The sequence below is a fragment of the Hordeum vulgare genome, chromosome 7H, assembly GCF_904849725.1.
Source record: "Hordeum vulgare subsp. vulgare chromosome 7H, MorexV3_pseudomolecules_assembly, whole genome shotgun sequence".
NCBI lineage: Eukaryota > Viridiplantae > Streptophyta > Magnoliopsida > Poales > Poaceae > Hordeum > Hordeum vulgare.
Genome location: NC_058524.1, coordinates 130,783,213 through 130,855,301, shown reverse-complemented (window position 1 = coordinate 130,855,301; position 72,089 = coordinate 130,783,213).

The following is a 72,089-nucleotide window of genomic DNA, read 5'->3' as shown; positions in this document are numbered from 1 at the left end:
TATCGTTGCTTGGAGAGAGTTAGCACCTCACTAATGTACACCGGGCGTTGCACCGGATATTCTTTCCCTTCTTCCTTCCTTTCGACGACCACTGCCACGCTCACCGCTTTAGAGTTTGCCGCAATATACAGAAGCATAGGCTCCTTTTCAGTCGGGGCGGCCAAAACCGGCGGGTTGACGAGTTGCTGCTTCAAGGCTTCAAAAGCTTCATTGGCTTCGTCTGTCCAAACAAAATGGTTAGATTTCTTAAGCAATTGATAAAGGGGAATAGCATTTTCTCCCAGGCGGCTTATGAAGCGACTTAAAGCCGCGATATGACCCGCCATCCATTGAACTTTATTGATATTTGCTGGTTTCCCAAGCGAAGTAATCGCCTCGATTTTGTCCGGGTTGGCTTCAATCCCGCTCTCAGATACCAGGAAACCCAACAATTTTCCTGCATGAACGCCAAAGACACACTTGGTGGGATTAAGCTTCATCTGGTATACCCGCAGATTGTCAAAAGTTTCCCTTAGATCTTCCAAGAGCGTCCTCTTCCTGTGAGTTTTGACTACAATGTCGTCGACGTAAGCGTGGATGTTGCGTCCGATTTGACCACGGACACAATTTTGGATGCAGCGCTGGTAAGTCGCCCCAGCGCTTTTGAGCCCAAACGGCATGGACACATAGCAAAAAGCCCCGAAGGGGGTTATAAAAGCTGTTTTCTCCTGATCTTCCACAACCATCTTGATTTGGTGATACCCGGAATAAGCGTCCACGAAGCACAAACGCTCGCAGCCCACCACTGAATCAATAGTTTGATCGATACAGGGAAGGGCGAAAGGATCCTTTGGACAGGCTCTGTTAAGATCTGTGTCATCAATGCACATGCGGAAGGTGCCGTTCTTCTTGAGCACCAGGACCGGGTTAGCCAACCATTTGGGGTGGAAGACCTCTACGATGAATCCGGTGGCCAAAAGATGGGCGACTTCTTCCCCGATTGCCTTGCATCGTTCCTCATTGAACCTGCGAAGATATTGCTGAATCGGTTTTGCTTTTGGGTCAACATTAAGGTGGTGCTCTGCGAATTCTCTCGGTACACCAGGCATGTCAGAAGGTTTCCATGCGAAGATGTCCCGATTCTCGCGGATGAATTCGATGAGCGCGCTTTCCTATTTGGGGTCCAGACCCTCCCCGATAGTGAACTGCTTGGTTGAGTCGCCAGGGACGATCCACTATCTTAGTGTTGTCTGTTGGTTTGAACTTGAGGGGCGGCTCAGCGTCTGTTGTTGGCTTCTTTAGAGGTGACATGTCAGTTGGATCAACATTGGCGTGGTGATATTTGAGCTCTTCCGCAGCGCAGGCGACTTCTGCGTAAGCTGCATCCCCTTCTTCACACTCTCTTGCCATCCTCCTGTTACCATCAACCGTGATGGGTCCCTTAGGACCGGGCATCTTGAGTTTAAGGTAAACATAGCAAGGGCGAGCCATGAAACGGGCGTAAGCCGGTCGCCCAAACAACGCATGATAGGGGCTCATTAGCTTGACCACCTCAAACATAAGCGACTCACTCCTGTAGTTAGATGTTGTTCCAAACGCAACTGTGTGCCTAACTCGGCCTATGGGGTATGCCGATTTACCTGAGACAATTCCGTGGAATACTGTGGTTGAAGGCATTAAATCTTTCTCCAGCAGGTTCATCCTTCAAAAAGTGTCGAAGTATAATATGTTGATGCTGCTACCACCATCCATCAGTACCTTCGATAAGGTATATCCCCCGACTTGAGGAGCCATGACCAACGCTAAGTCGCCGGGGTTGTCGACTCTGGGCGGGTGATCCTCCCTACTCCACGATATAATCTGCTCGGACCAGTGGAGGTACCTAGGGAGTGCCAGCTCAGATACACTGTACGCTCGGTGACTCACCTTTTTAGCACGCCTACAGGCATTGGTGGTGAAGACATGGTATTGTCCATTGATTAATTGTTTGGGATTGTTGGGGAAACCGCCATTATCATCTTGCCCCTGCGGAGCCCCCTGTGGGGGTGGCTGTTGAAAAACCCCGGGCGGGTTATACCGATGTTGGTTATGCACTGGATACTGGCCACTGCTTGGCTGCGAGCCGCCCTGAGTCCCCGGTTCGAGGAAGCCGCCGAACGGGTTCTGGCGTTGATTAGGTGCACCAAACTGTTCATGCCGTTGGTCCGGGTCACCGCCTTGCCCTTTTTTGATCGCCTCCTCCCGAAACTCCCGCATCACGTAACAGTCCTCCCAGGAATGAGTCGCCGGTCAGTCTGCCATGGCGTGGTGTGGGCAGGGGCCCTTGAGTATCTCATTATAATTGCGCGGCTTTTTGCCACTGTAACCCCTCTTCTTCTGGCGCTGGTTGCTGTTGTTGGCATTGGTGTTGGCGACTAAGTCCGAGGATTCTTCCTGCTGCCGTCTCTTGCCGTTTGCTCCGTGATTATGGCGGGCGCGTCCCTGAAACTGGGTTCGATTTTTGGATGACTCACCTTTCCTCGGCGAGTTGGCCTTGCCACCATCCTCTCCTGGATCTTTGGTGTCGTCCGCCTCGGCGTACCTAGTGAGGGTGTCCATTAATTCCCCCATATCTTGGACTTTTCGCTTGAGTCGGCCCAACTTCTGCACCAAGGGTTCATAGTGGCAGTTTTGCTCCAAGATCAGCACAGCCTGAGCCGCCGTGATGCCGTCTGATGAGTGAATGATTTCCGCGACCCGCCGCGTCCAGTGGTGGGCCGACTCATCCAGGCGCTGAAAGCAGTGCTGTAAATCGACTATTGTCATCGGGCGCTTGCAAGTCCCCTGGAAGTTTTTGACGAAACGCTCTTTCAATTCAGCCCAAATCCGGATAGAGTTGGGGGGCATGTTTTTAACCAAGTACGTGTCGTTCCCCTGAGCTTCATTGTGAAGTACCTAGCGCAGACTGCTTCACTTACATCGAGCATGTCCATGGTGATTTCGTAACTCTCAACCCATGACGCCGGCTCAAGGTCCGGGGTGTAGTTAGGCACCTTTCTTGGTCCTTTAAAATCCTTCGGCATTCGCTCATTGCGAAGGACGGGGGCCAAGCATGGCACCCCCACCTGTCTGCCGCCTCCAACAAGCGGTGCTGGGCCGATTTGGATGTCCGGGTGATCCCGACCTGGCGGGTCCCGATGATCAGGCGAGTTCACCTTGGGAAAGGGTCGCGGTCCGCTGGTTATGGCGGGCTGGTCCTCTGGCCGACTCCTGGTGCGGCTTGCCTGGAGGGTGGAGTGCAGCCGATCGAGGCTGTGCGAGAACTGGGCGTTTTGAACCACCGTCGTCTTTAACATCTCAATGGCGTTCCTTGTTTCTATCTCAGCCGGGGTGTTGCCATGAATCGGAAGGGACTCTAAATGGTGAGTCGCGGCGAGGATGTTGTCCACCGGGTTGGAAAAGTGACCCCGAGGTGTCTGGAATCGAGGGACGCGATCAACAGCTGGCTGAAGCGGCGGGTTTGGTGGCTGGCCCGACCGTCCTCCCGGAGCGTCTCCTGCCCCGGGAGTTCATGGAGTGTCGAATAGGCAGGTCGGGTTGAGATCAGGGGGTAAACGCCCCTGGTGCCTCCACTGATGGACAACGTCAGATGCGCGTTGATGCCTCTCGAGACGCTAGTTTTCGGTGTTCAAGCGAGCTGACTCAGCGGTAATTTGAGCCTACCGGGTCTCGATCCTGGCGGCTTCTACTTCAGCGTCTCGCTGAGCCTTTGCCACCCCATCTCTTAGCTTTGTTAATTCAGCGTTTATCGCGTCCTGGTTTTCTGATGTTATAGGGGTCGCCATGAGCCATGTTATCTCCGCCGCCAACTCCACCAAGATCGCAGCTGGGCTTCTGGATGTTTCGCCAGTCCCGTCGTTGCCTGCCGGGTTTGGTGGGGGCTGAGTCGCCCCTGCCTTGTAAACGGCGATCTGATGGCGGGTCCGGTCGAGAACCTCGGGGTCCATTGCTAGTGACAAACCTCCGAGGCAGCCCCCATGTAGAGACTGAATTGAATCTGAGTCGCCCATGAATGATTCGTCATCAGTGTTGACCGGCGTGGTCTCCTGGGTCGCCATTCGTTCTGGTTCTTCAGATCCCTGTGTGAAACCAACAAATACCGTACGGGTTAGGTTCGGTGTTGCGACAGGGCAAACGTACCTGGCCGGCTCGACGATGTCGGAGAAGATGTCCGGCTCAGGCATAGGCGATCCAACCATGCCGACGAAGATGTTGATCTTGCCGAAGGGGATTCTGTAGCCGGATTCGATTGAATCGGCCTTGGGCCCCCACAACAAGTTATTGATGTAGTACTTCCCGCGGCGGCTCCGAGTCATGAGCCCCGCTGCGTAGCTCCCGGACCCTGGTAGGGCTCCCTTTGAGAACTCAACTCCACCGTGTGCAGGCCCCACGGTGGGTGCCAACTGTCGTGGTTTTGTCACGGCAAATGTCCTCTTGAAAGGACTTAGTGTTGGAGCCATCGCACCTTGGTGGCGACTCAAAGGGGTTGATCGGAAGCGAGACAGAGATTTACCCAGGTTCGGCCCCTCGTGATGAGGTAAAAGTCTACGTCCTGCTTGGTGTTTGTATTGATGGTGTCTCGATTACAAGGAGGGCGTAACTCGCCTGACCTAGCACTCGATGATTTCTAACCTGTCCTCTCCTTCCCTGGGACTCGCCTTTATATACAGGTCGAGCCCTTAGTGTTGGGGATATTGCCTATTAAAGTGACCCGCCGAATATGGGTCGGGTTACCGTTAAGGCAATTCATCCTTTAAGGCTAGTTGGGCCTCAGCCTGGGCGGTTCGAAGTCGCAGGATGGTTATGGTTTATGGAAGGACTCTGGGTTTTGCAAGACGGCGACTTAGAGACCGCGGTGGTCACGATTTGTAAAAAGGAAGGGACTCTTGTAAACCGTAAGGCTTCAACCTATATATAAAGGCAAGTCTGGAGGGGGAGAGGTAGATTAGAAATCATCGAGTGCTAGGTTTAGGCGAGTTACGCCTTCCTTGTAATCGAATCCACATCAATACATACAAAGCAGGACGTAGGCTATTACCTCTTCTCGAGGGGCCGAACCTGGGTAAATCGCCGTGTCTCTCCCGCTTAACCCCTTTGAGTCGCCACCAAGGTGCGATGGCTCCAGTACTAAGTCCTTTCACGAGGACATCTGCCGTGACAAAACCACGACAGTTGGCGCCCACCGTGGGGCCTGCGCACGGTGGAGTTGAGTTCTCAAAGGGAGCCCTACCAGGGTCTGGGAGTTATGCGGCGGCGCTCATGACTTGGAGCCGACGCGGCATAGCCTACATCGACAACCGGCGATGGGGACCTGAAGCAAATTCCCTCGAATCAGGCTACAGGGTCCCCTTCGGCAAGATCAACGTCTTCATCGGCATGATCGGGTCATCCGTTCCTGAGCCGGACATCTCCTCCGACATCGTCGAGCCGGCCAGGTACGTTCATCCAGTCATAACCCGGAATCTGACCCGCCCGGTCTTTGTGGGTTTCACACAGGGGTCGGAGGAGCCAGAGCACGCGGCGGCTCAGGAGGTTACCCCCATCAACTCTGACGACGAGTCATCCATGGGAGATTCCGATTCCATCCAGTCCCTCCACGGAGACGGTCTTGGGGGCTTGTCATTGGCCATGGATCCGGAAATCCTCGATCGAACCCGCCGCCAGATCGCCATCTACATGGCTGGGGCGACTCAACCCGCACAGAACCCCGCCGGAGGCGATGGAACCGGTGGGACGTCCAGAAGTGCGTCAGCAGTCCTGGTGGATTTAGCGGCGGAAATCACAAGACTAATGTCAACCCCCCTCACGCCAGAGAACCAAGAAGAGATAAATGCGGAGTTAGCAAAACTGAGGGAGGCGGTGGCAAAGGCCCGTCAGGATGCTGAGACGGAGTCCACCAGGATGGAAACTCGACAGGCCCAGATTAGGGCCGAAAGGATGCGGTTGAACACCGACAATTGGCGGCTTGAAAGACAGCAGCGCGCATCCGACGCCGTCCATCAGCGGAGGCACCAGGGACGCCTGCCCCATGATCTCAATCCGACTCGCCTGTTCGACACTCCCCAAACACCCGGGATGGGAGCCGCTCCAGCAGGAGGGATGGGCCGCCCTCCGAACCCGCCGATTCAGCCGACTGAGGGTCAAATTCCTCGTTTCCGTACCCCCCGAGGCCACTTCTCTAACCCGGTGGATAACGTGCTTGCCGCAACTCGCCATCTGGAGTCTCTCCCGATCCACGGCAACACCCCAGCTGAGATCGAAGCAAGGAACGCCATCGAGATGTTGAAAACGGCGGTGGTCCAAAATGCGCAGTTCTCACACAGCCCCGAGTGATTGCACTCCACCCCCCAGGCGAGCTATACCAGGGGTTGGCCGGAGGATCAGCCAGCCGTAAACAGCGCCCTGCGACACCCAACACTCAAGAGGCTCAGACTCCTCCCGCGGGGACCGGAGGGCGAGTTGGGGTGCCCTGCTTGTCCTTGGCCCTTCGAAACGAAAGAATGCCCAAGGATTTCAAAGGACCAAGAAAGGTGCCTAATTACACACCAGATCTCGAACCAACATCTTGGATCGAGGGCTATGAGATCGCCATGGACATGCTCGACGTAAACGAGGCGGTTTGCGCCAGGTATTTCACCATGATGCTCGAGGGATCGGCACGCACTTGGTTGAAAAATTTACCCCCAATTCTATCCAGTCCTGGGCCGAGTTAAAGGAGCGTTTCATCAAAAACTTCCGGGGAACCTGTAAACGACCGATGACAATCGTCGACTTGCAACACTGCGTGCAACGCCCGGATGAGTCGGCGCATCATTGGTCGCGGCGAGTCACGGAAATTATCCATTCATCGGATGGCATCACGGCAGCGCAAGCTGTGCTTATCCTCGAGCACAACTGCCACTACGAACCGCTGGTCTAGAAGCTGGGGCGACTGAAACGGAAAGTTCAGGGTATGGGCGAGCTGATGGATACCCTCACTAGGTACGCCGAATCCGATGATACCAAGGATCCCGGCGAGGATGGTAAGGGTAACTCGCCCAAGAAGGGCGATTCAACGAATAAGCATACCCGCCTCCAAGGCCGCAACCGTCATAACCAGGGGACCAACGGCAAGCGTAGGCCGCATGAGGAGCCCTCAGATCTCGTTGCCAACACCAACGCCAATGACGGCAAAAAGAAGAATCGAGGCTTCAGTGGGAAAAGACCGCGTAACTACGAAGAGCTGCTCAAAGGCCCTTGCCCGCACCACGCCACGGTCGACGGCCCGACGAGCCATTCTTGGGAGAACTGCTCCGTGATGCGGGAATTTCGGGCCGAGGCAATCACGAAGAGCCAGAGCGAAGACCCGAACCGTCGCCAAGACCAACTCGCCGCGCCCAACCAAAGGCACAACCCCTTCGGTGGTTTTCCCGAACAAGAGGCTCAGGGGGGCCGCAGCCAGGCGGCGGCCAGTACCTGGTGCACCACCACCGGCGGTACAACCCGCCGGGAGTCTTCCAGCAGCCGCCCCCACAGGGGGCTCCGCAGGACCAGGATGACCATGGGGGCTTCCGCAACAATCCTAAACAGCCAAGTAATGGGCAATATCATGTTTTCACCACTAATGCTTGCAGACGTGATAAAAAGGTAAATCACCGGGCGTACAACGTAATTGAGCCGGCAGTTCCCAGATATCTCCAATGGTCCGAACAGACCATAACGTGGAGTAGAGAGGATCACCCACCGAGAATAGATAACCCGGGCGACCTGGCCTTGGTCGTGGCTCCCCAAGTGGCGGGTTACACTCTATCGTAAGTACTAATGGATGGCGGCAGCAGCATTAATATCCTATACTTCGACACCTTCCGGAGGATGAATCTATTAGAGAAAGACTTGATGCCTTCAACCACGGTTTTCCACGGCATAGTCCCGGGCAAATCCGCTTATCCGATTGGCCGGGTCAGGCTCTCAGTAGCGTTTGGAACTGCACAGAACTACAGGTCGGAGTCTCTGGTCTTCGAGGTGGTCAAATTAAAAAGCCCGTACCATGCGCTGTTCGGGCGACCGGCTTACGCTCGCTTCATGGCCCGCCCGTGCTGCGTCTACCTCAAGCTCAAAATGCCTGGTCCTAAAGGGCCCATCACGGTCGACGGAGATAGAAGAATTGCAAAGGAGTGTGAGGAAGGAGACGCGGCCTACGCGGAAGTCACCTGCGCGGCGGAAGAGCTCAAAAACCACCGGGCCAATGTTGACCCGACAGACATGTCACCACTGAAGAAACCGACTACAGATTCCGAGTCGCCCCTCAAGTTCAAACCAACGGATGACACGAAGACAGTCGACTTCATCCCTGGCGATTCATCCAAGCAGTTTACCATTGGAACGGGTCTGGACCCCAAATAGGAAAGCGCGCTCATCGAATTCATCCGTGAGAATCGGGACATCTTCGCATGGAAACCCTCTGACATGCCGGGTGTACCGAGAGAATTCGCTGAGCACCATCTTAATATTGACCCAAAATGCAAACCTGTCCAACAATACCTCCGCAGGTTTAACGAGGAGCGACGGAAGGCGATTGGAGAGGAAGTCGCCCGTCTTTTAGCCGCCGGGTTCATCGTAGAAGTCTTTCACCCCAAATGGCTAGCTAACCCGGTGTTAGTACTCAAGAAGAATGGCACGTTCCGTATGTGTATTGACTATACGGACCTCAACAGAGCTTGCCCCAAGGATCCTTTCGCTCTTCCCCGCATCAACCAAATCATTGACTCGGTGGCGGGATGCGAACGATTGTGCTTTTTGGACGCTTATTCAGGTTATCATCAGATCAAAATGACTGTGGAAGATCAAGAAAAGACTGCTTTCATAACCCCCTTTGGGGCCTTTTGCTATGTGTCCATGCCGTTCGGGCTCAAGAGCGCAGGAGCGACTTACCAACGCTGCATCCAGAATTGTCTTCATAGCCAAATTGGCCGCAACGTCCATGCTTATGTTGACGACATTGTGATCAAGACCCGCCGGGAGGAGACACTTCTCGAAGACCTTAAGGAAACCTTTGATAATTTACGGGTATATCAGATGAAGCTAAATCCTACCAAGTGCGTTTTCGGCGTACCTGCGGGAAAACTACTGGGTTTCTTGGTATCGGAGCGCGGCATCGAGGCTAACCCGGATAAAATTGAAGCGGTTACCTCCCTCGGCAAGCCGATGAATGTTAACCAAGTTCAGCGATTGGCGGGTCGCATTGCGGCTCTCAGTCATTTTGTAAGCCGCCTCGGAGAAAAGGCGATTCCGCTCTATCAATTGTTGAGGAAGTCTGACCGATTCGTGTGGACAGAGGAGGCTGACGAGGCACTTGAGGCCTTGAAACATCAATTGGTTAACCCGCCGGTCCTGGCGGCCCCGACTGAAAAGGAGCCTATGCTCCTGTATATCGCCGCGAATTCCAAAGCGGTCAGCGTGGCTGTGGTCGTCGAAAGAAAGGAGGAAGGAAAGGAATACCCGGTACAACGCCCGGTGTACTTTATCAGTGAGGTGTTAACTCTTTCCAAACAGCGATACCCACATTGGCAGAAACTGGTCTATGGGGTGTTCATGGCGAGTCGAAAGCTTAAACATTATTTCCAAGAACACCCAATCACCGTGGTCAGTTCCGCGCCCCTCGGCGACGTCATCCAAAACCGCGAGGCAACAGGGCGAATCGCCAAATGGGCAATAGAACTTGGGTCACATCACATTCAGTATACCCCCCGCACGGCCATCAAGTCCCAGGCATTAGTTGATTTCGTCAATGATTGGACGGAGCTTCAGGCTCCGGAAGATCGGCCTGACCTTACCTATTGGACTATTTATTTTGATGGATCCAGGCAGTTGGAGGGCTCGGGGGAAGGTGTGGTGTTGATATCCCCTCAAGAAGATAAGTTCTGCTACATCCTCCGGCTCATGTTCCCTTGTACAAATAATGCAGCAGAGTATGAAGCTCTGCTTCACGGTTTGCGACTAGCAAAAGAGATGAACCTAACCCGAGTCAGATGTTTTGGGGACTCAGATCTGGTGGCGCAACAGGTTTCGGGCACCTGGGACTCTCGAGATCCTATGATGGCGGCTTACAGGCGAGCCGTATCTGACGTGGCGGGCTATTTTCATGGGTACCAGGTTGATCATGTTGATCGGCGACTCAACGAAGCAGATGATGCCCTCTCGCGACTCGGCTCACACAGAAAACCGGTCCCCCCTAATGTCTTCTTGGATGTCCTGCGTAAACCGTCCGTAACTGTACCCACGGAGGAGGAATTGGCGATACCAGATCCCGAGTCTCAGCTTGTGGCGGCTCTCCATATCGCTCCGGATTGGGCTCTTCCTTATCTAGCTTATCTTGCTCGTGGCGAGTTACCCACTGACGAAGTTTTGGCTCGCCAGATTGTTCGGCGTAGCAAGTCCATGGTCATCATTAATGGCGAGCTATATAAACGAAGTGCTTCAGGGGTCTTTCAGCGGTGTGTTTCCTCCGAGGAAGGATGCACAATCCTTAATGACATCCATTCTGGAGACTGCGGACATCACGCCGGGTCACGTTCTTTGGTATCAAAAGCCTTTCGACACGGTTTCTTCTGGTTGACGGCTCACGCAGATGCAGAAGATATAGTACGACGGTGTGAGGGGTGCCAACGATACGGGAGACGGGCTCATGTGCCGGCTCAAGAGTTGAGGATGATCCCCATTACTTGGCCTTTCGCGGTCTGGGGGCTGGACATGGTTGGTCCCTTTAAGATGTCCTCCAACAAGAAAACTCACTTATTGGTGGCGGTTGATAAATTCACTAAATGGATTGAGGCGGAGCCTGTTGGGACTTGCGATGCGGAGACTGCGGTAAAATTTCTGAAGAAGCTGATTTTCCGTTTTGGATATCCGCACAGTATCATCACGGACAATGGTACCAACTTGTCCCAAGGAGCGATGCTGGATTTCTGTCGCGTGAACATATCCGACTTGATATCTCTTTAGTTGCTCACCCGCAGTCAAACGGACAGGCTGAGCGGGCGAATCCGGAAGTTTTGCGAGGGATCAAACCTCGGCTCATAATTCCCCTGGAAAGAACTCCAGGATGTTGGGTGGAGGAGTTACCTTCGGTATTATGGAGCATCCGGACCACCCCGAATCGGTCCACGGGGTTCGCCCCTTTCTTCTTGGTCTATGGTGCAGAGGCCGTCCTCCCTACTGACATAAGGCATGATTCTCTTAGAGTCGCCGCATATGTGGAGCAAGACAACGAGCTGGCGCGTCAGGACTCTTTGGATGCCTTGGAAGAGGCACGTGACTTAGCAGCGGCTCGTTCGGCGATCTATCCGCAGGATCTGTGGCGTTATCATAGTCGCCGGGTGAAGAGTCGGACCTTCCAGGAAGGCGATTTGGTGCTTCGACTGATACAAGATTGGGCAGGCATGCACAAGCTTTCGCCCCCTTGGGAGGGACCTTTCGTTGTCAGCAAGAACCTCCGCAATGGTTCTTACTACTTGACGGATCTTCGGCCTGATCGACCGACTACGGGGGCTGAGTCAACTCGCCCTTCGAATATTGCCCATTTGCGGCCTTATTACACTTGAGTTCTTAAAACTCCATGCTTTGTAAGTTTTTCAGTTTTCATTATGGAATAATATAATTTTTCCCTGACTCGGGGGCTCCTTCTTTAAGAAAAAGAGAGAGCAATTTCATGACATCCTGTTGCGACCTTATGAGCCGACAGAACATGCATTAAGGGTGGGTGCACGAGCTTTCTGACTCGCCTCCCCGTGTCGCGACCGTATGAGCCGACGAAACCTGCATTAAGGGTGGGTGTACGAGCTTTCTGACTCGCCTCCCCCTGTCGCGACCGTATGAGCCGACGAAACCTGCATTAAGGGTGGGTGCACGAGCTTTCTGACTCGCCTCCTCCTGTCGCGACCGTATGAGCCGACGAAACCTGCATTAAGGGTGGGTGCACGAGCTTTTTGACTCGCCTCCCCCTGTCGCGACTGTATGAGCCGACGAAACCTGCATTAAGGGTGGGTGCACGAGCTTTCTGACTCGCCTCCTCCTGTCGCGACCGTATGAGCCGACGAAACCTGCATTAAGGGTGGGTGCACGAGCTTTCTGACTCGCCTCCTTCTGTCGCGACCGTATGAGCCGACGAAACCTGCATTAAGGGTGGGTGCACGAGCTTTTTGACTCGCCTCCCCCTGTCGCGACCGTATGAGCCGACGAAACCTGCATTAAGGGTGGGTGCACGAGCTTTCTGACTCGCCTCCTCCTGTCGCGACCGTATGAGCCGACGAAACCTGCATTAAGGGTGGGTGCACGAGCTTTCTGACTCGCCTCCTCCTGTCGCGACCGTATGAGCCGACGAAACCTGCATTAAGGGTGGGTGCACGAGCTTTCTGACTCGCCTCCTCCTGTCGCGACCGTATGAGCCGACGAAACCTGCATTAAGGGTGGGTGCACGAGCTTTCTGACTGGCCTCCTCCTGTCGCGACCGTATGAGCCGACAAAATTAGGGTGGGTGCACGAGCTTTCTGACTCGCCTCCTCCTGTTGCGACCTTATAAGCCGACAGAACATGCATTAAGGGTGGGTGCACGAGCTTTCTGACTCGCCTCCCCCTGTCGCGACCGTATGAGCCGACGAAACCTGCATTAAGGGTGGGTGGACGAGCTTTCTGACTCGCCTCCCCCTGTCGCGACCGTATGAGCCGACGAAACCTGCATTAAGGGTGGGTGCACGAGCTTTCTGACTCGCCTCCTCCTGTCGCGACCGTATGAGCCGACGAAACCTGCATTAAGGGTGGGTGCACGAGCTTTTTGACTCGCCTCCCCCTGTCGCGACCGTATGAGCCGACGAAACCTGCATTAAGGGTGGGGGCACGAGCTTTCTGACTCGCCTCCTCCTGTCGCGACCGTATGAGCCGACGAAACCTGCATTAAGGGTGGGTGCACGAGCTTTCTGACTCGCCTCCTCCTGTCACGACTGTATGAGCCGACGAAACCTGCATTAAGGGTGGGTGCACGAGCTTTTTGACTCGCCTCCCCCTGTCGCGACCGTATGAGCCGACGAAACCTGCATTAAGGGTGGGTGCACGAGCTTTCTGACTCGCCTCCTCCTGTCGCGACCGTATGAGCCGACGAAACCTGCATTAAGGGTGGGTGCACGAGCTTTCTGAATCGCCTCCTCCTGTCGCGACCGTATGAGCCGACGAAACCTGCATTAAGGGTGGGTGCACGAGCTTTCTGACTCGCCTCCTCCTGTCGCGACCGTATGAGCCGACGAAACCTGCATTAAGGGTGGGTGCACGAGCTTTCTGACTCGCCTCCTCCTGTCGCGACCGTATGAGCCGACGAAACCTGCATTAAGGGTGGGTGCACGAGCTTTCTGACTCGCCTCCTCCTGTCGCGACCGTATGAGCCGACAAAATTACTCGTGTTATGATTTGACCTTGGAGATTTTTATCCTGACTGCTTATTCGTTGAAACTGTTTGTAGTTCTTTTATTTTCACAGGTAATGAGCTCAAGGTTTTCATCCTTGGCGGATTGAGCATTTCAGGCGATTCTGATAAGGATTAACAAAATATTTTAAACCGCCTCAAAAGCGGTATAAGGGTTTTTTGGCAGAAGATGTCATCAAAAGATAGTACTGACTATTACATGGCTCTTGGGCCAGATTCAAGGAAAATCTATTCCGCTAAGTCTTGGCGTGAGCTCTGACCAGCTTCGATTTGTAAATCGCCCAAGACCCAATTGCATCTGGACAAAGAGGCAAAATCGTCTTCATCGGTCAAGATTGATGCCAAGTCTGTTTCCCAGTCGAAGGGATTCTTGGGTCGCCGAGGGATAAGGTTGGTCACCACGAAGGTTGGCGGGCTGATTTTCTTATTCTTGTCATCATAAGCCGCCTGATATTTTGTCAAGTCAAGGCTGGCGGCGAGTTGAGTCGCGGCCAGTCGAGAATCCTTGACAACCTTCTGGTAGTCTTCGTCCACGAACTCCGAGCCGTCATCTTTAAGCTGAGGGAAGCCGGCAGCTACTTCTTCCAAATTAATTTCTGGAGCATACGCCAGGCAGCGACTCAGAGCCGTCAGGACACCCTTCCGGGCGGCTGATCGGGTTAACTCGCCGATCTGGGGAGGCAGTGTGGATAGATATGCAAGCACCTTCTTGATGGAAGTTATGGGCTCCTTTGCACCTATCACAGCTTTGACGGTCAGCACACTGCCTGTGTATAGTTGTTCCGTCAGTGTATAGATCGCCTTCAGCATCAACACGCTGTCGTCTTGCAAATTGGCGACTCTCGAGCCTGTGATTAAATAACCGGTAAGTTAAACATTAAGGAATTTGCCCAAGGAAGAGGATAAGATTGGAGAGTTAGGTAAAGCTTACCAAAGATGGCTTGTGTCATGTTGGAAATATGGCGCTTTAAGCCGGATAGCTCCTGCTGCACAGTTGTCAGCTTTGCTTCTGCTTTTTCGGCTCTCGTCAAAACCGCGCTGTGGTCAGCCTGAGTTCTTTCTAACTCGGCTTTGAGCTTTTCCAGTTCAACCAGAGCCAACTTATATTTGTCTTCCGACTGAGTTCGGGCATCTTGTTGGTCAGCCAAGTTTTTCCTTAAGTCGCCCAGGGCCAGTTCGGTCTGGGCAAGGCTTTCCCGTTCAAAATTTAAAACAAAGACAAGTCTCAGAATTATTGCAAGGCAATACCCCTGACACTTGGGGGCTAATGTATAATTTCTCAAGGGAAATTATACAGAAATCAAGACCCGGCTAATCATTTTACTGATGACCCGGCCCTTGGGGGTTACTGGTCGCGAAGCTTTTAAAAGACCCGGCTCATCATTTTACTGATGACCCGGCACTTGGGGGTTACTGGGAATAATATAGAGTATAAATTTTACCTCATGCTTGTTATTTAACATCTTCAGCATATTTTTTTTCCATCTCGTAACTCGCTTCCAGGCGACTTGCGAAGCCAGAACAGAGTTCTTTAAACTCCAGACCTGCATAGTCAGAAAGTTTCGCCTTGGAAGGCCCAGACTCGGGAATTGATGGAGAAGGGGATGCTATATGTTTGGAGAGGATTGTCGCTGCCGGCTTGGAGAAACCAAAACCAGTAATGACCACAACATCTAGGTCATCAGCTGTCGCCATTACGACCGGTGATCTAGGGACATCCGTTGATCCTTTGGGCGACCCAGGAGGATTTGCTTGAATTGTCGGCTCGTTTTGACTCGGATCTTCTTGAGTCGGAGTTGCTTTCCTTGGAGGTTCAGAAGTGGCATCAGGGATTGATCCACTGGTTTTCCTCTTTTTGGCTTGCGCCCTAATAAATGAGATAGGCGTGTTAGAAAATTAAAAAGAGTGCTATTCTCAAGGATCAGGACAAGAAACTTACCCCGGGACTCGGATCATTGGTGGAAGGGTCGACATCACTGAGTCGCCAGAAGTAGGGGGAGAATCCTGTAGAATTTGTACATCGATAATAACAGGCGGGTTATGACTGTGATCCAAAGCAACACGAACAATGGTTGCTCAAATAAAAAAAAGGAGGTACCTCGCTTGGTTTTTTCTTGTTCGTTGTTGGCAAGCCAGGTGTTAGGTCGCCAGAATGACTTTGCGTTTTCCGTTTCGAGGCGTGCTGCGTTTTCTTCAGTAAGAAATTTGGGTCCAAATGGGCATTTGGATGTGAGAGAGGTACTTTTCCACATATTCGCCGGGCCGGCTTAGGTGGAGAAGGAGATGAATTGGAGGAGACGGAAATTACCTCGACAAAATCTTCCTGGCTTTCGTTATCTTCATTCTATTATAAGAGGAGTGAGATATAAATAGAAGTTAAAAGGTAATAGGTGGCGAGTGAAAAAGAGGACGGATTGGTACCTCGGAGAGTGCGTCGCCAGCTTGAGATTCGTCGACTTCAGATGGCTCGGCCGCAGCCGATTTACCTTTGCCTTTGTTTTTCTTGGAAGGCGGCTTAGCACTCTTCATGGCTTGTTTCTTAGGTCTCCGAGACCAGAACTTGTCGCCTTTCTGGAAAGGGATGTGGCATGAAGTCACGATGACAGTAAAACAGATGGAATAAAAATTGAGCGCGAGTTAGTCTTGGTTACCTTGGGCGCCGGGTTAATCTTGCAGAAGGGCTTAAGGCCGATTTGGCCGCACTTTGCTGTAGGCTCGCCGGTCAGCTTCTTGATGATGGCGACGATGTCTTTTTCTGTTAATGCTGTGTGAAAGTAGCATTGGGGATGATCCAGAGTACCGTCAAATTCGCACATCAAGCCTTCTCGGCGGCTCAGAGGAAGGATCCGCCATTCGACCCAGCAGCGGATCAGGTCAACCCCGGTGAGACCGTTGTTAGTCAAGGATCTCAGTTTGGATAGAATTGGGACGAATTCCGACTCTTCTTCCTCGGTGAGCTTGTCAGGGAGCTTGAAGTTGACCGGGAGGCGGCTTGGCCTGTAGCCCTGAAGTTTGTTCTCGCCGGCAGGGGATGTTTCTTTGCAGTAAAACCAAGATTCACCCCAGCCTTTGGGATGGCTGGGCATAGTGAGTGCAGGAAACGGACTGTCCCTGCGACGCTGGACGTTGACCCCGCCGAGTTCCAAACTGGGGCCATTGTGGAATTCTGTCTGGCGATTCAAGTGGAAAAAGTACCAAAACAGGGGGACGGAAGGCTCGATCCGCAAATAAGCTTCGCAAAGGACTTGGAATTGACTCAGGTTGCTTATGGAATTGGGTCCCAAATCCTGGAGTCGGACGTTCATAAAATTTAGGGCGTATCTAAGGAATTTAGATCCGGGCGGCTTAAAACCCCGTTCTAAGTGTTCCACAAGAACTACTATCTCCCCTTCCTTGGGGTTGGGTAGGTCTTCTCCTAACGCGGTGCGCCATCCAATGACGTCTTGAGGATCCAAGCAGCCCGCTTTCACGTAACTCGCCAAAACAGCATCATCGACTTTGGTGGGAAGCCAATCGCTCTTGAAAACGGCACCCATGCTACAAATAGGCAAGAAAATGGTATTACATGTCTCGAAAATTTACTATGTGAGTCGGGACTAGCTTCTGCTTAACCCGCCGGATTGGGAGGCCGGGTTGGGCTGATGTGGCGACCTATCGGAGCAGGGCTATTCTCAGAAGCGACGCTACTGTGGGTGCTAAAATTTATTCTTTCCGAAACACTAAGGGAAGGACGAGGTTTCCAAACAGCTTTTTGCAAACAGTGAAAGAGGAATGGATCTATTCAACAGATATAAAAGCTTACGGACATGACTAAAACATGAACGATGTGCGATCAGGATGGTGCCTCGTGTTTGAAAAGACTAGTCTATTTAGAAAATTCGCAAGGGCACAGATGGATAGGATTGTTCGAAGCACTAGGTGCCCTAATGGCGCTCGGACTAATCAGTTCGACTGTTAAGATGGTGATGAGCATAGAGCTTCGGAGCTATGGCAATTGCGGCGGCAAGAACAAGAACTAAATCTATCCTTGAAAAAGGGGAAACAGTGGCCTAACCTGAAGATCTTGGTCGAAGAAGATCGGTGATGATGGAGGCTGTTGGAGAATGAGTGGACCCTCGGCGGCGGTGGTGCCTGGCGACGGCGACGACGTGCGAGCGGCGCTGGAGCTCCTCGAACGGCGCCGGAGCTCTTCGAACGGCAGCGGCTTGCGGGCGGCGCCGGAGCTCCTCGAACGGCGACGGCTTGCGGGCGGTGCCGGAGCTCCTCGAACGGCAACGGCCTGCGGGCAGCACTGGAGTTCTTCGGACGGGGGTGGAGTTTGCGGCCGGCGGCGAAGCCTTCGGGATGCGGAGCGTTTCTTCTCGCTGAGATGATGGTGGAGGTATGGACGGGACTGGTATGTGGCCGGTGTCAGCCCTGTCCCTTCCGCCTATTTATCAGGACGGGCGCGGGGATCGAGGCGCTATGAGCGGGAACCGTCGAGGAAGGAAAGATTCGCCATGATGGCGCCCGAAAATTTTGGGATAATGACGCACTAAAAGATCCGTTGGGATTGTGTTGGAGTTCCCGAAAATCGAGGGCTGAGGAAGGTACTGATGGGAAATGCGTTGGCGGCTCAGAGACTTTTGCCGGTACCAGTTGGCGAGTTAAGATTTCTGGTGTACGGAGGAACACAGAGGAGTGAATCGCCTTCGACTAAAATGGAAGCATTGGCGTGAAGATTCAAGTCAATTTGGGGCCTAATGTTGGGGATATTGCCTGTTAAAGTGACCCGCCGAATATGGGCCGGGTTACCGTTAAGGCGATTCATCCTTTAAGGCTAGTTGGGCCTCAGCCTGGGCGGTTCGAAGTCGCAGGATGGTTATGGTTTATGGAAGGACTCTGGGTTTTGCAAGACGGCGACTTAGAGACCGCGGTGGTCACGATTTGTAAAAAGGAAGGGACTCTTGTAAACCCTAAGGCTTCGACCTATATATAAAGGCGAGTCTGGAGGGGGAGAGGTAGATTAGAAATCATCGAGTGCTAGGTTTAGGCGAGTTACGCCTTCCTTGTAATCGAATCCACATCAATACATACAAAGCAGGACGTAGGCTATTACCTCTTCTCGAGGGGCCGAACCTGGGTAAATTGCCGTGTCTCTCCCGCTTAACCCCTTTGAGTCGCCACCAAGGTGCGATGGCTCCAGTACTAAGTCCTTTCACGAGGACATCTGCCGTGACAAAACCACGACACTTAGGGTTTACAAGAGTCCTTGCCTTTACACAAATCGTGATTCTTTCTATCTCTAAGTCGCCATCTTTCCAAGACTTGGAGACCTACCCAACAATGGATTCTTCCCAAAGATCTTGAACCGCCATCTGGCTCCCGGCCTCACCGGGCCAAAGCCTAAACTACTTGAGGATGAGTCGCCAGCTTGGTGACCCAGCCAACTAGGGCGGGTTACCCAACAGATAATATCCCCAACACACACTGTGCATAAAGGTGGCTAGCGGGTGTCTATCTCTCCCACTATAGTCGGATTGGATTTGATGAAAAGGGTCCTTACGAAGGGTAAATAGCTTTGGCATATCATCGTTGTGGCTGTCACTTAGGTAAGAAGGCGTTCTTGCTAGAAACCCAAATCAGCCACGTAAAACTTGCAACAACAATTAGAGGACGTCTAACTTGTTTTTGCAGGGTTTGACATGTGATGTGATATGGACAAAGTTGTGATGTTGCATGTATGATGTATGAGATGATTATGTTATTGTAATAGGTTTCACGACTTGCTTGGCGATGAGTATGACAACCGGCAGGAGCCATAGGAGTTGTCTTAATTTATTGTATGAGATGCAACGCCATGTGCTTACTACCTTAACTTCATTGCTAACGGTTAGCTATAGTAGTAGTTGGCGTGACGATTTCACGGAGACACAATGATGGAGATCATGATGATGGAGATCATGGTGTCACGCCGGTGACAATGATGATCATGCGATGCCTGAAGATGGAGATCAAAAGAGCAAAGATGATAATGGCCATATCATGTCACTATATGATTGCATTGTGATGTTTATCATGTTTTTCATCTTATTGCTTAGAACGACGGTAGCATAATAAGATGATCCCTCTTAAAATTTCGAGAACGTATTCCCCTAAGTGTGCACCGTTGCGAAGGATCGTTGTCTCGAAGCACCATGTGATGATCGGGTGTGATAGATTCTAACGTTCGCATACAACGGGTGTAAGCCGGATTTACACACGCGAAACACCTAGGTTGACTCGATGAGCTTAGCATGTACAGACATGACCTCGAATACAAGAGACCGAAAGGTCGAACATGAGTCGTATGGTTGAATACGATCAGCATGAAGTTGCTCACCATGGTGACCAGTCCGTCTCACGTGATGATCGGACACGGGTTAGTCAACATGGATCATGTACCACTTAGATGACTAGAGGGATGTCGATTTAAGTGGGAGTTCATACTTAATTTGATTAAATGAACTTAATTATCATGAACTTAGTCTAAAAGTTGTCTTTATAAATATTGTAGATGGCCAACGTCAACCTCAATTTCAACGCATTCCTAGAGAAAAACAAGCTGAAAGATGATGGTATCAACTATGCGGTCTGGGTTCGCAACTTGAAGCTCATCCTTGAAGCAGCTAAAAAGGCTTATGTCCTTGATGCGCTGCTAGGTGAACCTCCCGCTCCCACAGCAGCCCAGGACATTCTGAACGTCTGGCAAACACGGAGTGATGAATACTCTCTGGTTAGGTGTGGCATGTTATACAGTTTAGAAACGGGGCTCCAAAGGCGTTTTGAGCAACACGGTGCATATGAGATGTTCCAAGAGCTGAAGCTAGTTTTCCAAGCTCATGCCCGTGTCGAGAGATATGAAGTCTCCGACAAGTTCTTTAGCTGTAAGATGGAGGAGAACAGTTCTGTCAGTGAGCACATACTCCAAATGTCTGGGTTACACGGTCGCCTGACTTCACTTGGAGTCGAACTTCCGGATGATGCTATAATTGACAGAATCCTCCAGTCTCTCCCACCAATCTACAAAGGTTTTGTGCTGAACTACAACATGCAAGGGATGGAAAAGACCATTCCCGAGTTGTACTCGATGCTCAAGTCTGCAGAAGTAGAAATCAAGAAAGAGCATCAAGTGTTGATGGTCAACAAGACCACTAGTTTCAAGAAGGGCAAGGGTAAGAAGAACTTCAAGAAAGACGTCAAAGCCGTTGCCGCGCTCGGTAAGCCAGATACCGGGAAGAAGAAAAATAATGGACCCAAGCCTGAGACTGAGTGCTTCTATTGCAAGGGAAAGGGTCACTGGAAGCGGAACTGCCCCAAATACTTAGCGGACAAGAAGGCCGGCAACGTTAAAGGTATATGTGATATACATGTTATTGATGTGTACCTTACCAGCGCTTGTAGTAGCTCTTGGGTATTTGATACCGGTGCTGTTGCTCACATTTGTAACTCAAAGCAGGAACTGCGGAATAAGTGGAGACTGGCCAATGACGAGGTGACGATGCGCGTCGGGAATGGCTCCAAGGTCGATGTGATCGCCGTCGGCACTCTACCTCTACATCTACCATCGGGATTAGTTTTAAACCTTAATAATTGTTATTTAGTACCAGCTTTGAGCATGAATATTGTATCAGGGTCTTGCTTAATGCGAGACGGCTACTCATTTAAGTCAGAGAATAATGGTTGTTCTATTTATATGAGTGATATGTTTTATGGTCATGCTCCGCTGGTGAATGGTTTATTCTTGATGATCTCGATCGTGATGTTACGCATATTCATAGTGTGAGTACCAAAAGATGTAAAGTTGATAATGATAGTCCCACATACTTGTGGCACTGCCGCCTTGGTCATATCGGCGTTAAGCGCATGAAGAAGCTCCATACTGATGGACTATTGGAGTCTCTTGACTTTGAATCATTTGACACATGCGAACCGTGCCTCATGGGCAAGATGACTAAGACTCCATTCTCAGGAATAATGGAGAGAGCAACCGACTTATTGGAAATAATACATACTGATGTGTGTGGTCCAATGAACGTTGAAGCTCGCGGTGGCTATCGTTATGTTCTCACTCTCACCGATAATTTGAGTAGGTATGGGTATATCTACTTGATGAAGCACAAATCTGAGACATTTGAAAAGTTCAAGGAATTTTAGAGTGAGGTCGAGAATCAACGTGACAGAAAAATTAAGTGTCTACGATCTGATCGTGGAGGAGAATATTTGAGTCACGAGTTTGGCACACACCTAAGGAAGTGTGGAATCGTTTCACAACTGACGCCGCCTGGCACACCGCAACGCAACGGAGTGTCTGAACGTCGTAATCGCACTTTATTAGATATGGTATGGTCTATGATGTCTCTTACCGACTTACCGCTATCATTTTGGGGATACGCATTAGAAACTGCAGCATTCACTTTAAATAGGGCACCGTCTAAATCCGTTGAGACGACACCATATGAACTATGGTTTGGCAAGAAACCTAAGTTGTCGTTTCTTAAATTTGGGGCTGCGATGCTTATGTGAAGAAACTTCAACCAGAAAAGCTCGAACCCAAAGCAGAGAAATGCGTATTCATAGGATCCGAAGGTAAAACCTTTGTTGCCAAGAACTGATCCTTTCTAGAGAAAGATTTTCTCTCGAAAGAAGTAAGTGGGAGGAAGGTAGAACTTGATGAGGTAATTACACCCCCTCTCGAACAGGATAGTAGCGCAGCGTGGGAAGTTGTTCCTATGGCGCCTACACCAACTGAAGAGGAAGTTAATGATAATGATCATGAAGCTTCGGATCAAGTTACTACTCAGCCGCGAAGGTCCACAAGGGTACGCTCAGTATGAGATTGAGTAAGACTCAGTCGGCGACCACGGCAGCAGATAGAGAGAAGATGAGTTATGTCCCCTACGCTTCAGCCGTAGGCTCTCTTATGTATGCCATGGTGTGTACCAGACCTGATATAAACCTTGCCATAAGTTGGTAGTGAGGTACCAAAGTGATCCCGGTATGGAACACTGGACAACGGTCAAGAATATCCTTAAGTACCTGAAGAGGACTAAGGAAATGTTTCTCGTTTATGGAGGTGACGAAGAACTCGTTATAAAGGGTTACGTCGACGCTAGCTTCGACACAGATCCGGATGACTCTAAGTCACAGACCGGATACGTATATGTTTTGAATGGTGGGGCAGTGAGCTGGTGCAGCAGCAAGCAAGAAGTCGTGGAATCATCTACATGTGAAGTGGAGTACATAGCTGCTTCAGAAGCAGCTCGTGAAGGAATTTGGATGAAGGAACTCATCACCGACCTTGGAGTGGTTCCAAGCATGTCGGGTCCAATGACACTCTTCTGTGATAACACTAGGGCCATTGCCATAGCCAAGGAGCCCAGGTTTCACCGGAAGACGAAGCACATCAAACGCCGCTACAACTCCATCCAGGACCATGTCCAGAGTGGAGTAATAGAGATTTGTAAAGTATATACGGATCTGAATGTTGCAGACCCGTTGACTAAACCTCTTCCACGAGCAAAACATGATCAACACCATAATGCTATGGGTGTTTGATACATCACAATGTAACTAGATTATTGACTCTAGTGCAAGTGGGAGACTGTTGGAAATATGCCCTAGAGGCAATAATAAAATGGTTATTATCATATTTCCTTGTTCATGATAATCGTCTATTGTTCATGCTATAATTGTATTAACAGGAAACAATAATACATGTGTGAATAAATAGATCACAATGTGTCCCTAGCAAGCTTCTAGTTCGCTAGCTTGTTGATCAATAGATGATCATGGTTTCCTGATCATGGGCATTGGATGTCATTGATAACGGGATCACATCATTGGGAGAATGATGTGATGGACAAGACCCAATCCTAAGCATAGCACTAGATCGTATTGTTTGTATGTTAAAGCTTTTCTACTATCAAGTGTCTTCTCCTTCGACCGTAAGATTGTGCAACTCCCGGATACCGTAGGAGTGCTTTGGGTGTATCAAACGTCACAACGTAACTGGGTGACTATAAAGGTGCACTACGGGTACACCTGAAAGTGTCTGTTGGGTTGGTACGAATCGAGATCGGGATTTGTCACTCCGTGTGACGGAGAGGTATCTCTGGGCCCACTCGGTAGAACATCATCATGAGCTCAATGTGACTAAGGAGTTAGTCACACGATGACGTGCTACGGAACGAGTAAAGAGACTTACTGGTAACGAGATTGAACAAGGTATAGGTATACTGACGATCGAATCTTGGGCAACTTCTATACCGACGGATAAAGGGAATTGTATACGGGATTGATTGAATCCTTGACATCGTGGTTCATCCGATGAGATCATCGTGGAGCAAGTGGGAGCCACCATGGGTATCCAGACCCCACTGATGGTTATTGGCCGGAGAGGTGTCTCGGTCATGTCTGCGTGTCTCCCGAACACGTAGGGCCTACACACTTAAGGTTTGATGACGCTAGGGTTATAGGGAATTGTTATACGAGGTTACGGAAGGATGTTTGGAGTCCCGGATGAGATCCCGGACGTCACGAGGAGCTCCAGAATAGTCCGGAGGTAAATATTGATATATAGGATGGATGGGTTTGGACGCTGGAAATATTTCGGGCACCACCGGTAAAGTGCCGGGACCACGGGAAGGGTTCCGGAGGCCCACCGGGAGGGACCACAAGCCCCGGAGGGCTACATGGGCCAAGTGCGGGAGGGAACCAGCCCCTAGGTGGGCTGGTGCGCCCCGACACCCAGCCCATGCGCACCAGAGAGGGAGGGAGGGGAAATCCTAGGCGCAGGGGAGGCCCAAGGCCCACCTAGGGCGCCGCCCCCTTTCCCTGCCCTGGCCGCCGCCCCCCTCTCCCATCTGGGCTGCCGCACCACCTAGGGTGGGAACCCTAGGGGTGGCGCACCCCCTCCCCTCCTCCTATAAATAGTGGGGGTTTTGGGGTTGTTTCAAAACAAGGTTTTCCATCTCCCTCGACGCAGCCCTGCCCCCTTTCTTCCTCCTCTCTGTCGGTGCTTGGCAAAGCCCTGCCGGGAGACCTCGTCTCTCCATCGACACCACGCCGTTGTGCTACCGGAGATATTCCCCAACCTCTCCCTCCTCCTTGCTGGATTAAGGTGCGGGAGACGTCACTGGGCTGCACGTGTGTTGAACGCGGAGGTCCCGTGGTTCGGCACTAGATCGGAATCACACCGCGATCTGAATCGCCGCGAGTATGACTCCATCAACCGCGTTCCAGCAACGCTTCTGCTTAGCGATCTTCAAAGGTATGAAGATGCTCTCACCCCTCTCTCGTTGCTGGTCTCTCCATAGGAAGATCTGAATATGCGTAGGAATTTTTTTTGAATTTATGCTACGTTACCCAACACACACTTTGCCACTATATCATCCATGCTAGTTTATTTCTTTTTCTTGTTTCCTTTTCGTGTGTCTGTCTAGTTTCAGAAAACCCAAAAAGATTTTTTTGTTCTTCTTTTGCTTGTTGGGAGCTTTCCCGTGTAAATAGTTTTCTTTTTCTTTGGGTCAAGGTAGAAGACCATGGTTACAATGTCTAGTGGCTCTCGCATGCATATCTGTTTATCTCTTAAAGAGCCCTATTACTTTGTCTTCTCCTTTGTGTTTGCCTGCAGATTCCAGCTTTAGTCCAATGCACGAGCACTATTATTATTGTTCACATCATTCGGTCGTGCAAGTGAAAGGCAATAATGACGATATATGATGAAGTGACTGAGCCTGGAAAAGCTGGTATGAACTCGATCTATTTTGTTTTTGTAAATATGACTAGCTCATCGTTCCTGATTCAGCTTTGTTGTGAGAGAAACATATTTGCAATGACAACTTAGAGATCATAGTTGCTTATGCCATGATTACTTAGCTAGGAGCTTATAATGGTTTGTCTTGGATGCCCACATGAATGTTGAGATGACTGTGATGTAGTATGATAGGATGGTATCCTCCTTTGAATGATTCAAGTGGCTTGACTTGGCGCATATTCACACATGTAGTTGAAACAAAATCAACATAGCCTCTATGATATTCATGTTCATGGTGATTTATGTCCTACTCATGCTTGCACTCAATGTTAGTTAATCTCAATGCATTTTGATGACTGTTGTCGCTCTCTAGTTGGTCGCTTCCTAGTCTTTTGGTAGCCTTCACTTGTACTAAGCGGGAATACTGCTTGTGCATCCACTTCCCTAAACCCAAAGTTGTTCCATATGATTCCACCATACCTACCTATATGCGGTATCTACCTACCGTTCCAAGTAAATTTGCATGTGCCACTCTCTAAACCTTCAAGAAATAATCTGTTTTGCATGCCCGAACCGCTCATGTGGTGACAGGGGACTATCAGTATCTTCCATGCTAGGCGTGTTATCCTCGATATGTCTTTATTCACTGTCATTCAGGAGAAAGGGGCCGGTAATTGGAATGCCCAGTTCCATGCTCAAATCGAAAAGATAATTGCAAACAAAACTCCCCCTGGATTGATGTTGGTATGGACGGCACCCGAGTATTCGGCTAGTCGTGGAGTGTGATTGATTGGTGGTGGGGGAGTCAAAACTTTACTTTTCTATTTGGGAACCGCCTATAGCATGTGTAGCATGGAAGATGGTGAGAACTCTTAGTCATTGCGTTGACAATGAAAGCATGCCACCCAAAATTATTATCTCTGTTTTCAAAGCTTGAGTTCTGTCACCTCTACAAATCAATGCTTCCCTCTGTGAAGGGTCTGTCTATTTATGTTCCTGTTGAGTCATCCTCCTCTTATAAAAGCACCAATTAGAGAGAACCCCTATCATTTTTATGCTTTGCTTTTAACTGTGTTGAGTATGATTGTGACTAGATCTTCTTTGCCATGAATTACAATGTTTAGTCAGCCCTTGGTCTTTGAAGGTGCTCTGCATTTATGTTTTGTGGTCTGAGAAAGAGCTAGCGAGATACCATCTATTCGTGCTGCTTCATGATTGTTTTGATTGAAGTGTTGACGTTTGAGACTTAATATTATTTGCTCGCTAGTTGATTATGCCATTGATATGAGTTTACCGTGAGACCTAGATGTCAGTTTCTTAAGTGGTTTACTTGTGATCTTGCTGAAATTCTGGATATGAGTTAGACATAGCTGCAACAACAAGATCAAACAGAGTTCGTCAAAGTTTTTTCTTTTGTCTCTTTTAGTTTGTCAACTGAATTGCTTGAGGACAAGCAAGGCTTTAAGCTTGGGGAAGTTGATACGTCTCCGTCATATCTACTTTTCCGAACTCTTTTGCCGTTGTTTTGGACTCTAATTTGCATGATTTGAATGGAACTAACCGGGTCTGACGTTGTTTTCAGCAGAATTGTCATGGTGTGGTTTTTGCGCAAATATAAAAGTTCTCACAATGACCTGGAAATGTACGTGGAATTTTTCTCGAATATATAAAAAATACTGGCATAAGAATCAACTGGAGGGACGGAGCTAGTAGGCCACAAGCCCACCAGGCCCGCCGCCCCTGGCCAGGGCTGGTAGGCTTGTGAGCCCCTCGGAGCTCCGCCGCCCCCAATTCCAGCTCTATATAACCTCTTTCGTTCGAAAAAAATAAAGGAGAAGAGTTCATCGCGTTGTACGATACGGAGGCGCTGCCACCTTCTGTTCTTCCTCTGGAGGGCAAATCTGGAGTCCGATTTGGGCTCCGGAGAGGGGAGATCGTCGCCATCGTAATCATCAACCTTCCTTCATCACCAATTCCATGATGCTCTTCACCGTCCGTGAGTAATCTCATCGTAGGCTTGCTGGACGGTGATGGGGTGGATGAGATCTATCTTGTAATCAAGTTAGTTTTGAGAGGGATTGATCCCTAGTATCCACTATGTTCTGAGATTGATGCTGCTACTACTTTGCCATGCTTAATGCTTGTCGCTAGGGCCCGAGTGCCATGATTTAAGATCTGAACCTATTATGTTGTCGCCAATATATGTGTGTTTTAGATCCTATCTTGCAAGTTGTAGTCACCTACTATGTGTTATGACCCGGCAACCCGGGAGTGACAATAGCCGGAATCACTCCCGGCGATGACCATAGTATGAGGAGTTCATGTATTCACCAAGTGTTAATGCGTTGGTCCGGTTCTTTATTAAAAGGATAACCTTAATATATCATAGTTTCCATTAGGACCCCGCTGCCACGGGAGGGATGGACAATAGATGTCATGCAAGTTCTTTTCCCTAAGCACATATGACTACATACGGAATACATGCCTACATTAGATTGACTAACGAGAGCTAGTTACTTATCTCTCCGTGTTATAGTTGTTACATGATGAATCACATCCGGCATAATCATACATCACCGATCCAATGCCTACGAGTTTTTCCTACTGGTCCTTGCTGCTGTTACTCTGTTGCTACTGCTGCTATCATACTACCTTGCTACTGATACTTTGCTGCAGACACTAAATCTTTCAGGTGTGGTTGAATTGACAACTCAACTGCTAATACTTGAGAATATTCTTTCGCTTCCCCTTGAGTCGAATCAATAAATTTGGGTTGAATACTCTACCCTCAAAAACTGTTGCGATCCCCTATACTTGTGGGTTATCAAGCCATTGAGCGAATGCACAAGCCAGCGCAGCTCCGCGATATCCAGAAGTTCGTCGGCTGCCTGGCCTCGGTCATCCGGTCGGCTCGGCGAGAAGGCGTTGCCACATTACCATCTCATGAAGAAGACATCCAAGTTCGAGTGGACCGACCAGGCGGACGAGGCCTTCGCCGCGCCGACTAAGAAGGAGCCCATGCTCGCATACATGACGGCGACCACGCGAGTGGTCAACATCGTTCTGGTGGTGGAGCGGACTCGGGTAGGCAGGGCGCTGTCGGTTCAGCGCCACGTCTACTACCTAAGTGAGGTCCTCTCTGCCTCCAAGCATAACTCCCCCCGCTAACAGAACATGTGCTACGCATATACTTCACCGCCAAGAAGTTGAAGCAATACTTCCAGGAGCACACCATCATCGTGGTAAGCATGGCTCCACTCTTAGAGATCATGGGCAACCAGAAAGCAACCGGCCGGATCGCCAAGTGGACCATCGCCATGGCCGACCACGACATCCAATATTAGCCACGCACAGACATCAAGTCCCTGGTGGTGGCCGACTTCCTTGTCGACTGTGCGGAGACCCAGTTCACGTCGTCGCCTCCGGACTCCATGCATTAGCGCATGCACTTCGACTGCTCCAAGATGAGAACCGGCTTGGGAGGCGACATTGTTCTGTCTTCCTTGAAATGGGATCAACTCAAATATGCCCTCCAAATCCAGTTCGCTGCCTCCAACAACGTGGCCGAGTATGGGCGCTCGTCCGACGCCTTCGGCTCGCCCAGGAGATTGGCATCCGGTGGATCCTCTGCTTCGGCGACTCGGACCTAGTGGTTCAGCATGTCTTTGGCGAATGGGACGCCAGGGATGCCAACATGGCTAGCTACCACTTCCTCCTCCAGCAGCTCACCGGCTCTTTCGAGGGATGCGAGTTCCATCACGTCCCATGAGCAGATAAGGAGGTGGCGGATGCGCTCGCAAAAATCGGCTCCACCTGGCAGGCGCTCCTAGCTGGCATCTCCCTCGAGCAACTGCACAAGCCCACGATCAAGTCGTCTCTAGAGTTGGCGTACATCTTTGTGTCGAACGATCCATCCGACCATACTTCGGACCCCGGGGCTCCCCAGGCTGCGTCCGCAGCGTCGGCTCCGGATGGGCGGCCGACTCCGGATCCGTAGCCGTCATGATGATGGAAGACGCGTTTGCTTTCGCCATAGTCCCGGGGGCTGACGGCTCTGTCTCGGGGACTCCGATTGGAGACCCAGGGGCTCCGACTCCATTGGTCCTGCAGCTCGAGCCGGCTCCGCCTCCGGTCTCAGCCCCGACTTGGGCCCAACCCATCCTCGCTTATCTCATAAGCGGCAAGCTTCCTTTGGACGAAGCCGAGGCCCGGCAGATCCAACGTTGATCCACTGCCTACGTCATCGTCAACCGCGAGCTGGTTTCTCGCAACGTGGCTGGCTTATTTTAGCGCTACATCAAATCAGAGAAGGGACAAGAGATCCTCATAAACATCCACCAGGGCGAGTGTGGGCACCACACCACCTTGAAGACCCTAGTGGACAAAGCCTTCTGCCAAGGGTTCTATTGGCCAACGGCCGTGTAGGAGGCAAAGCAGCTCGTTGATGAGTGCTACGGCTGCCAGCACTTCAGCAAATAGAGCCACCTGTCGGCTACGGCCCTCAAGACCATTCCCCTCTCATGGACTTTCGCCGTCTGGGGCTTGACATGGTGGGTCCATTCAAGACCGCTTGAGGCGGCATGACACATCTCCTGGTAGCTGTTGACAAGTTCATGAAGTGGATCGAAGCAAGACCCATCAAGAAGCTGGAGAGCCCAACAGTCGACTAATTCATCAAGGATATCACCGTCCGCTATGGCATCCCCCACAACATCATCACCGATAACGACACCAACTTTGCCAAAGGTGTGATGGCTCTTCTCTACTCCAAGGAAGGAATCCGACTCGACCTTGCGTCGGTGGCCCACCTGCAGTCGAATGGCCAGGCCGAAAGAGGAAATGGCTTGATCCTAGCCGGCATCAAGCCGCAGCTTGTAACGCACCTGGTCCGATCGGCCGGCTGCTGGATTGAAGAGCTACCAGCTGTCTTGTGCAGCCTTTGCACCACGACCAACCGATCAACCGATTTCACTCCATTCTTCCTTGTGTATGGATCCGAGGTGGTCATCCCCACGGACATTGAATTCGACTCGCCTCGGGTCACCTAGTACGCGAAGAAGGATGCAAAAGAAGCAAGAGAATATGGCATCGTCCTTCTCGAGGAGTGATACGTCTCCAACGTATCTATAATTTTTGATGGTTTCATGCTATTATCTTGTCAAACTTTGGATGTGTTGCATGCCTTTTATATATTTTTTGGAACTAACTTATTAACTCAGTGCCAAGTCCCAGTTCATGTTTCTTCCATGTTTTTGACCCCTTTCAGAGGAGATTTTGAAACAAAGTCCAAACGGAAGAAAATCCCCGAAAAGATTTTTTTTGGAAGGGAAGAAGATCAGGGAGCTTGGGAGCCAAGGCAAGGGAGCCCCAGGGGCCCCATGAGCCCCCACCCCGCGGCCAAGGGGGGTCGCGCCATCCAGGCTTGTGGGCCCCCTAGACGTCCTTTGCCCTAGGTCTTTCACCTATATATTCCCATAAATTCCAGAAAAAATCAGGAGATCATCGCAATCACTTTTTCGCCGCCGCAAGCTTCTGTCTCCGCAAGATCCCATCAGGGGCACGTCCTGGTGCACTGCCGGAGGGGGGATTCGGACACGGAGGGCTTCTCCATCAACACCATGACCTCTCTGATGATGCGTGAGTAGTTCACCATAGACCTACGGGTCCATAGCTAGTAACTAGATGGCTTCTTCTCTCTCTTGGATCTTCAATACAAAGTTCTCCATGATCTTCATGGAGATCTATCCGATGTAATATTTTTTTGCGGTGTGTTTGTCGAGATCCGGTGAATTGTGGATTTATTAGCAGATTATCTATGAATCTTATTTGAGTTTCCTCTGATCTCTCTTATGCATGATTTCATATCCTTGTAATTCTCTTCGAGTTGTGGGTTTTGTCTGGCCAACTAGATTTATGATTCTTGCAATGGGAGAAGTGCTTGGTTTTGGGTTCATATCGTGCGGGGACCTCACCCAGTGACAGAAGGGGTAGCGAGGCACGCATCGTGTTATTGCCATCAAGTGTAAAAAGATGGGGTTTTCATCATTGGTTTGAGATTATCCCTCTACATCATGTCATCTTGCTTAAAGCGTTACTCTGTTCGTCATGAACTCAATACACTAGATGCATGCTGGATAGCGGTCGATGTGTGGAGTAATAGTAGTAGATGCAGAAAGTATCGGTCTACTTGTCTCGGACGTGATGCCTATATGTATGATCATTGCCTTAGATATCGTCATGGCTTTGCGCGGTTCTATCAATTGCTCGATAGTAATTTTTTCACCCACCATGATACTTGCTATTTTGAGAGAAGCCTCTAGTGAACACTATGGTCCCCAGGGTCTACTCCACACCATATTTTCAGCCTTACACTTTTTACTTCGTTGCACTTTCCGCCTTCAGATCTCACTTTGCAAACAATCTTAAAAGGATTGACAACCCCTTTGAAGCGTTGGGTGCAAGCTTGTTTGTGTTTGCGCAGGTACTCTGGACTTGACGAGACCCTCCTTCTGGATCGATACCTTGGTTCTCAAACTGAGGGAAATACTTACTACTCCTGTGCTGCATCACCCTTTCCTCTTCAAGGGAAAAACCAACGCAAGCCCAGCCTCTATCAACGTGTCAATTTTTGGCGCTGTTGTCTGTGGGATAGCGAGGAGGCACATGAGCAGGCTCTGAGCCGGACGACCATCTACCAACAAAAGCATCGCCACTACCAGAGCAAGCTTATCCGGCCCCTTTCCTTCCACGAAGAGGACCTAGTACTCAGGCGAATCCAAAGAACTGTCGGCCAACACAAGTTTTCCTCCCCATGGGAAGGATCCTTCATCATCATCAGGGCGCTGCACAATAATGTGTTCTACCTCATAGATGCCTAGAAGCCACAGAAGCGCAAGAGCGACGCGTTCGGCGAGGAGTCGAAGCATCCATGGAACGCGGCACTCCCTCTCCTGGTCTACTAATAAGAAAGAAAGAATCAATGTACGTATGTATCCCCTACCCTTTTGGGCTTAATGAATGCAGCGGGTGCCCCAAGCCGACGTTTGGGGCATACCTTTTTTATTTCCTCAATCATGTTGCCTCTTGGGAAAGCACCCCGGTTCGACTCCTCAGACTCGGGGGCTCGCTGGTCGGCCCGGGCCCTCTCTCTATTTCATAGTTGGTCAAGTAGTGTGGGCCAAGCAAAAAATCCTTACTACCCTCCCTAGCTATAGACGGGCTCCTGGCTATCCGGCTAGCGGGACTCTGGGACGGAAAAGCTTGCCAAAGGCCAACGCCGACTACGGAGGAGCAACAGGCTCTGGCTAGTCGAACCCTCTGCAGTTATTTTTAGCTGGCCTCTGCCGCACTCGCCCTAAGTTTAAATGTTCCCGTGGCTCCAGAAATCCACGGCCAACCCCCCAAAGGCAGAAGCCCCATCCCAGCTGGCGGGGCGGAAGCCGGTGGAGGACAAGGTTTTGGGTAGACAAAAGCCAAAGGAACAAGAAAACGAAAGACGAGTCGGCAAGCAGAAACTTTTTGAACATATATGCTTATATCACATATAAGCATAAAAACGGCCCACGACCATAAGTTTGGTACATTATGCCCCGTGTGGGTGGAATTGCAGACTAAGAAAAATGCAGGAAAGGAAGAATTCTACTCAATGGCAGCTCGGCCCTTGGCTTCGACACCGCCTGCTGCGGCCGAGACAGACGCCTCGTTATCGGCTCCGGCATGTCCCGCGGCACCCGAAGTGAATGGTCTATCTCCAACGCAGGCGCCTCACATGTTGCTCATCACTCCCTTATCCTCCTCCATCACGGGGACGACATATGCAGTGCCGCTGGAGTCGGTGCCCTCGAGCTCCATCTTGCCGGCGCTGCCTTCAGGGTCGTAAAGGGCCAGCCGGTACTGGGCCTATGGAATTGCGCTGCCATCAGCCCTACGCTCGAAGACATACTCGTCCCATGAGAAAACGACGCAAGGTTGTTCGCCCGCAGGAGCAGCTCGCCTTCGACCGCCGCTAGCTCCGTTTCCCTGCCAGTGCGCTGGGCTCCAAGCAGACCCAAGTCGAGGTCCGAGTACCATGACTTGGCGACCCGGAGCGCCATGTATGTGCAGGCTCGCGCCGCCGAGGCGCGCTAGTCGCCCAGCCGGGGGCTCCCAGTCTCCAGCCACCTCGACAACCGACTTAAGGATTCTGGCTCCACCGCACTCGGCCACAGCGTGCGGACCGTGGCCAGCCCGGCCTCATGGAGCCTCGCCAGGGCTCGCTCCACCTTCGTCAAGCGGGCCTTGGCTGCGAGCCCCACCTCCTCCACGGTCCAGCCGGCGAATGCCTCAATTTAGGCGCCTGCATCCTGCTCATCCCGTTGGTGAACACTACGGCCACCTCCGCCGCATCCTGCATCCCCGGAAACAGGTCTGGGAAGGAAAGCGGGCGCGCGGCATAAGAAAGGAGAAGAAGAGGGTCTAGGCCCAAATCGACACGAGGAAAATAAAAATAATACAAAGAGAACTTTCATGAAAGTAGAGTGTCCACCTCGTGCGCCTCCTCTTCCAGTTCATGCTCCCGGGTCGCATATGCCTTCACCTGGCTCACGAGCTCGGCTCTCGCCATCCACATCGCCTCGACCTCCTCCGCAAGTTGGTCGTCCTTGGCCTTCACGGCCGCATTGTGAGCCGCCTTCAGCTGCTCCAATTCCTCGCGGTGGACCTTGTCGAGCCACTCCAGCTCTTTAGTGCGGGTCGCCTCCTGCTGCCCCAAGGCCTCGCGGTGGGCCGCATCCCACTGCTCCTGCTCCATGCGCTGGGCCACCTCGTGGTCCTTCTTATCGCCCTGAAGAAGGTCTGCCTCCTGGCGCATCCGGATGCACTCCTCATGCACGGCGTCGCGCTGCTGGCCGGCTTGGTCCATGCGGCTCAAGAGATCGGCAAGATAGCCCTCCGCCTCCTTGTGCTGGCCCAACAGCGCATTATGGGCGATCACCATGCTGTCTTGGTATTGCTGCGAAGGAAAATAAAGATTCCGCCAAGAATAAGACTCGACCCGGCTGATTCCCAGCCGGCCCGACTCTCGGGGGCTACACCCAATGGGCGCCCTCGCGCGCCCCCACTGAAAGCAAAATACGAAGACTCGCTGCGAGTAGGACTCGACCCGGCTGATTCCCAACCGGCCCGAGTCCTGGGGGCTACACCAGGTGGGTGTGCTGGCGTGCCCCCAGTGAAGGAAGAAGCAGAAGAAATCCCATACAAGGAAAAGTAAAGGGGCAGAAAACGTACCTCGTCCAACTTCTCGAGGTGAAGCAGCCGATCCCGCATCGTCTATGCCACCCACGCCACGTAGTAACGGCACTGGGCAAACTCCGCAATTAGTGCGGGGACCCCGCTCACTCGCGCACCAGGGGACCCTCCCGGAAGGCGCCCGCCGGTCGTGCCCTAGGTCTCTATCTGCTGGCTCCCGGCGTTGGAGAAGGCCCCGGGTGTAGTCGGGCCACGCGCCGACACCACCATGGCACCGGCACCTGGAGGAGTATATCTGGCCGGCTCCAACGACGAGTCGGGCTAGCGGGGCTCCTGCACGACACGGGCCTCGGCTCCTAAGGCCCCACCTCCCTCCTTGGCCGCCAAGTCATCAACGACATTCGCCCCATCGCCTGGAGCATCCGTCCTAGGCGGTGGGAGCTTAACCTCTGGCGCATCCGGCGTGGCATCCGGCGTAGCGTCCGGCGTGACCTCGGGCACCTCCGATGCGGTATCAGCCCTCGGAGGCTGCTACGGCAACAAAAGTCCTTCCCTGGCAATGGCGCTAGAGATCCTCCTGTCGTCTCTTGAGCTTGCGTTGGTGTTCCCTTGAAGAGGAAAGGGTGATGCAGCACAGGAGCAGTAAGTATTTCGCTCAGTTTGAGAACCAAGGTATCTATCCAGTAGGAGAATCTCATCAAGTCCAGAGTACCTGCACAAAGACAAACAGCTTCCACCAAACGCTATAAAGGGGTTGTCAATCCCTTCAAGATTGATTGCAAAGTGAGATCTGAAGGCAGAAAGTGCAACGAAGAAAAGGTGTAAGGCTGAAAATATGGTGTGGAGTAGACCCGGGGGCCATAGTGTTTACTAGAGGCTTCTCTCAAAATAGCAAATATTACGGTGGGTGAACGAATTACTGTCGAGCAATTGATAGAACCACGCAAAGTCATGACAATATCTAAAGCAATGATCATACATATAAGCATCACGTCCGAGACAAGTAGACCGATACTTTCTGCATCTACTACTATTACTCCACACATCGACCGCTATCCAGGATGCATCTAGTGTATTGAGTTCATGACGAACAGAGTAACGCCTTAAGAAAGATGACATGATGTAGAGGGATAATCTCAAACTAATGATGAAAACCCCATCTTTTTACCCTTGATGGCAACAACACGATACGTGCCTTGCTACCCCTTCTGTCACTGGGAGAGGTCGTCGCACGGTATGAACCCAAAACCAAGCACTTCTCCCATTGCAAGAATCATAGATCTAGTTGGCCAGACAAAACCCACAACTCGAAGAGAATTACAAGGATATGAAATCATGCATAAGAGAGATCGTAAGAAACTCAAATAAGATTCATAGATAATCTGATCATAAATCCACAATTCATCGGATCTCGACAAACACACCGCAAAAGAAGATTACATCGGATAGATCTCCATGAAAATCATGGAGAACTTTGTATTGAAGATCCAAGAGAGAGAAGAAGCCATCTAGATACTAGCTATGGACCCGTAGTTCTATGGTGAACTACGCATGCATCATCGGAGAGGTCATGGTGTTGATGAAGAAGACCTCCGTATCCGAATGCCCCCTCCCGCAGGGCACCAGAACTTTCCCCAGATGGGATCTTGCGGAGACAGAAGCTTGCGGCGCCGAAAAGTACTTTCGATGATCTCCTGATTGTTTCTAGGATTTTAGGGAATTTATAGGCGAAAGACCTAGGGCAGAGGTGGCCCAGGGAGCCCACAAGCCTGGGAGGCGCGGGCCCCCCTGGCCGCGGCTAGGGGGCTTGTGGGGTGCCTGCAGGCCCCGTGCCCTGATTCTCACGCTTCCCGATCTTTTTTTGTTTCAGAAAAAATCTTTTTGGCAGTTTCGTTCCGTTTGGACTCCGTTCAAAATCCTCCTCTCAAAGGGGTCAAAAACATGGAAAAAACAAGAACTGACACTTGGCACTGAGTTAATAAGTTAGTCCCAAAAAATATATAAAAGGCATGCAAAACATCCAAAGTTTGACAAGATAATAGCATGCAAAACATCAAAAATTATAGATATGTTGGAGACGTATCAATCATCCCCAAGCTTAACTCCTGCTCGTCCTCGAGTAGGGAAGTGATAAAGACTGAATTTTTGATGTGGAATGCTACCTAGCATGGTTGTCCTTTGCAACTTCTTTCGTGTGACATGAATGTTCAGATCCTTAAGATTCAAAACAATAGTTTGCTATTGACATGAAAACAATAATACTTCAAGCAAACTAGCAAGGTAATCATGAACTTTCAAAATAACAAGGCCAAGGAAAGTTATCCCTACAAAATCATATAGTCTGGCTATGCTACATCATCCTCACACAACTAATTTAAATCATGCACAACCCCGGTATTGGCCAAGTAATTGTTTTCGCACTCTTACTTTCTCAAACTTTTTATAACTATCATGCAATACATGAGCGTGAGCCATGGATATAGGACTATAGGTGGAATAGAGTGTGGTGGTGGTTGTGAGACAAAAAGGAGGAGATGGTCACATTGACTAGGCGTATCAAAGGGCTATGGAGATGCCCATTAATAGATATCAATGTGAATGAGTAGGGATTGCCATACAAAGGATGCACTAGAGCTATAAGTGTGTGAAAGCTCAAAAGGAGAACTAGTGGGTGTGCATCCAACTTGCTTGCTCACGAAGACCTAGGGCAATTTTGAGGAAGCCCATCATTGGAATATAGAAGCCAAGTTATATAATAAACATTCCCACAAGTATATGGTGATGGCGAAATGAGAGGCTCTCAATACTGAAGAACATGGTGCTATTATGAAGCACAAGTGTGGAAAAAGATAGTAGCATTGTCCCTTCTCTCTTTTTTTATATATATTTTTATTTGGGCTCTTAGGCCTCTTTCCCTTTTTTTTATTTGGGCTCTTTGGCCTCTCTTTTTTATTTCCTCACATGGGACAATGATCCAATAACTATGATCATCACACTTTTATTTACTCACATCTCAAAGCTTAGAATGATGATGACTCTATAGGAAATGCCTCCGGCAGTGTACCGGGATGTGCAACGATCTAGCTTGGCGTATGACGTTGAAACATCTCGCTAGCTATCTTACGATCATGAAATGGCAATATGAGAGTGACGGCACAAGTCATGAGACGGAACGGTGGGAGTTGCATGGCAATATATCTCGGAATGGCTATGGAAATGCAATAGTAGGTAGGTATGGTGGCTATTTTGAGGAAAGCATATGGTGGGTTTGTGTACCGGCGAGAATTGCGCGGCACTAGAGAGGCTAGCAATGGTGGAAGGTGAAAGTGCATCTATACCATGGACTCACATTAGTCATGAAGAACTCACATACTTATTCGAAAGTTTTTATTAGTAATTGAAACAAAGTGCTAAACGCATACTCCGAGGGGAAGGGTTGGTAGGTGCTAACCATCGCGCGATCCCGACCTCAACACAAAGGATGCCAATCAATAGATCAATTATGCTCCAACTTCCTAACATAGTGGTTCACCATACGTGCATGTTACGGGAATTACTAACTTCAACACAAGTATTTCTAGATTCACAACACCCTACTAACATAACTCTTAGTATTACCAAATCCACGTCTCAAAACTAATTGAGAGGAATCAAAACTTCTCTTTCTACTCAATGCACATGAAGATGGAGGTTTTTGTATCCTCTTTGGTTACCTATCACCTTTGGGACTACTTTCATAGCATAAGCCAACTACCAAGTCACGCACCGCCGTGCTCTAAAAGATCTAAGTGAAGCACATAGAGCAAAATTATCTAGCTCAAAAGATATAAGTGAAGCACTATGAGCATTCTAGCAAAGTCACGATGAGTGCATGTATCTCTCTAAAGGTGTGCAGCAAGGATGATTGTGACACAACAAAAAGAAAAGACTCATACGATACAAGGCGCTCCAAGCAAAACACATATCATCTGGTGAATAAAAATATAGCTCCAAGTAATGTTACCGATGGATTGAAGACGAAAGAGGGGATGCCTTCCCGGGGCATCCCCAAGCTTAGGATTTTTGGTGTCCTTGAATTTGGCTTGGGATGCCTTGGGCATCCCCAATCTTGAGCTCTTTGCACTCCTTATCTCTTTGTCCATGAGAACATCACCCAAAACTTGAAAACTTCACAACACAAAACTTAAACAGAAACTCGTGATAACATTAGCACAAGAAAACAAACTACCACCACTTAGGTACTGTAGCAAACTTGATTTCTATATATATTGGTGTTGGGCTACTGTATTCTCACTTTTCCATGGATAGTACCCCCCCCCGATACTATCCATAGTTTCATCAAAACAAGCAACCAACTCAACAAAAACAGAATTTGTCAAAAACAGACCAGTCTGTAGCAATCTGTATACTTCGTATACTTCTGGTACCTCAAAAATTCCGAACAATTACGACTGCCAGGGAAAAGGCATATCAACCAGCAGCAAAAAGAATCAACTCAAAATCTATTTCTGAATAAAAATAAAAAATCATCTCGTGAGCGAAAAGTTTCTGTCTTTTTCCAGCAGGATCAAACAACCATTACCAAGACTAGTCATAAAGGTTTTGCTTGGCTCAAACACAAAAAGAAACACAAAAACAGAATCATAACAGAATTATGATGGTGTGGACGCAACAAAACAGAAAGAAAAAGAAATAAATTCATTGGCTTGCCTCCCAATAAGCGCTATTGTTTAACGCCCTTAGCTAGGCATAAGGCAATAGAATCACGTATCGTCGTCTTTGGTGCTCAAACCATAACTGGCCCTCATCATGGATTCATAAGGCAATCTTATTTTCTTTCTAGGAAAGTGCTCCATGCCCTTCTTTAAAGGAAATTGAAATCTGATATTCCCTTCCTTCGTATCGATGATAGCACTGATAGTCCTTAGGAAAATTCTACCAAGAATAATAGGGCATGTAGGATTGCAATCGATGTCAAGCACAATGAAATCCACGGGTACTTAGTTCCTATTTGCAATAATAAGAACATCATTGATCCTTCCCATGGGTTTCTTGATAGTAGAATCTGCAAGATGCAAATTAAAAGAACACTCCTGAATCTCATTAAAACCCAGAACATCACATAAAGACTTTGGAATCGCGGAAACACTAGCACCCAAATCACACAAAGCATTGCATTCATAGTATTTGATTTTGATTTTTATAGTAGGTTCCCACTCATCATGAAGCTTCCTAGGGATAGAGACTTCCAATTCAAGTTTCTCTTCAAGAGATTTTATCATAGCTTCGACTATATGATTGGTAAAGGCCTTGTTTTGGCTATAAGCGTGTGGAGAGTTTAACATGGATTGCATCAAGGAAATGCATTAAATCAAGGAGAAACTATATCATAATTGAATTCCTTGAAATCCAAGGTAGTAATTTCATTACTACTCAAAGTTTTAATATCTTCTACTCCACTTTCAATGCTTTTAGCATCAAAATAGATGGACTCTGAATCATTGGGGCCCTTTTCAACCAAAGTGGATTCATATCCAGCCCCATCATCATTGGGTTTGACACAAGAAGACAAAGATTCAATGGGAGTCACACCAAGCACTTTAAGATCTTCGTGATTCTTATCACGAGAACACGCCTTTTTAAGCCATTCATGTCTATCACGAATTTGGGCGGTTCTTTCTTTCCTCTCAATCATGGAAACACGCATAGCCTTCAAAGTTTCATCCATATTGATCTTGGGAGGAGCACATCTAACTTTCAAAGCATCAATATCACTAGACATTCTATCAACGCTCTTAGCCAAATCGTCAATTTTGCGTAGTTTTTCCTCTATGGATGCATTGAAAAAAATTGCGAGTTGATAAACTCTTTGATATTACTCTCTAGATCAGAGGGTAATCTATTGTAATTTCCATGAGTATTTTTGTAGGAGTTGCCAAAGTTATTAGAGGAGTTACTAGGAAAAGGCCTAGGAACATAGTTTCCTCTAAAAGCATTTTTGTTGCCAAAATTATTCCTACCAACAAAATTAACGTCCAAGCTCGCGTTGCTACTCTCAATCAAAGAAGACAAGGGCATAACATTAGGATCTAAAGGAGCACTTCTACTAGCAACCAAATTCATTAACTCATCCATCTTAGCACTCAACGAGTTAATTTCTTCTATAGCGTGTACTTTCTTACTAGTAGGTGACCTTTCAGTGTGCCACTGAGAGTAGTTCGTCATGATATTGTCTAGGAGCTTTGTGGATTCCCCTAACGTGATTTCCATGAACGTTCCACGTGAGGCGGAGTCCAAGATATTTCTAGAAGCGAAATTCAAGCCAGCGTAGAAGATTTGTATAATCATCCAAAGACTCAAGCCATGAGCGGGACAATTTCTAATCATCAATTTCATTCTCTCCCAAGATTGTGCAACATGTTCATGATCAAGTTGCTTAAAAATTCATGATATCATTACGGAGAGAGATAATCTTAGCCAGCGGAAAATACTTGGATATATAAGCATCTTTGCACTTATCCCAAGAATCGATAATATTTTTGGGCAAAGACGAAAACCAAGTTTTTCCTCGATCTCGCAACGAAAAAGGAAAAAAGCTTTAATTTAATCACATCGTTATCCACATATTTCATTTTTTTCATATCTCAAAGCTCAATGAAGGTGTTAACATGGGATGCGGCATCTTCACTACGAAGGCCGAAGAATTGCTCTTTCATAACAAGATTCAGCAAAGCGGCATTGATTTCGTATGACTCCGCACTAGTGGCGGGAGCAATCGGAGTACTAAGAAAATCATTATTATTAGTATTCGAGAAGTCACAAAGTTTGGTGTTTTGAGTCATGGTGACTTCGGCAAGCAAGCAAGCACACAAGCGAACAAAGAGCAAGCGAGAGAAAAGGGCGAACGAAAAGGCGAACGAAAAAGGCAAATTGGTGAAGTGGGGGAGAGGAAAACGAGAGGCAACTGGCAAACAAAGTAAATGCAAGAGATGGGTTTGCGACACTTACTTGGATGAGTACTTCACTTGATCCTCCCCGGCAACGGCACTAGAAATACTTCTGCTACGGCAACAAAAGTCCTTCCCTGGCAATGGCGTCAGAGATCCTTTTGTCGTCTCTTGAGCTTGCGTTGGTTTTCCCTTGAAGAGGAAAGGGTGATGCAGCACAGGAGGCGTAAGTATTTTTCTCAGTTTGAGAACCAAGGTATCAATCCAGTAGGAGAATCTCGTCAAGTCCAGAGTACCTGCACAAACACAAAGAGCTTGCACCCAACGCTATAAAGGGGTTGTCAATCCCTTCAAGATTGATTGCAAAGTGAGATCTGAAGGCGGAGAGTGCAACGAAGAAAAGGTGTAAGGCTGAAAATATGGTGTGGAGTAGACCCGGGGGCCATAGTGTTCACTAGAGGCTTCTCTCAAAATAGCAAATATTACGGTAGGTGAACGAATTACTGTCGAGCAATTGATAGAACCGCGCAAAGTCATGACGATATCTAAAGCAATGATCATACATATAGGCATCACGTACGAGACAAGTAGACCAATACTTTCTGCATCTACTACTATTACTCCACACATCGACCGCTATCCAGCATGCATCTAGTGTATTGAGTTCATGACAAACAGAGTAACACCTTAAGCAAGATGACATGATGTAGAGGGATAATCTCAAACCAATGATGAAAACCCTATCTTTTTACCCTTGATGGCAACAACACGATACTGGCCTCGCTACCCCTTCTGTCACTGGGTGAGGTCACCGCACGGTATGAACCCAAAACCAAGCACTTCTCCCATTGCAAGAATCATAGATCTAGTTGGCCAGACAAAACCCACAACTCGAAGAGAATTACAAGGATATGAAATCATGCATAAGAGAGATCAGAAGAAACTCAAATAAGATTCATAGATAATTTGATCATAAATCCACAATTCATCGAATCTCGAAAAACACACCGTAAAAGAAGATTACATCGGATAGATCTCCATGAAGATCATGGAGAACTTTGTATTGAAGATCCAAGAGAGAGAAGAAGGCATCTAGCTACTAGTTATGGACCCGTAGGTCTATGGTGAACTACTCACGCATCATCGGAGAGGTCATGGTGTTGATGAAGAAGCCATCCGTATCCGAATGCCCCCTCCGGCAGGGCAGCAGAACGTGCCCTGGATGGGATCTTGCGGAGACAGAAGCTTGCGGCGGCGGAAAAGTACTTTCGATGATCTCCTGATTTTTTCTGGGATTTTAGGGAATTTATAGGCGAAATACCTAGGGCAGAGGTGGACCAGGGAGCCCACAAGCCTGGGAGGCACGGGGCCCCCTGGCCACGGTAGGGGGCTTGTGGGGTCCCTGCAGGCCCCCTGCCCTGATTCTCAGGCTTCCCGACCTTTTTCTGTTTCGAAAAAAATCTTTTTGGCAGTTTCGTTCCCTTTGGACTCCGTTCAAAATCCTCCTCTTAAAGGGGTAAAAAACATGGAAAAACAGGAACTGGCACTTGGCACTGAGTTAATAAGTTAGTCCAAAAAAATACATAAAAGGCATGCAAAACATCCAAAGTTTGACAAGATAATAGCATGAAACCATCAAAAATTATAGATACGTTGGAGACGTATCAGCGGCGCCACCGCAGGCCCTTGCGGTGCTGCATCAGGCCCGTGCAGGGCCATCTCCAACTCCTCCGGGGAGTTGTTAGGCCCTTGCTCAGGTCCCCTGGCGGCCTCCACCGCACTCGCATCCAGGTGCTCCGCCTCCCGTTGCCGCACGGGGTCGTGCGACCGCTTGGACCGCTTCTCCCTGGCCGGCGGCTTCGCGGTGAAGTCATCTGGCTGCGGCTTCATGTGGATCCCGCCGGACGCCATCTTCCACGCCGCCTCCTCACAAGGATGCCGCTCCTGCTCGATTAACGCCTGTTGCGCCGACTCCATCTCGGCCCAGCCGGCGCGCTCCCTCTCGGAGTTTCCTACGTCCTCCGTCGTCACCGTCCGAGCCGACTTTGCGAGGGCACCAGGCGCCCTGCTCATCATCTTCGATTGAGCACCAAACACCGCAAAGAAAAACAAAGAGGAACAAGCTGATTGGGAAACTTACCCAGTGCTGACGGGAACCGACCGTGTGGAGGGCCCGACCGGCACAATCCACCGCATCTTCATGCCGCCTCCGCGGCCCCCATCTGTGGGACCACTGGCGCCTCGTTTAAAAGCAGGATGGGTCCCTGCCGGCAACTTGCCTCGCCTCCTGGCCTCCACCTCGTCTTCGGCTGAGCCACGGCCGCCTCGGTGCACCCATATCCTCGGCACGCTCGGGGCGTCTTCCGACGCATTCGAATCCTCCGCGGCGGCTACATCGTGTGACTTCGACGACTCAGCATGATCATCAGGACAACCCCACAACACAGACTTAAGGGACTCACCAGCCGGCTCGGATCCATCCGACTCCATCGCGTTGTCTCCCGACATGTCATCTCTGACGCGGGACACCACTCTCGGTTCCACCTCGTCGACGTCCTCGATCAACTCTGGGTCCTACCCCGGCACGTCGGCAGTCAGCGGGTTGTAGATCTAGAGCCGGAAAAACAACTACCGCCGCATTCGGCACCCGACATCAAACACAAAGCACAACGGAGACACTAAGGAAAAGGGGATCGGCGCATCACTTACCATCGGAGCGAGATGGGCCCGGTCGTAGGGAACCTTGCCCCAGCTCCAGTCGTCCTCGTCCATCGGGTTGTCAGAGATCAGGTTCACCCGTATGGCCACCCAATGCGCCCGCAGCTCCTTCATCCAGAGCCGGCATGGGTCGTCTCGGCCGCTCATCTCGCAGATGAGATGCGGCCAGCACTGTAGCGGCTAGACCCAGTGCGACACCATGGTGGTAAGTAGATCCAAAACCGTGACGACCTCCACCGCAAATATCTGCTCCAGCTGGGTGCAGATCGCTCCCACATCCTCAGCCGCAGGCAGCAACTCTGACTTCTGGTTCAGATTCTCAGCCGGCGGCACATCAAAGAAGGCGAGCAGGTTGACGTGGTCATGCGTCAGGTCGAGATTCCTCACATAAAAGAACCCCCTCTGTCAGTTCTTCACTAAATCTTGCACAAGGAGTTGCGGGAAGCCGGATCTGGAGTGATGATACATGAGAGCCGCTCCACAAGGTGTCATCCACTTCTCGCCGGTGGCCTTGTTCATCACCGACGACTGCTTAAAGAAGAAATCTGGCGCCAAAGGTCTAGGCGCGGCTCGATCCCCAAGAAACCCTCGTAGAGGATGACGTACACGGCCAGCTGCAGGACGGTGTTGGGGGCGAGATGATGCGGCTGCACGCCGTAGTGCATCGGGAAGCAAGAGAAAAAATGGCTCGTCAGCAGCCCGAGCCCTTGAGCGAAATGCTCGGCGAACACCACCACCTCGCTGTCCCGCGGGGCCAGAGAGTTCTCCACCCCTGGGACGCACGTGGCAACGACCTTGGATGGTCGCAACTTGCGACAATGGCGGAGAACGTCGATGTGCTCCTCATCGATGTCACTACCGTCCCAGGCGCCGCGGGACGACGATATGTTCGGCGGTGACTCAGGGCGCAAGGTCGAAGACGAGGAAGGCACGTCAGGCGACGGCGACAAGTGGCGGCGACAGGCTCGCTACCAACGTCACTCTCTCTCTCTCTCGCAGGGAGGGTGGCGTTGAAGAGGATAGGGGCAAGGAAGGGAGAGCAAATGGCTCCCTTGGCCTCTCCTCCTACCCATTTAAACCCCACACGGGCGGCATAATTGCACCTCGAGAGCATCAACCATCAACCCCAAATCCAGAGAAGATCCACGCGTGTGGGTCGAGGCGGCTGTCGGGCGGGCCCTACTCAACGACACGGCCATGTCACGCGTGTGGCCTGCCAGGCCTCAGCCTATGGGGTGCCACACGTGGCGCCCTCCCTCTGCGTGTCGGAGAGCCTGAGGCAGCTCATGCAATGGCCGGCTACAGCCCGAGCCGACTCCGGCGAGATGGCGATTCGACCACAGCCCCGTGACACGCAAGAAACGAAATCTAAGCCGACGAGGTCCGCTGCTGTGAGCCGGTGGGCCTCCCCTGCTTCGGGGATAACCCCGAGGTAGTCCAAAAGCAAGGACTCCTCCAACCTCCCTTTGAAAACATATACAGGACGATCGATTCCCCACGGGGACCTGCTGCGCCTGGCCGGTTGCGCGGTTGAGCCGTCTCGGGCGACGCCTCTCCCCCCCTCTGACTCGACTGCTCCCCGCTAGCCGGCGGGTCAGCTTCGGTCACATCGCCCTAACAAGCTGCGTCAGGGGCATCATCACCAAGGGTACAACTACAGTGTCCCGAGTACCGCTGACCTGACAGTGTGAGACTACAGTGGAGGGGACGTATCACTAACTGTCGCCGACTGCGACCAGCCGAGACGACACAATGACGAGCATGGCCCCGTCCACTCCATTATCTGCTCCCGCATGGGCAACAGCGTAGTCGGCCGTACGATGACCAAATCCAGCTATGCAAGGCGACGCGCCTAATGTGGTGCACGCCGGGGCGTAACTAGCACGCACCAATGGCGAGGACCAGCCGGTGGACCCCGGCTCCAGGCGGGAACCAGTAGTCAGCGGGCCCCCACTTGCGACAAGACTTCTCCATCCAGTGGGCCCCTTGGCCGGCTCCAGAGGCTGCCAGTCGGGTCCCACCCGGTACCTTCTATTCCTATTGTAAGCCAGGGGCTGGCATATAAAACCCCCTCGCACTGCCCCATGCATGGGGTCGGCCGATCACACACCCACACACACAGGAGGGGAAAAGAGAGCTCTCAGCTCCTTCTTCTTCCTCTAGCATACAACTTAAGGAGCATATGGTATCCCGAGTCGGATAATCAACCAACTCAAGCAGGACTAGGGGTGTTACCTCCCAAAGGGGGCCCCGAACCTGGGTACCTCGTGTGTCTCGCACCGCTCATTCCCAATCCCGTTTTCGGAGCCCGACGACATCCTTTCGGTCCCAACCACATACGATTAGCCTCCCCATGGCATCTATCCCTAGAAAACAACGACAAAAGTTAGCTGAAATATTCTCGTCTAGCCACGAGCATCATCTGTATAGTAGCACCCAACAGCCACGAGCATCGCTCGATGTTTTATGCTGGCTGCTTGCCAGAATGAATGATGTGCCGACAAAGGTTGCCAAGGTGCATATAGTTCCATTTATAGATGGTACTAGTATGATGCATGGGGTCGTCCTGACATTGGACATGACGAGGGTGCTAGTGCAGTATGTAATGTCGGGCTTTCAAAACTGTTTGTTACCTCACCCCATGATGAAGGCATCACTATGTTAGGACAAGAGACACGGGGGGTACCTTTTTAAGTGGCCACTTAGTGATATAGAGGAGATTAGTCCACACGAATTATCCTCTAATGACTGGGATCCCACCTTCATGAACCTTGATCCCCTTTTCAACATTGACAACAATGGAGAAAACATAGCCAATGATATTCCACAATTAGCGCACAAGAGTCTACGTGTTGATTGCGGACACAAGCCACATGTTCCAATTGTCTTCCGTGAAGGTCATCAATGGAATGAGTATAAACCCGGCGAACTGTCGCTATCGGTCTCTACGTTGATGACCATCTCGACAGATCTTGATGTCCTATATGACGACGTGGTACGTGGATCAGAAGAAGGTCAATAAGGTTACACGGCCAAGGTTCTACAAGGTTATAGTTTCGTCCTTCAATTTTCGACCGATATAATTGATCTACCATTTAATGAGGTGGTCCATGCAAATATCTTCTATGTGAACGCACTCTCCCTAGATTTAATGAGGCTTTGTGGACTTCATCGAGATTCAGATCCCCTGCTAGGGCATAGTAAAGTGTCTTCACTAGCTCCTTTTTACATGCACTACCACAACCTCAAATCCGTAATTAGCTAGGAGCTCATCTTGAACTACCTATTCCCGTGCATTATTATAACTCATCCTCAAAACGACACCTTTCTGTTGCCTTACTGTGACAAGTAAGTTTTTAACATTCACTCATTTATTATGAAACATATATAGTTGACCTTCTAGTTTGATCTCATCCATGCTAATTTCTTCATTTATTGTTTAGCGACCGACATTGGATCATAATCGTGCTATTGCCACAAGTCTTGGCATATTTCTTTGGTTCAAAGAGAGATCATCAGAAGCAATGGACTAAATTGAAGGAGTTCCTTAATGTTGCTCTACGCTTCAGAATTCAAGTTCATCACTAGCGGTTGTTGCTTTCAAGAACCAAATGTCAGAACCTCTGATATGTCTGACTACTTTACCATGGCTGTCATGAATGACTATTTGAAGAAAAGTCAATATTTGCGAAATCATAGCCAGATCATCAAGTGGTCCAAGGAGATGGAGAAAGACATTGACATAGGGAGTTATTATGTGAGCCTGAGCGCATGCAAAAGGTGTTGGCCAAAATCATCAACAAGGAGGATGTAAATTAGGATGGGAAGTACCACTGCACGCCACAGTCAAATGAAGAACAACTTCAGAGAGTCGAAGACACACTTTGGTCATCGATTGCCAGCGAGTAGCCTACTCAAGAATTTTTTTTAAAACATCTTCATAAACTATTGATTATGTGTTGAGACACACATGTTTTTTCTCCCACACTTTTTATACTCAACTGCTTTGCTTCACTATTACTCTTATTTATTATGGTGACATTAATGTACGACATGATTGTTTGAATGATGAGACAAGATTCTATATTTGTATTGCAATATGATCATTCAATGCAAAATACCACCTCATAAAATGCTGCCACGACAACAAAAACGTTGTCGCGGCAACAATTCTTCTATATGCCTAGGCCATTACTAGTGGAGGGCGGAGAAATCAGTTGTGGCGGTCTGTACACGCCACCCGCCACTTAGCATAGTAGTAACACTCTCCGACACAGATATTAGTTGTGGCGAATAAGGAATAATTCCCACACTGATGCCATAATAGCAGTGGGAGGAGGTGAGTGGCGGGCGGCCATGGGAACCTTTCTCGCCACTACTAGCCTTTGCCCACCTGCCATCTAGGCATTCTTGTAGTAGTGGGAGCGACTTCTTCTTCTTCTTCTTCTTCTTCTTCTGAATAGATAGTCTTTGCATAATAGGTGCGGCCACGCTTGGAAGGGGGTTCACATTCTTGCGACGAGCCAAATTCACCTGAATCACGCACAAAGCAACACGGACAAGAAGGAATAAAACATATTGCATAAGCCAAAGGAATACGAACTAAGAAAAGAAGTTTTAGGGAAGCATTTTGGAAGTTGAGTCTTGGGAGGTAGTACCGCACCAGGGAGAGTGGTCGTACTTCCCAAGCAGTAGTACCGCTCGGGGCAGAGCGGTAGTACCGCCAAGAACCCTAGACCATAGTTGTGCTGAGGTCTGGTAGTACTGTTGGAATTATGCCCTAGAGGCAATAATAAATGTATAGTTATTATTATAATTCCTGTATCAAGATAATAGTTTATTATCCATGCTATAATTGTATTGAATGAAGACTCATTTACATGTGTGGATACATAGACAAAACACCATCCCTAGCATGCCTCTAGTTGGCTAGCCAGTTGATCAATGATAGTCAGTGTCTTCTGATTATGAACAAGGTGTTGTTGCTTGATAACTGGATCACGTCATTGGGAGAATCACGTGATGGACTAGACCCAAACTAATAGACGTAGCATGTTGATCGTGTCATTTTGTTGCTACTGTTTTCTGCGTGTCAAGTATTTATTCCTATGACCATGAGCTCATATAACTCACTGACACCGGAGGAATGCTTTGTGTGTATCAAACGTCGCAACGTAACTGGGTGACTATAAAGGTGCTCTACAGGTATCTCCGAAGGTGTTAGTTGAGTTAGTATGGATCAAGACTGGGATTTGTCACTCCGTGTGACGGAGAGGTATCTCGGGGCCCACTCGGTAATACAACATCACACACAAGCCTTGCAAGCAATGTAACTTAGTGTAAGTTGCGGGATCTTGTATTACGGAACGAGTAAAGAGACTTGCCGGTAAACGAGATTGAAATAGGTATGCGGATACTGACGATCGAATCTCGGGCAAGTAACATACCGAAGGACAAAGGGAATGACATACGGGATTATACGAATCCTTGGCACTGAGGTTCAAACGATAAAGATCTTCGTAGAATATGTAGGATCCAATATGGGCATCCAGGTCCCGCTATTGGATATTGACCGAGGAGTCTCTCGGGTCATGTCTACATAGTTCTCGAACCCGCAGGGTCTGCACACTTAAGGTTCGACGTTGTTTTATGCGTATTTGAGTTATATGGTTGGTTACCGAATGTTGTTCGGAGTCCCGGATGAGATCACGGACATCACAAGGGTTTCCGGAATGGTCCGGAAACGAAGATTGATATATAGGATGACCTCATTTGATTACCGGAAGGTTTTCGGAGTTACCGGGAATGTACCGGGAATGACGAATGGGTTCCGGGAGTTCACCGGAGGGGGGCAACCCACTCCGGGGAAGCCCATAGGTATTTGGGGGGGTCACACCAGCCCTTAGTGGGCTGGTGGGACAGCCCACCAATCCCCTATGCGCCAAGAGAGAAAATATCAAAGGAAAGGAAAAAAAAAGGGAGAGGTGGGAAGGGGGAAGGACTCCCTCCCACCAAACCAAGTAGGACTCGGTTTGGGGGGGGAGACTCCTCCCCCCTGGCTCGGCCGACCCCTTGGGGATCCCTTGGACCCCAAGGCAAGGTCCCCCTCCCTCCTCCTATATATATGGGGCTTTTAGGGCAGATTTGAGACGACTTTCTCACGGCTGCCCGACCACATACCTCCATAGTTTTTCCTCTAGATCGTGTTTCTGCGGAGCTCGGGCGGAGCCCTGCTGAGACAAGATCATCACCAACCTCCGGAGCGCCGTCACGCTGCCGGAGAACTCTTCTATCTCTCCGTCTCTCTTGCTGGATCAAGAAGGCCGAGATCATCGTCGAGCTGTACGTGTGCTGAACGCGGAGGTGCCGTCCGTTCGGTACTAGATCGTGGGACTGATCGCGGGATTGTTCGCGGGGCGGATCGAGGGACGTGAGGACGTTCCACTACATCAACCGCGTTCTCTAACGCTTCTGCTGTACGATCTACAAGGGTACGTAGATCACTCATCCCCTCTCGTAGATGGACATCACCATGATAGGTCTTCGTGCGCGTAGGAAATTTTTTGTTTCCCATGCGACGTTCCCCAACAGTGGCATCATGAGCTAGGTTCATGCGTAGATGTCTTCTCGAGTAGAACACAAAAGGTTTTGTGGGCGGTGATGTGCGTTTTGCTGCCCTCCTTAGTCTTTTCTTGATTCCGCGGTATTGTTGGATTGAAGCGGCTTGGACCGACATTACTCGTACGCTTAAGAGAGACTGGTTTCATCGTTACGAGTAACCCCCTTTGCTCAAAGATGACTGGCAAGTGACGGTTTCTCCAACTTTAGTTGAATCGGATTTGACCGAGGAGGTCCTTGGATGAGGTTAAATAGCAACTCATATATCTCCGTTGTGGTGTTTGCGTAAGTAAGATGCGATCCTACTAGATACCCTTGGTCACCACGTAAAACATGCAACAACAAAATTAGAGGACGTCTAACTTGTTTTTGCAGGGTATGATTGTGATGTGATATGGCCAACAATGTGATGTGATATATTGGATGTATGAGATGATCATGTTGTAATAGAAATATCGACTTGCATGTCGATGGTACGACAACCGGCAGGAGCCATAGGGTTGTCTTTATACTAACGTTTTGTGCTTGCAGATGCGTTTACTATTTTGCTAGGATGTAGCTTTAGTAGTAATAGCATAAGTAGCACGACAACCCCGATGGCAACACGTTGATGGATGATCATGGTGTGGCGCCGGTGACAAGAAGATCGTGCCGGTGCTTTGGTGATGGAGATCAAGAAGCACGTGATGATGGCCATATCATGTCACTTATGAATTGCATGTGATGTTAATCCTTTTATGCACCTTGTTTTGCTTAGAACGACGGTAGCATTATGAGGTGATCTCTCACTAAAATTTCAAGACGAAATTGTGTTCTCCCCGACTGTGCACCGTTGCTACAGTTCGTCGTTTCAAGACACCACGTGATGATCGGGTGTGATAGACTCAACGTTCACATACAACGGGTGCAAAACAGTTGCGCACGCGGAACACTCGGGTTAAGCTTGACGAGCCTAGCATGTGCAGACATGGCCTCGGAACACATGAGACCGAAAGGTCGACCATGAATCATATAGTCGATATGATTAGCATAGGGATGCTTACCACTGAAACTATTCTCAACTCACGTGATGATCGGACTTGGGATAGTGTAAGTGGATCATGAACCACTCAAATGACTAGAGAGATGTACTTTTTGAGTGGGAGTTTAGCATATAATTTGATTAAGTTGAACTCTAATTATCTTGAACATAGTCTAAGTCCACTTTGAATATATTTGTGTTGTAGATCATGGCTCACGCAAGTGTCATCCTGAATTTTAATACGTTCCTAGAGAAAGATAAGTTGAAAGATGATGGAAGCAACTTTGTAGACTGGGCTCGTAATCTTAAGCTAATCTTACAAGCTGGAAAGAAGGATTATGTCCTTAATGCTGCGCTAGGAGATGAACCACCCGCTACGGCTGATCAGGATGTTAAGAACGCTTGGTTAGCACGTAAGGAGGACTACTCAATAGTTCAATGTGCAGTCTTGTATGGCTTAGAACCGGGACTTCAACGTCGCTTTGAGCGTCATGGAGCATTTGAGATGTTCCAGGAGTTGAAGTTTATCTTTCAGAAGAACGCCCGGATCGAGAGGTATGAGACCTCCGATAAATTCTATGCCTGCAAGATGGAGGAAAACTCATCTGTCAGTGAACATGTGCTCAAAATGTCTGGGTACTCAAACCGTCTAGCTGAACTGGGGATTGATCTCCCGCAAGAAGCTATCACTGACAGAATCCTCCAATCACTGCCGCCAAGCTATAAAGGCTTTGTGTTGAACTACAACATGCAAGGGATGAACAAGTCTCCCGGCGAGTTGTTTGCGATGCTGAAAGTCGCAGAGTCTGAACTCCGTAAAGAGCATCAAGTGTTGATGGTCAGCAAGACCACTAGTTTCAAGAGAAACGGCAAAGGCAAGAAGGGCAATTCAAAGAAGAGCGGCAAGCCTGTTGCCAATCCACCGAAGAAACCCAAAGCTGGACCTAAGCCTGAAACAGAGTGCTTCTATTGCAAGGGTATGGGTCACTGGAAGCGCAATTGCCCCAAGTATCTGGCAGATAAGAAGGCGGGCAAAGAAAAATCAGGTATATTTGATATACATGTTATTGATGTGTACTTAACCAGCTCTCGTAGTAGTGCCTGGGTATTCGATACCGGTTCTGTTGCTCACATTTGCAACTCGAAGCAGGAACAGCGGAATAGACGAAGGCTGGCGAAAGACGAAGTGACGATGCGCGTAGGAAACGGTTCCAAGGTTGATGCAATCGCCGTCGGCACCGTGTCACTTCAACTACCATCGGGATTAGTGATGAACTTAAATCATTGTTATTTAGTGCCTGCGTTGAGCATGAACATTATATCTGGATCTTGTTTATTGCGAGACGGTTACTCTTTTAAGTCTGAGAATAATGGTTGTTCTATTTCTATGAGTAACATGTTTTATGGTCATGCACCAAATGTGAAAGGATTGTTCATATTGAATCTCGATAGCAATACGCATATACATAACATTGAGACCAAAAGAGTTAGAGTAAACAATGATAGCGCCATATTTTTGTGGCACTGCCGCTTAGGTCATATTGGTGTAAAGCGCATGAAGAAACTCCATGCCGATGGACTTTTGGAGTCACTTGACTTTGATTCACTTGACACGTGCGAACCATGCCTCATGGGCAAGATGACTAAAACTCCGTTCTCCGGAACAATTGAGCGTGCAAGTGACTTGTTGGAAATCATACATACCGATGTATGTGGTCCGATGAGCGTGGAGGCACGCGGCGGATATCGTTATTTTCTCACCTTCACTGACGATTTAAGTAGATATGGTTATGTCTACTTGATGAAGCACAAGTCTGAAACATTTGAAAAGTTCAAACAATTTCAGAGTGAAGTGGAGAATCATCGTAACAAGAAGATCAAGTTCCTACGGTCTGATCGTGGGGGTGAATATCTGAGTTTCGAGTTTGGTACTCACTTAAGACAATGTGGAATTGTTTCGCGGTTAACACCGCCTGGAACACCACAGCGTAATGGTGTGTCCGAACGTCGTAATCGTACTTTGTTAGAGATGGTGCGATCTATGATATCTCTTACTGATTTGCCGTTATCATTTTGGGGCTATGCATTAGAAACACCTGCATTCACTTTAAATAGGGCACCATCAAAATCCGTTGAGACGACACCATACGAACTGTGGTATGGCAAAAGACCAAAATTGTCGTTTCTTAAAGTTTGGGGATGTGATGCTTATGTCAAAAAGCTTCAGCCTGAAAAGCTGGAACCCAAAGCGGAAAAATGCGTCTTCATAGGTTACCCAAAAGAGACAGTTGGGTACACCTTCTATCTCAAATCCGAGGGCAAAGTGTTTGTTGCTAAGAACGGAACTTTTCTCGAGAAGGAGTTTCTCTCGAGAGAATTGAGTGGGAGGAAGATAGAACTTGACGAGGTTGTCGAACCTCTCATCCCTCTGGATGGTGGCGCAGGGCAAGGGGAAACCTCTGTCATTGCGACGCCGGTTGAGGAGGAAGTTAATGATGATGATCATGAAACTCCAGTTCAAGTTTCTGTTGAACCACGCAGGTCGACGAGATCACGCGCTGCTCCAGAGTGGTACGGTAATCCCGTCTTATCAATCATGTTGTTAGACAACAATGAACCTGCAAATTATGAAGAAGCAATGGTGGGCCCAGATTCCAACAAATGGCTAGAAGCCATGAAATCCGAGATAGGATCCATGTATGAGAACAAAGTGTGGACTTTGGAGATACTGCCTGAGGGCCGCAAGGCTATTCAGAACAAATGGATCTTTAAGAAGAAGACGGACGCTGACGGTAATGTGACCGTTTATAAAGCTCGACTTGTGGCAAAGGGTTTTTCACAAGTTCCAGGAATTGACTACGATGAGACTTTCTCTCCCGTAGCGATGCTTAAGTCCGTCAGAATCATGTTAGCAATAGCTGCATTTTTCGATTATGAAATCTGGCAGATAGATGTCAAAACGGCGTTCCTTAACGGTTTCCTTAAGGAAGAGTTGTATATGATGCAACCCGAAGGTTTTGTCGATCCTAAAAATGCTGACAAGGTGTGCAAGCTCCAGCGATCCATTTATGGACTGGTGCAAGCATCTCGGAGTTGGAACAAACGCTTTGATGAAGTGATCAAAGCATTTGGGTTTATACAAGTGGTTGGAGAATCTTGTATTTACAAGAAAGTGAGTGGGAGCTCTGTGGCGTTTCTAATATTATATGTGGATGACATATTGCTGATTGGAAACAATGTAGACCTTTTGGAGAGCATAAACGGTTACTTGAATAAAAGTTTCTCTATGAAGGACCTAGGAGAAGCTGCTTACATTCTAGGCATTAAGATCTATAGGGATAGATCAAAACGCCTGATAGGACTTTCACAAAGCACATACCTTGATAAAGTTTTGAAGAGGTTCAAAATGGAACAGTCCAAGAAAGGGTTCTTGCCAGTGTTACAAGGTACGAGATTGAGTAAGACTCAGTGCCCAGCAACTGATGAAGATAGAGAGCATATGCGCTCCGTCCCCTATGCTTCAGCCATAGGCTCTATCATGTATGCGATGCTGTGCACTAGACCGGATGTTAGCCTGGCCATAAGTATGGAAGGCAGGTTCCAGAGTAATCCAGGAGTGGATCACTGGACGGCGGTCAAGAATATCCTGAAGTACCTGAAAAGGACTAAGGAGATGTTTCTCGTGTATGGAGGTGACGAAGAGCTCGCCGTAAAAGGTTACGTTGATGCAAGCTTTGACACAGATCCGGATGACTCTAAGTCACAAACCGGATACGTATTTATTCTTAATGGGGGTGCAGTAAGCTGGTGCAGTTCCAAGCAAAGCGTCGTAGCAGATTCTACATGTGAAGCGGAGTACATGGCTGCCTCGGAGGCGGCTAAGGAGGGTGTCTGGATGAAGCAGTTCATGACGGATCTTGGAGTGGTGCCAAGTGCACTGGATCCAATAACCTTGTTCTGTGGCAACACTGGTGCCATTGCCTTAGCAAAGGAACCAAGGTTTCACAAGAAGACCAGACACATCAAACGACGCTTCAACCTCATCCGCGACTACGTCGAGGAGGAGGACGTAAATATATGCAAAGTGCACACGGATCTGAATATAGCAGACCCGCTGACTAAACCTCTTCCACGGCCAAAACATGATCGACACCAGAACTGTATGGGTGTTAGATTTATTACAATGTAATTCACATGGTGATGTGAGGGCTAGATTATTGACTCTAGTGCAAGTGGGAGACTGTTGGAATTATGCCCTAGAGGCAATAATAAATGTATAGTTATTATTATAATTCCTGTATCAAGATAATAGTTTATTATCCATGCTATAATTGTATTGAATGAAGACTCATTTACACGTGTGGATACATAGACAAAACACCATCCCTAGCATGCCTCTAGTTGGCTAGCCAGTTGATCAATGATAGTCAGTGTCTTCTGATTATGAACAAGGTGTTGTTGCTTGATAACTGGATCACGTCATTGGGAGAATCACGTGATGGACTAGACCCAAACTAATAGACGTAGCATGTTGATCGTGTCATTTTGTTGCTACTGTTTTCTGCGTGTCAAGTATTTATTCCTATGACCATGAGCTCATATAACTCACTGACACCGGAGGAATGCTTTGTGTGTATCAAACGTCGCAACGTAACTGGGTGACTATAAAGGTGCTCTACGCTTGAAGCAATGGACTAAATTGAAGGAGTTCCTTAATGTTGCTCTACGCTTCAGAATTCAAGTTCATCACTAGCGGTTGTTGCTTTCAAGAACCAAATGTCAGAACCTCTGATATGTCTGACTACTTTACCATGGCTGTCATGAATGACTATTTGAAGAAAAGTCAATATTTGCGAAATCATAGCCAGATCATCAAGTGGTCCAAGGAGATGGAGAAAGACATTGATATAGGGAGTTATTATGTGAGCCTGAGCGCATGCAAAAGGTGTTGGCCAAAATCATCAACAAGAAGGATGTAAATTAGGATGGGAAGTACCACTGCACGCCACAGTCAAATGAAGAACAACTTCAGAGAGTCGAAGACACACTTTGGTCATCGATTGCCAGCGAGTAGCCTACTCAAGAATTTTTTTTAAAACATCTTCATAAACTATTGATTATGTGTTGAGACACACATGTTTTTTCTCCCACACTTTTTATACTCAACTGCTTTGCTTCACTATTACTCTTATTTATTATGGTGACATTAATGTACGACATGATTGTTTGAATGATGAGACAAGATTCTATATTGGTATTGCAATATGATCATTCAATGCAAAATACCACCTCATAAAATGCTGCCACGACAACAAAAACGTTGTCGCGGCAACAATTCTTCTATATGCCTAGGCCATTACTAGTGGAGGGCGGAGAAATCAGTTGTGGCGGTCTGTACACGCCACCCGCCACTTAGCATAGTAGTAACACTCTCCGACACAGATATTAGTTGTGGCGAATAAGGAATAATTCCCACACTGATGCCATAATAGCAGTGGGAGGAGGTGAGTGGCGGGCGGCCATGGGAACCTTTCTCGCCACTACTAGCCTTTGCCCACCTGCCATCTAGGCATTCTTGTAGTAGTGGGAGCGACTTCTTCTTCTTCTTCTTCTTCTTCTTCTTCTGAATAGATAGTCTTTGCATAATAGGTGCGGCCACGCTTGGAAGGGGGTTCACATTCTTGCGACGAGCCAAATTCACCTGAATCACGCACAAAGCAACACGGACAAGAAGGAATAAAACATATTGCATAAGCCAAAGGAATACGAACTAAGAAAAGAAGTTTTAGGGAAGCATTTTGGAAGTTGAGTCTTGGGAGGTAGTACCGCACCAGGGAGAGTGGTCGTACTTCCCAAGCAGTAGTACCGCTCGGGGCAGAGCGGTAGTACCGCCAAGAACCCTAGACCATAGTTGTGCTGAGGTCTGGTAGTACTGTTGGAATTATGCCCTAGAGGCAATAATAAATGTATAGTTATTATTATAATTCCTGTATCAAGATAATAGTTTATTATCCATGCTATAATTGTATTGAATGAAGACTCATTTACATGTGTGGATACATAGACAAAACACCATCCCTAGCATGCCTCTAGTTGGCTAGCCAGTTGATCAATGATAGTCAGTGTCTTCTGATTATGAACAAGGTGTTGTTGCTTGATAACTGGATCACGTCATTGGGAGAATCACGTGATGGACTAGACCCAAACTAATAGACGTAGCATGTTGATCGTGTCATTTTGTTGCTACTGTTTTCTGCGTGTCAAGTATTTATTCCTATGACCATGAGCTCATATAACTCACTGACACCGGAGGAATGCTTTGTGTGTATCAAACGTTGCAACGTAACTGGGTGACTATAAAGGTGCTCTACAGGTATCTCCGAAGGTGTTAGTTGAGTTAGTATGGATCAAGACTGGGATTTGTCACTCCGTGTGACGGAGAGGTATCTCGGGGCCCACTCGGTAATACAACATCACACACAAGCCTTGCAAGCAATGTAACTTAGTGTAAGTTGCGGGATCTTGTATTACGGAACGAGTAAAGAGACTTGCCGGTAAACGAGATTGAAATAGGTATGCGGATACTGACGATCGAATCTCGGGCAAGTAACATACCGAAGGACAAAGGGAATGACATACGGGATTATACGAATCCTTGGCACTGAGGTTCAAACGATAAAGATCTTCGTAGAATATGTAGGATCCAATATGGGCATCCAGGTCCCGCTATTGGATATTGACCGAGGAGTCTCTCGGGTCATGTCTACATAGTTCTCGAACCCGCAGGGTCTGCACACTTAAGGTTCGACGTTGTTTTATGCGTATTTGAGTTATATGGTTGGTTACCGAATGTTGTTCGGAGTCCCGGATGAGATCACGGACATCACGAGGGTTTCCGGAATGGTCCGGAAACGAAGATTGATATATAGGATGACCTCATTTGATTACCGGAAGGTTTTCGGAGTTACCGGGAATGTACCGGGAATGACGAATGGGTTCCGGGAGTTCACCGGAGGGGGGCAACCCACTCCGGGGAAGCCCATAGGTATTTGGGGGGGTCACACCAGCCCTTAGTGGGCTGGTGGGACAGCCCACCAATCCCCTATGCGCCAAGAGAGAAAATATCAAAGGAAAGGAAAAAAAAAAGGGAGAGGTGGGAAGGGGGAAGGACTCCCTCCCACCAAACCAAGTAGGACTCGGTTTGGGGGGGGGGAGTCCTTCCCCCTGGCTCGGCCGACCCCTTGGGGATCCCTTGGACCCCAAGGCAAGGTCCCCCTCCCTCCTCCTATATATATGGGGCTTTTAGGGAAGATTTGAGACGACTTTCTCACGGCTGCCCGACCACATACCTCCATAGTTTTTCCTCTAGATCGTGTTTCTGCGGAGCTCGGGCGGAGCCCTGCTGAGACAAGATCATCACCAACCTCCGGAGCGCCGTCACGCTGCCGGAGAACTCTTCTACCTCTACGTCTCTCTTGCTGGATCAAGAAGGCCGAGATCATCGTCGAGCTGTACGTGTGCTGAACGCGGAGGTGCCGTCCGTTCGGTACTAGATCGTGGGACTGATCGCGGGATTGTTCGCCGGGCGGATCGAGGGACGTGAGGACGTTCCACTACATCAACCGCGTTCTCTAACGCTTCTGCTGTACGATCTACAAGGGTACGTAGATCACTCATCCCCTCTGGTAGATGGACATCACCATGATAGGTCTTCGTGTGCGTAGGAAAATTTTTGTTTCCCATGCGACGTTCCCCAACAAGTACCGGGTGTCCCAAATTCGAAAATGCTCCGATAATAATTTATTCCTCCTATCTAGCGGTCATCCCACGTCCTACTCATGTCTCGATTTAGATTAAAATCAAAGAAATAACACGTATTGCCCAAGAACCTAGATTCAAGAAATAGAACCGTAAGAGAGACGAACGGGGGCGAAACCGGGGTCCATTGCGAGAGGAAATGGTGGGGATTGATACACCTCCAACGTATTTATAATTTTTTATTGTTTCATACTATTATATTATAAATCCTGCATACTTTATATGCAATAATATGATTTTATATAATTTTTTGGGACTAACCTATTAACACAATGCCAAGTGTGATTTCCTGTTTTTGTGTGTTTTTAACTTTTTCATAAAATCAATACCAAACGGAGGCCAAACACACAAAAAATGGTGATTTTTATGGACCAATTGGGACCCACGAAGCTTCGGGAGGAGGCCCGAAGCCGCACGAGGGAGCGACGAGCCCCGTGAACACGCACTAGGAGGAGTAGGGTGCGCCCATCGAGCTCGTGCCCCCGACACAAACCTCCCTAACCTAATTCCACATCTATAAATCCCCAAATAATACAAAAACAACACAAAGCCACCAGAAATACTTTTTCCGTTGCTGCAAGCCTCTCGTCCGCCAGGATTCCATCTAGAGGCCTTTTTCGGTACCCTTCAGAGGGGAATAGATCATGAAGTCCATCTACATCAACCTTGCTACCTCCATGATGACGTGTGAGTAGTCCACCATAGACCATCGGTATCTAGATGGCTTCTTCTCTCTCTATGATCTTTAATATCATGTTCACCGCGATTCTCGCGGTGATCTTTCCGATGTAATCCTCATTTGCGGTGTGTTTGTTGGAATCCAACGATCTTTGGGTTTATGATCGGATTATTCACCAAAAGTAATTTATTATTTTATAAACTTTATTATTCATGATTGATATAGCTTTGTATTTCCCTCCTATCCACCCATTTGGACAATTATATTGATTTATCTTTAGTGGGAGTGGTGCGTTGTAGTGCATTCAATATTGCAATGCTCTATATCCAAGTGACCGAAGGGACAAGACAAATGTTTGTATGGTTGCCATTAAGAATAAAACGACGGGGTCCTAACATATTGCTTGTCTTACTTTGCCTACATCATGTCATCTTGCTCCAAGAATTACTCTGTTTTTCAAGAATTTAATACCTAGAGAGGCAAGCATAGAAGCTCTCTCAAAGTGGAGTAATGTAGTAGATGCAGGATCGTTTTGATCTACTTGTTTATGGACTTGATGCCTATATACATGATCATTGTCGTGAATAACATGTCATAACTATGCGCTATTCTGTCAATTGTGCAACAGTAGTTTGTTTATACCCCTCGTATATTATGTTTGAGAGTGAAGCCTTTAGTGAAACCTATGCCCCCTGGGTCTACTAAATCATATTTACTAAAACCCTAAAAATACCTTGCTGCAATTTATATTTTGTTTTTTACTTTTTGTTTATCTATATATCTATCTCTATCATAATTAATCTGTGCAGGTAACAAGTTCAAGGGGCTTGACACCCCTCTTGCCCACGTTGGGTTCAAGTGTTTGGTTTGGTGTGTAGGACCTGATGATGATAGTTTTCCTTGATTCTCCTACTGGTTCGATAACCTTGGTTTTCACTAAGGGAAATACTTATTGCTACTATATTCCTTCACCCTTCCTCTTCCGGGAAAACCCAACGCAACTGACAAGTACCAGAAATAATTCATGACGTCGTTGTTAGGGAGACATCATCAGATACTTATGAGGTACATATACACTCACACTATCATTTACTTGTTCTACTTTCTACCTGCCTAGTATACTATCCTTATGACACAAGAACAGAAAGTAAAAAAACAAAAATATAAGATAAATGGATCCAAATCCGCTTGCTAATATTTTCAACCTTGATGCATTTTGTAAAAAATAGCTAATAATGAAGAAGTGATAAATGAAAATGTTATATATTGGGATAAATTTATTGAATGAAAATAATTATTGCAGTGTTGTTGGTATAAATTCTATGAATTTCAATTGTGCTAATGATCATGATTGGGATGATAATCATGATGTTTCTTGTGATCTTGGAAATTCATTTGAGATTGATGATGAATCTATTATTGAGAATGATATTTGCAATACTATTAAAATTGAGTTTGTAATAGCTTCAACCTTAGGTAATAATGATCCCATAGCTTTGGAGAATGATCAATGTTATGAAACTTCTGATAAAAGTGGGTTTGGAGAGGTCGTGACTTTAGTTGATGCTAATCCCATTAGCTTGGAAGTTTATAAAATTTGTATGCATATGGATCATAAAGATAATGTTTACATGATAGTTATATTTTTGTGTTTGATTATGATCCTACATGCAAGAGTCAAATATGGTTACATGAATTTGCACGTTATTCAATTATCTCTCTTTGTGTTGAAATTATTAATGCTTCACTATTCCTATTTGCGTATGCTAGATATTAGTTGTCTTGATAATTTATTTTCCTATAAAATGCATATGCATAGGAAGTATCTTAGACTTAGGTGTGTTTTCACATGCTTTATGATTCTCTCTTTGTGTTCAATTCTTTTCTTTTATGTGAGCACCATCATTATCCCAAACCTATCTTCATGGCTACAAAGAAAGAGCTTGTTCGCGGAGACAACCCAATAATTCCTGTTTTGTTGTGATGCCATAATTATTACTATTGTAATGATTGTGTTTCTATGTTTTAATTAGTGTTCGTGCCAAGTACAGTCTTTGGGAATGATTTTGGTGATAGTAGAATTGACCTCTGTAAAAACAGAAACTTCTACGCCTAGTGCAGAATTTCTATGACTTTACCGAACATATTTTTTATCTCAATTTTTTGCACATTATTGGTATACCAATTGCCCAGGTTGTCCTAATTTTTCAGAATTTTCGGAGGTCAAAAGTATGGTTTTGGTTATGATCATTACATATTGTTTTCTTTTAGACTGATTCTGTTTTTGCTTGCATATTTTGCTTGTATTGGTGATGATATAGATTATATGAGGAGTTATAAGTCATGGACAAGTTAGAATACAATACTTATGAAATAGTTAAATATGAATCAATTTATGATAGTGCCTAAAGTTTATGATTTACCTATTATACTAACAGATCTCACAAAGTTTTTGTTGAGTTTTATGTGCTGAAGTTTACAAGTTTTTGGTGAGACAACGGTGGATGAAGGAATAAGGAGCGGCAAGATCCTAATATTGGGGGTATGCCCTAGATGGCATCCCATGTTTCATCTCCCTTCCATCGGCATGTCACTTGCATCTATGTTTTTATTCATCACATGTTATAACTTTTGCTTTTAGTGTCGTGTATTATAGTTTGTTTTTCTTCTAGTTTTCCACTATCATTGTTTTCTGGACACACACCTTTTGAGAGAGACCGATGTTCATCATAATTCGTTAGAATACTCTATGTGTTTCAATTATATCTTTTGAGCTAGGCACTTGCTCTAATGCTTCACTCATATCTTTTTAGAGCATGACAGTGGACATATTTAAAGAAATAGTTGGAATCTCCTGCTTCACTTTAATATTTTTGAGAGTCTAAGAAATAAAAATGTAATTTTCACGTGTTATAAGACTAGTCCAAAAAATACGTATTCAAGGAGGATATAATAGGAACTTTCATGCAGCTAACCAACTAACAGACATATGGTTTAATTATATTGTTGTAGTAACATGGAAGGATATGGTTTCATGGTCATTGGTTAATGGAAATACAGTATTAAAGCTTGTTATTTACTTCTCATCTAAATATTGGTTATGGCATGATGACGATGTGTGGGCATTTTTATGTGAATGAAATCCTATCGTCTTGTTTGAGTCAGGGGCGCGTAATAGTTAACTCCTACCAACCTCCTCCCTAGGAGCATGTGGTAGTGTACTTTGCTACAAGAGATCTAATAAGGCTTTACAATAACTATATGAGTTCTTTATGACTAATACGAATCCATGGATATACACACACTCATCTTTACGCACTTCGCTAGCCTCTACGGTACTGTGCATTGCTCATTCTCCCCTCGAGAGTCGATGCAAACTTCGCTGGTGCATCCAAATCCCAAGATATGATATGCTCAATCACGCATAAGGATCCTTGTTATATCTTCCTCAAAACAGCTACCATACCTACCTATTATAGCATTTTCATAGCCATTCCGAGATATATTGCCATGCAAGTTCCACCATTTCGTCAAATGACTTGTGTGTTCAACATCATACTTCTTCTTATGATCATATAGAGGTGACATAGTATTTATGGCAAAACCACCATTCATCATTTTTTACATGCTACGCTAGATCATTGCACATCATGATATACTCCCAGAGGCATTCAAATATAGTCATCTTGTATAACCTTTATCGAGTTGTAAGTAAATAGAAGTGTGATGATCATCATTATTAAAGCATTGTACAAGTGAAGAAATAATGATGGGGACTATGACACTCCCACAAGTCGGGATGAGACTCCGGACGGAAGTATAAAAATAAAAGAAGAAACGGGGGAGGCGAAAAAGAGCCCACCATGAAAAAAATGAGAGATAAAGAGAGAAGTGGCAATGTTACTATCTTTTTACCACACTTGTGTTTCAAAGTAGCACCGTGTTCTTCATATAGAGAGTCTCCTTAGTTTTCACTTCCATATATTACTGGGAATTTTTCATTATAGAATTTGGCTTGTACATTCCGATGACACGCTTCCTCAAATACATGAGGTCTTCATGAGCAAGCAAGTTGGATGCACACCCACTTAGTTTTATTTGAGCTTTCACACACTTATAGCTCTAGTGCAGTCGTTCCATAGAAAGCCTAATCCTCGCATTGATATCGTTCGATGGGCATCTCCATAGCCCATTGGTCCACCTAGTTGATGCGAGACTTTCTTTCTCTTTTGACTTCTTTAATATTTACCACCATACTCTATTCCACATATATGATATATCCATGGTTCACGCTCTTGTATTGCGTGGAGTTGAAAATGCTGAAGCGTGTTAGAAGTACGATCCAATTGCTCGATTCGACACCGTGGTTCTCATAATTTATACTTATGCGGTGAAGACAGAGACATGTCATGCTAATATAATAAAATGAGTAGGGAATAGCATTTTTTACGGATCACATATTTTGAAAAATAATAATAACGCTTCTTATGTTCACTTATATTATTTACGGGTATCAATTACTTCATCGTTTCTTAACACTCATACGAGAAAGAGATTACATGTTGGGTAGCATGACACATCAAAAAATCTGTTATTATCGTTTACCTATTCGAGGATAAGCGGGAATTAAGCTTGGGGATACTAATATGTCTCCAACTATCTATAATTATATATTGTTTCATGCTATTACAGTATCAATCTTGGATACCTTATATGCAGTAATATGCTAATTTTTAACATTTTTGGGATTAACCTATTAACCAAGTGCCCAGTGTTAATTCCTGTTTTATGCGTGTTTTTTACTTTTTCAGAAAATGAATACCAAACAGAGTCTAAACATCATGAAACTTGTTGGTGATTTTTTGACCAATTGGGACCCATGAAGCTTCAGGACGAGGTCAGAAGCCACATGAGGGAGTGACGAGCCTGGTGGGCGCATCTTGCGAGGTAGGGCGCCCATCGAGCTCATGACCTACTCGCACACCTCACTGACCTAAGTTCACTTCTATAAATCCCCAAATATTCCAAAAACAACAAAGAGCCACTAGAAACATTTTTTCCGCCAGTACAAGCCTTTGTTCTACCGCGATCCCATCTGGAGACCTTTTTCGATACCCTACCGAAGGGGGAATCGATCATGGAGGATGTCTTCATCAACCTTGCTACCTTCATGATGATGTGTGAGTAGCCCACCATAGACCTACGGGTCCATAGCTAGTATCTAGATGACTTATTCTATCTCTTTCATCTTCAATACCATATTCATCGCGGTTCTCGTGGTGATCTATTCGATGTAATATCTTTTGCAGTATGTTTGTTGGGATCCAATGAATTGTGGTTTTATGATCGGATTATTCACTAAAAGTAACTGAGTCTTTTTTGAACTTTATTATGCATGTTTATTATAGCTTCGTATTTCTCTCTGATCTATATATTTGGTTTGGCCAACTAGATTGATCTATCTTCAGTGGGAGTGGTGCGTTGTAATGGGTTCAATCTTGTCGTGCGATAAGACACATATTTGTATTATTGTTATTAAGGATAAAACGACGGGGTCTGAACATATTCCTTGTCTTAGTTTGTCTATATCATGTCATCTTGCTCCAAGTTGTCCTCTGTTTGTCATGAACTTAACATCTAGAGAGCCAAGCATAAAAGCGCTCTCAACGTGAAGTAATAGTACTAGATGCAGGATTGTTTTGGTCTACTTGTTTATGGACATGATGCCTATATACATGATCATTGCCATGAATAAATATTGCATAATTGTGTGTTATTTCGTTAATTGCCCAATAGAAGTTTGTTTACCGACCGTGTAGTATGTGCGAGAGTGAAGCCTCTAGCGAAACATATGAACCACCGGGTCTACTTAACCATATTTACTAAAACCCTAAAAATACATTGATACAATTTATTTATTTTTTACTTTTTCTTTATTTATATATCTATCTCTATCAGAATTAATCCTTGCAATGTTGAACCAGATTGTGTAGGAGATCTTGATTACACTTTCATTGTGACATTAAATAGGCACTTTGTCACACATGGCACCGCAATCCTTTATAGTTTGCCTCATCCATAGCAATTGTGCAAAACAACTTGCGAAGGATGCATACTCGACCTCGGTGGTAGAGAGAAAAACACTATTTTGTTTTTTTCTTTAAAGACCAACTCACCAAAGAGCAACCAAGGAGTTAGCACCCTCCGGAAGTTGACTTCCTATCCACACGGTCTCCGCTCAATCCGAGTCCGAGTATCACATGAGATGAACGCTTGCTCCTTTGGGGTACCAAAAGCCAAAACTTAGGGTATGAGCCAAATATCAAAAGATTCGCCTGACTGCCACAAAGTGGCTTTCCTTAGGTGCAGCTTGAAACCATGCACACATTTCCTTACTCAACATAATATCTGACCTATATGCACAAAGATAAAGCAAGGATCCAATCATGGAGCAATATATCTTTTGATCCACCGCTTTATCATTGGGATCGATGTAAAGTTGAAACTTGAGTTGCATAGGAGTTTTGGTCGGCTTGACATCATCCAACTTAAATCTCTTGATCATGTCTTGAGTATATTTTCCTTGGTTGATGAAGGTTCCTTCTCTACATTGCTTGACTTCGAAGCCAGGCAAGAACTTCAACTCTCCCATCATAGACATCTCAAAGTTTTCGATCATCAGTGCCGCAAACTCATCACTGAAATATTTGTTAGGAAAACCAAAGATAATATCATCAACATATAATTGGCATATGAACAAGTCCCCTTTAACCCTCTTAGTAAAAAAGAGTGGGATTGATTTTCCCAATTTCGAACCCACGATCTTGCAACAACTCGATAAAGTGCTCATACCAAACTGTGGGGCTTGTTTGAGGCCATAAAGTGCATTATAGAGCTTGCACATATTATTCGGAAACTTGGGATCCTCGAACCCCGAGGGTTGTTTGACATATACCAACTTATTAAGAGGATCATTTATAAATGCACTCTTCACATCCATTTGTTGTAACTTGAAGTTATGATGGGAAGCACATGCAAACAACATGTGACTAGATTCAAGGCGAGCAACGGGGGCAAAATTTTTACCGTAGTCGGTACCATCGAATTGGGAGTAGCTTTGAGCCACCAATCTTTCCCTGTTTTGAATGACCACATCGTTCGCATCTTCCTTGTTCTTGAACATCCATTTGGTTCCATTGACCACACGGTCAGATTGTGGAAGCAACAGTAACATTACATGAGGAACAAGCAATGCTAACTCCTTAGTCCGATTCAGATATCTCGCAGCGAAGAAGAACATCATCTCTGGCTGGCTAGCATTTATTCGGAACACAAAGAGATTTCTCTCTCAACTCACATGGGCTTTGGGTTTAGCATCAGCGGATCGTAAGCTTCCAACATTATACCCCTTTTAATATTACAGTGGTTGCAGTCAACTCCTTCGGATAAACACCGAACCAATTGCTTGCGACAACAATTTTTGGGGATCACTCTCGACAAACATAACCTTCGATGATAATCCTTGCTGCCATGCATAATATCATCTTCGAAGTTTGTACCAACTCCACATGACTCTAGGGACCTGTTATTCTCCGTGCCCTAGCAAACGCATCAGAGTTTCACTGTGTATGATAACAATCTCAAAAACATAAAAAGATAAATTATTTCACCAACAATAACTGGGTTGGATACAATAACCGGGTTTGAATCCGGTAAACAGTGGCCCATCATAAACAGTAAAGCGGGTTTGAATCCAGTAATGCAACATTCTAAGTTATTATCTCAAAGTATTCCTTGCCCTTGTTCACGAATGTATGTTAATCACTGATATGGCCTTTTCAATTATTATATCTTGCTGATTATAAGTTTATTTTATTCCTTTCACAAAATCATCTTCAGAACACTGGTTGTGACATTTGTAATTTATCTTGTAGTATTTATTATTTATTTTCTCAATCCTGCACAAAGTAGACAGTTCCCGCTTGTTCTTGTCTTTTATTTGACCTGGTTGGTCTTGAGGTTACTGTTGATAGCAGCGTCTAATCTTAATATCAAAGAATCTGCTTCGAGAGTACATGTGGCACAATATGTAAGTCTCATTTCCCAACTATAAGATCTAATAGAATGGGCATACCTCTATCATATTTTTAGATTATAAAATAAATCATAAATTATGGGTATATCAAACTAACCCCTAAAAAGGAACCATATGTATTAGCTTAATTATAAATTATCTCATTGCCAATCAAGAAGTGTTGTATGTTCATCCCTCTAATTGCTTTAAGGCCATTCTCAATGTTGAGGGCATCCTTAAGTGCAGCCGTTTTCTAGCATTTCATATTGGCTGTCTTGCATTTCTAATAAGTTGTTTAACCGTGGGCATGTTGCATGTATATAGAAAAAATGGATTGGTTTAGATCCATCTTAACCTCATGATTGCTCATCATGAAGTTTCTATTAGATCGAGGAAAACACAAATTTAGCTATGAAATAACTTGGGGTAATACAGTAGTGGTGCATCAACCTGTCACCGGTGATCACTTTGGTACATGAACTTGAAGAATACACCTAATTGGTGCTAAAACTTGGCTCTTTGGTTCAAATATGGTTCAAAACATGTTCCCGTGCGTCCGCACTGCTGACTAGGTTGCCAGCGTGTCTGCGGGACCCATCATTATTGACTACGAGCGTGCACAAGGCGTGTGGTCGCATTGGTGTCTGGATCATAAAAAACCTTCATTTTTTATTTGTCGCACAGAAACACCTCACCCGGTGGAACACAACAGCCCTGAAAATTTTGCGTATACGCCCAACCCATATCCTAACATCCCGCAGATTAGTTTGATCGTGCATGTTTCTCGAGCTCTTCTCCACGTCTTGATCGTTCATAGCCGCCGCTTGGGTATATCTTGAAGCTAATTTCTTTTAAAATATTGCATATTTTATTGTTTTGAAAAATATTGCATGAATTCAAAAAAAATTCAAAAATGTAACGGCCTCGGTCTGACCGAAGCCGACTGGCTTCAGTCGGCCTAGGTGTAGCCGATTGCCCCTATCGGCGTTGGCGTGGCCGATAAGCCACCAGTCGGCCTCGTGGTAGCCGATAACGCATCTCCCGCAACCACTCGGCCTGGAGGGTGTCCAGTCGTCCTAGGTGTGGCAGATAGGCCTTTCGGCCTTGGCGTGGCCGATAGGAGGCCGAGGTGAGCCCTCCTTCCTCCTCCTCCTCCTTTTCTCGTCCGTTCTTTCCCGCCTCATTTTCTAGCCAGATTTTCCCACAAATTTCTTTCCCACCTCGTTTCCTGCCATTTTTCCCCGCCTCGGTTCCCGCCATTCTTTCCCGCCTAGTTTTCCCGCTATTGCCCTAAAGTTTGTCATATGAGTCTATAAAAGGAGGCATTGGATTGTCTTCTTCCTACATCCAACCACACTTGAAAACACAAATGATCTATCATTATGAGTGTGCCTTGCTCTGATCAAAGCATTAGGCCTCGGAAAATCAAGAGTGCTAGTTTGCCTCGGGGGGTGGAAGTAGTGCATTGTTGGTGCGGTGATCTCTCCAAGATGCAGGAGGTGAAAAAAAATTAGATTGGTTGGGCATGAAGTTTTTCATGTGTGCCAATTATGAGGAAGATCCACCCGTTTCTATTTCTCCGTACATCAGGCCTCCGGTATGCTCATGTCCTCAAGAATAAACACTTTGTTGATATTACTATTTAATTGATATTTATATTTATCTTCTTTTGTAGTCTGCTCCTCCGATGTGCATGTACTATCGTTGGAATGACACGGAAATGCCGGACTGGGCGGTGACCGAGATTCGTGAGAGAGGTCCTCGTGCATGGGCTAGTTTGGACTTGGAAGAGCGTCGCGAGAAGGCCGAAGCACAGGAGAAAGCAGAGGAGAAGAGAGAGTGGCAAGAGTACTTCGTGGAGCAGAGGGCTATGCTTGATGAGATGCTGAAGAAAAACCGAGAAGAGAAACTTCGATTGGCGGAGGTTTATAGAGAGCGACAGGAGGCCCGTGATGCTGAGAGGCAGAGAAAGAAAGAAAGGGCTCGTGCGACCAAGGAAGCAGAAGAATCTCGTGATGGAAAAGGAAAATATCCATGTTGGACTCGGTAGATTTATGTTACTATATCCTAAAATTGTTGAATACTTTCAGCAAGTTGTATCTTAATTTCAGCAAGTTGTTTGTTAGTTTCAACATGTTAAGTTTTCTGGTCATATCTTTCCTGCCATTTCTTTTCCGCCATTTCTCTCCCGCCATTTCTTTGCCGCCATATCTTTTGCTCTTAGGCACCTATAAAACTCCCCTCCGCACTAAGGTTGGATAGCAGTGTAGTCCAGTAGCTAACTTTTGTCAAGATGTCCCATTATCCTTTTGATTGTAGTTTTCACTCTGGTATGTCCGAATGTCTTCTGCGCTTAGCTAGATATTTCAAGATAGAGAATATAATTGTTACATGAGCCTGTGTCATGCTCTTCCCTTCCTCGTCATCCTGTAATTGATGGTTTTGTTCAACCATAGACCATATTGAAAGACAATGTAATATGTAGTAAGTATATAATACCTGTGGACTACTCCTTCCAGCTGGTTCTCTGTAGGACGTGGATTCGCCAGCTGCCGAAGACTAAACTGTCTCATAACCTGCTGTTGCGTCATCTCCTCAACAAAGACATCGAAGATAATCTTCGATTTTGTCACCCACTAACCCCGATCTCTCGTGCATAGCTCAGAAATACCACCGGGATATCTCGCAGTTATGGTTGCTTCCGTGTACGGTTGCCATATAACTCCAGTGTACGTGTCGAACTGATCATTTAGTGCAGTGTAGGCTCTCCTAGTCTGTTCACTAGCATAGCGTCTCTACGCAAGACATAAGTGAGTTTCAGCCATAGTGTACGCAAAGAAGGTCGATAACATTATACCACGAGACATACCTTGCGACGTGTCCAACACAGACCGAAAGTAGGCATCTCGATGTTGTCAACATCAAACATGTTGCCCACATGAAAACACAGATTTTTCCATGCACAAAGGAGATAGAAGATGAGAAGACAAAAGAGACACATGAGCACTTCTCGACATTGTACTGGTGTTTGGATGCATGCAAGAGAGGTTGGCTTCTAGGATGCAAGCCAATAATTTTTATTGATGGATGTCACATAAAGGCAGATATAAAGAATTTTTTTTGACAACTTTTGGTATTGATCCAAATGACTGTATCTACACTATAGCATTTGGCATTGTGGAAGTGGAGTTAACTAGCAGCTGGTAGTGGTTTTTGGCAAGCCTAAAGGATGACATCAACATATGCAACACATCTCCATACACAATCATGAGTGACAAGCAAAAGGTATGAGCTACATAAATTACTTTGTGCTCCCTTCATGACTTGTTGTACTGAAATTTACTTGATTTTGTTATATCTGTATGTGACATTATGTTGCCCAATGTAATATGTTAAATTCCAGGGTCTGATAAAGGCAGTGGCAAAGATATGGCCTCATGCTGAACACAGATTTTCTGTGCGGCATATGTACCACAATTTCCATAAGATCCACAAAGGTGAACAACTAAAGAACAACTTGTGGGCAATTGCTAGGGCCACAAATATTCCTGCATACACTAGAGCAATGGAAAAGATGAAACAAGACAGCTTGGATGCATACAAATGGGCTGAGAAATGGCCTCCAAGAACCTGGATTAAAGCATTTTTTACCCCATTTCCGAAGTGTGACATTCTACTCAATAAAATGCCTGAAGTTTTCAGTAGGTAAGCATTCGGTGTAAAACATCTTAAATTGCTGAAATAA